Source organism: Furipterus horrens, unplaced genomic scaffold, assembly GCF_987537825.1.
Source record: "Furipterus horrens unplaced genomic scaffold, mFurHor1.1.pri manual_scaffold_15, whole genome shotgun sequence".
In the NCBI taxonomy this organism is placed as follows: Eukaryota; Metazoa; Chordata; class Mammalia; order Chiroptera; family Furipteridae; genus Furipterus; species Furipterus horrens.
In genome coordinates, this window is record NW_028327185.1 from 22621204 (window position 1) to 22684171 (window position 62968).

The following is a 62968-nucleotide window of genomic DNA, read 5'->3' on the forward strand; positions in this document are numbered from 1 at the left end:
AGGTTTACAGTTGTTTGTATGCAAACTAATACAATAATTAATAAGTAACAATACAAGGATAAACTTTCGCATACTCACAACTGTAAACCTACTTTTGTCCCACTCTGTATATGCTAAGGAAACGGTCCCAGTCTGTGCTCACGTAAGTCATCGGTGTTAACATCTCTTTAAATAAAAAGCTAGCGGTTGTTTTTTAAGAACCGTGTGAGTCCGCCGTGTGACTATCCCGCTGTCTGTGTAGCGCTCGTCACGCAGCAACTAAAGCCAGAGAAATCCAGACAGAGATACCGGCGCGCCGTCCCGCAGCGGCTTAGTGCGCCCGAAGATCCGGTCGCAGGTCCGCCGCGATCGCCCGCGGGCATCTCCGCCCGGGCCGGCGCGCCCGTTGGCGGGTGTGCGGGTTTAATGCTGATGCCGCCGCAGCCCGTCCGGGCAGCAACCGCGCGAGCTTGGGGGACCTGCCCCGGGACCTGAGCGCGGGCAGGAGGGACAGCGAGCTGGGACGCACCGGTCCCCGGGCCCTCCGAGCGCCCGCCCCGCCTGCTGCAGGAGGGACCAAGGACGTACAGACAACGGGCTCCGCTAGCTGCCCGAGCAGGAAGTGAGCGCGAGGAGGAACTGCAGTGAGCCGGGAGGAGGAGGAGAAAGAGGAGGAGCAGGCGCCGGGAGGGAGCTGGAGGAGGGGCGCAGGGCTGCAGCGTGAGCTCCGCGCGTCCGCATCGCAGGGCTCTCGGTCCCCGCCGTGCGCTCCCTCGCGTCCCGAGGCCACCAGCCCCTCTCGGGAGCGCGTCTCCCCACCCGCCCCCATGGCTTCTCCGGACGACCCTCCGCACGCAGGTAAAGTGGCACCGCGCCGCGGGCTCACCTGGAGGCGCCCGGCCGCGGGGGGGTCGGGGCTGAGCTTTGCGTGACCCGCGAGACGCGCCCGGCCGGGGTCGGCGCGGGGCAGGCAGGGGACAGCGGTAGGAGGTCCCTCCACGGCCCTGCCCCCATCACCCACGCGTGCTCCAGACGCGCCTGCCGCTTCCCACCTCCCCAGCGCTTTTGTTCTGGACTCCGCCGCCAGGTTGGGACAAGTCCCTCCAACCCCTGGCAGAGAAGAGCGCTAGGGGCGGATTCCCCTTTTCCTCCCGGCTCTGTTCTTCCTCCCTCTCCCAGGCCGCATTTCTCTTCTCACTTCACTTGTATTAAATGGGTTTGCTCTAAATATTGGCCCTCGAGCTATTTCATAAACTAGCATCCCCAAATCAAGACCCTGGTCCACCTGTGGGAGCCCAGCTGTGGGGCCTTTGATTGGATGGGCCTGTAGTCCCGTCCTGCTTTAAAATACCGTGTTTGTACCTAAGGCCAGAGTCTGGGTTGTTGTCCAGTGTTACTTGCATCTAAAATCCTCCTCAGGCCTCGTCTTCCAGGAGGTTCTCTGCCCTTGCTTTTCCACGACGGGGCAACCCCCGTGAATGTCCTGGACACAAATGAATGAATGATGGACACTTGGTGCATGGAGGCTCTTCTAGTTTTGTGGAGGTTGGAAAGAGGGGGAGACCACATACCCAGGTGCAGAACCACTTATAACTGTTTAGGTAAACGTGTTTCCTATTCTATTGGGTTGGCCAAAAAGTCTTCCACTTCTTTTTTTCCTCTGTAGGATGGCTCTAGTAGTGCTTAGTTGTCTTTAACTTCATTCAAAACAATTTTGTTAAATTATATTGTGACAGCTTTCATGTCAGCGTGCATTTAAAAAAAATTTAAATTTATTTATAGAAAGAGGGGAAGGGAGGGAGAAAGAGAGGGAGAGAAGCATCAATGTGTGGTTGCCTCTTGTGTGCCCACAACTGGAGACCTAGCCCACAACCCAGGCATGTGCCCTGACTGGGAATTGAACCAGTGACCCTTTGGTTCGCAGGCTGGCGCTCAATCCACTGAGCCTACCAGCCAGGCCTCAGTGTGCATTTTTAAAGAAACTTGTGGAAATTGAATTTTTGTGCAGCCATTTTAATATTGAAGACAGAAGAAGATACGCAAGAAAAGTAAAAAATGCAACTGAAATGAAAAAAAAAAAAAAAGATTCGTGCAATGTAAGAAGGTGCTCTGACTGATCAAACATGTCAGAAGTGGTTTGCGAAGTTTCTTGGTGCTACTAACATTTTGGCCAAATAATTCTTTGCTGTGGGGCTGTCTTATGCATTGAAGATGTTTAGCAGCACCCTGGCCTCTACCCACGAGAAGCCAGTAGTGGGAGATAGCTGACATGCTCAAAATATCCAACTCAACTAAGTTATTGGTGAAAATAGAAAATGTGTCTTTTATTTTATGGAAAAAAACATATGGACTTTTTGGCCAACCCAGTATTTCTTGAGCTGGAGCAGGGACTGAGCTTGGATGTTCCATCATTCATCTGTGGCTTGAGCAGTTAGGAGGAGACAGTTTCTGACAGCCACACCGGCATGGTGATGTGCTGGGTTTGGGCGAGTTTCTGGACATTTTGAAGAAAGACCTAATTCTTTTTCAAGTGGGGAATGGTAAACATTGTCTCCGTGGGAGATGGACAATACACTGTCTGGATAGCCCCCACCCTTGCCCATTGTTTGAGAAAACAGAAGGGGACTCAAAGGGAGAAGCCCTCCCACTCCCCATCCCACTCTCACTTCCACATGCACCTCCTGTCTGAGAACCTGACTGGCAAGGTGCACGGGGTGTTGGGCCCGACTCTGCGAACAGTGGTCTCGGGTCTCATTAAATGATGGTGAGGGGAATTCAAAAAGGCCTTCACAGGGATCCACTGAATGGGGATGAGTGTAAAATCTGCTGGTGCCCCTCCGCCTCCCGAGCGCCTGGCTCCAGGGAAGGTGGTGCTGGGAAACACAGCTTCCTCTCACAGTGTGTAAAAATCCTCAGTGAGTCAGCAGTGTGACGAGGCCAGCACGGTGGCCACTATGACCTTCGATGACAGTAAGATTCTGTGATGGTCTCTGAGTCGGCTTGGCCCAGCCAGACCCGGGCTCCCAACCTGGAAACAGGGCGCTTGGAAATCCCAGCACGTGTGGCGTGATGGCAGAGTGAGGATATGATTACAGCACGGTGTCCACGGAAGGGATGTCTCCTTGACTTGGAGAAGCAGCCCCTGGAGGAGAAATCCTTTTGGCTCCTACAAAGAGAGGAGAGACTTCTAAGGTAGAGATGTCCTTGTCACTTGCAGGGATGCTGAGGAACATATTCAGGCATCTGAAAGATGTCCTCATGTCCACGCCCACTCTGGAATTTGTCAGTAAGAGGGTGCCGCCATTTAAAATGGATTTAAACGTGAGTTCCCCTTGACTGTCCCATTTAGATTCTGTAACCTCCAGGGCACACCCACGCCCCTCTTCTACTTCTGGAATGAAGCCACGTATGGTACTGATATGTGGAACGTGGTAAATGGCATTTTCACTTCCCCGTCCCACACTAGGTTTCTGTCCTACGCTCATCTCCCAGCTCATGCTCCGCACCCACTCATGCCTTCTGCTGACCCCTCAGCAGAAGGTGGCCAGAGTGACCTTTTTAACATGACTCATATTCGGTCATATCTCTCTTAGAAGCCTGCACCGCATTTCCAGCAAGTCCTCAGTCCTTACATGGCCTCTGTGAGCTGGTCTCTTCCTGGCCCCTGAGCCAACGGCTGCCCTCTGTCCTGCAGCCACGCTGCCTCCTTGTGTTTCCTTTCGTGCCCTTGTACCTCCTGCCTCCTGGCCTTTGCACAGGTTGTTCCTGCTGCCCGCAAGGCTCTCTTTGCCTGACCCCCTCCACTTACCTCCTTCAGGTTTCAGTTCAAAAGTCATGTAGATCAAGCCCCACATCATACACTCGCATGTGCCCTAGACCTTCCTTCTCGAGCACGTGCCACCGCCCCTCCCCCGTTAGACTCGATGTGCTTGGACAGAGCACACATCTGCTTTGCTTTGCAGGTACCAGAGACACCTGCGCAGCACCCAGCAGAGAGTAAGAGCTGGCTACGCACCCACCACCTCAGTGAAGGGTGAAAGAGACCATGTAACCACACATGCTTCAAACTCCTAGGAGCTCATTCACTGGGTTAGATAAGTGAGCTGAGGTGACCTTGTCCAGTTAGAAAAGACGTTTGCATATCCACAGGCACGTAACAAAGGCGTGTGTACATGATTGTGCTCCGTTATGAGCTTAATTAAATCAACACCTTTTTACAAAGAAAATTGATGGGATAGCTGAGGTCACAGAGGAGGAAATGCTGGTCACAGTGCGGCCAGCAGGGAGGGGGCAGGAGTGCCTGTCACACGTGAATAAAATCACACACAAGTGAAGACAAAGAGCCAGCAGCTTTGTGAGGCTGGGTGAGGAGGTGCCATCCCTGCAGTGAGCCGGCCCGTGGCCATGAGCACTGTCCCCTCGGCACCGCACCCCTCCCTCACCCCGCCTGGCTCTAGGAACCAGCTCAGGACACCCCCTGGGTGGCAGCTCAGCTGTCACTGCCCCTCCAGCCCCCCTGTGTGCTTAGATGGCTGCGAGGTGCCACTTGGCGCCCCGCGTCCCCCCGCCCCCCCCCCCCCCCCCCCCCCCAGAACACGGAGCAGGAAGGAGCAGGACTCCAGGGAAACGCTGCAAGCAGCACCCATGTTTGAAAAGCTGGACCAGCCAGTTGTTCTCCAGATCCAGCAGGGGGGTGAAGGGCTGTGGTCACTCTCCCTGTCCTCCCGTGCCTCCCCTCCATCCCCTCCCTCTCCCTCCCTGTGGGCTTTTCCGATGCCCACTTCATTTCTTTCCTGTTCGTAATGTGTTTTTAATGCCTGTGTTTTTTAAGTCTTCTCTCTACCCTCATCTGAATCTCCTTCTGTGACTCTTTCCTCTGAGGCCCTTCTGGCAGGACTGACAGGTGCCCCCTGGCTTGATCCCTGGTCCTTCCTCAGCTTGTTCAGCCCCTGCTCTGAGCTCTGAGGGTGACGGGGCTGCCGAAGGAGACAGAGAGGAGGAACATCCAGTGTGGGTTGCTCAGAGAGCTTTTGGGACCCTCAGCCTGGTCAGCATCCCCAGTCCTTATCATCAGTAATGCAAACAGCTGTGAGGCAAAAAGGAACTGCCCTCCGACACAAAGAATAACGTGAGAAATTCATTAACCAAGAAATCACAAGGTCAAAGAATCGCCTTTAATTCTTCACTAGAAAGCACAAAAGCCCCACCCCCTTTTGGCTCAAGATGTTGGGAATTTGGGGAACTCTGGCCCGTTTCCCTCTGCTTTCTCTGTAAGGACACCGTTAAAGCAGATCTTTGAACATTCTTGGAGCAACTGTCGCGAGCGACTATGGGCCTTTGTCTCGTGTGACTTGTAAACACAGGTGTCAGAACGGGACAGTGTGGCTGCCTGGCAGCTCACTGGAGCCTTGCCGGGTGCCCTGAGGCTATTCCTGCTGGGGAGGCTGCAGGTGCCCTCGCTGTTCCTACAGCACCTGAGAGGTCCTGACTCTGCAGGTGATGGGATGTGGGCCTGGGAGTGGATGATGAGTGGATGAGATTGTGTGTTGAGGCTGATGCTGGAATGATCTGGGGAGGTGTTGAGTGAATGTAATTTACACGTGGGAAAGACATGCATTTGGGGAGCCAGAGAGTGGACAGTTATGTGTTGAACTGTGTTCTCCCCACCAAATTTTGTTGGCATCCTAACCCCCCAGTGCCTTAGAACATGACCTTCTTAAGAAATAGTCTTGACAGACTTAAGCCAGAATGAGGCCACTAGAGAGGGCTCTAACCCAGTGTGGCAGGTACCCTAACAAAAGGGAAGTTCAGACACGGTCTTCCAGGAGAGTCTGTGCACGAACCCTGAAGGTAGTGGGAAATAGGCAGGAAGTCCCAGATCCAAATTCTGGTTCTTCCACTACCCCGTGACCTTGGGCACTCAGTATGTAAAAAGGGGGACACTTGTGTCTTTCTCAGAGTTACCCTAAGGATGAACTGAGACTGTGCAAACCATGCAGCACAGGTGGGCACCAGGTAAGTGGGAGCTGTACATGTTATTGATGAGGCACGTGGACATACTCATGGGTGATGAGTAAGTGCTGTGAACAGGGCTTCTTATGTCACGGTGACCTTCAACCTGGAGGTGCCCTCTAACCTGCCAGGCCACTACTCACCACTACCACTCATGGACTGCTTTTTAAAAAATTTTTTTGAGAGAGAGAGAGAGAGAGAGAGAGAGAGAGAGAGAGAGAGAGACATCGATTTGTTGTTTCACTTACATATGCATTCATTGGTAGCTTCTTGTATGTGCCCTGGCTGGAGATTCAGCCCACAACCTTGGCGTATCAGGACCACGCTCTAACCAACTGACCCCCCAGCCAGGCCTCGTCACTGCTAGACTTTGAAAGCCGGCAGGCACGTGGAGGCTCGCTGTTCATCCCCAAGTGTTGCAGAGGAGGGGCGTGGTGCCCAGAGCGATGAATGACTGTGCAGCCCGCCTCCTTGCTGTCACCTGAGGCCTCAGAGCCAGGCCAGGCGCCCTCTTTGGGGCACCGGGTCACCGTGGGTTCCCCTCGTGCCTTGGAGGAGCTCCTCAGAAGCTGCTCACGTAAATGAAACATCATCCTCCCCGCCAGCAATGGCATCCCCTTGGTCAGTTAGCTGCCAGCATGTGGGGGTGATCTATGCCATGTGTATTTCTTTATATTTTCTTTATTCCCATAGGCATTTGGGTCTCATTCTCGATTCTCCGTTCTGTTTCCTAAGTCTATGCTAGGATCAAACATTTAATTGCTGTAGCTTATTTTTGAGAAATTTTTGTTTTATTTTTTCATGTAAACTAAGAACTTGTCTCTCCCTACCCCCACCATAAAAAGTCCAACTCTATTTACTGACCTGGCCCTCACATAGTTCTTAGCGGTTAAGAACAGGTTAAGCTTACAAGCTAGTGTAAAAACACACCTTTATAGTTTTTACTCTTCTTAACCAAGAACATGTATGTATGTCTTTCCATGTTTTGTATGCTGGCGGTACTCGGAACACTGCCATCACCCCAGCCCAGTGCTTCCTATTACTCCCAGGAGACCCCAACCTGCCCTGAGCTTCAGCTCTGTAGATCAACTTTCCCAGGACCTGATAGTCTCTGGATTAACCTGACGCCAAGTTCTGGGTTTTTTTCTTTTTTACTTGGTGACCCCCTTGTTCAGAGTGACCCATCCAGGGAGTGGCGGCAGCGGAGGGAGGAAGCGTGGCCCGAGACTGCAGCGTGGCAGCCGGGCGTGGGAGGGAGGCCCTGGCCCTGCCGGGGCTGCTGGTCTTTACCTCGGAGCGTGCATGGTCTCCTTTCTGTTCGGCTTTTCTGCGCCCCGTGTCCCATCTGATACCATGGCCTTGCCTGGCGGCTCAGCCTCTTCCCTGGGGCCTGTGAAAATAAACATTTTAAACCTTTTAAATAAACCACTGGATTTTATACTTACTAATATTGTGAACACATAGCTCTAAGAGCTCTTGGAAAAACTAGGACTTGCTACTTCCAGGCCGGCCTCAGACACCCGGGATCAGTCCTGCTGCAAGTAACCGCTCAGCCAGAGGCCGATACCGTCACAGGAATGAAAATGATAAAATAGTAGCTTCTGCTACCCGAACGCGCTGCCCCTGCCGCCGGAACACGGTGCCTTTCCCAATGGCCCTCTCACTTTGCTCTCATGCTCCAGAAAATAGAAAACCTAAACTCTGCGTCCCTCCCAACTGCACCTCCATTTATGCCCAGATTTCAGACCAGAGAAGAACCTGGGCACCTAAAAGCCCTGTTGTCACCCGCCCATGTCTTCCTGTTCAGCTCAGAGCCCTCTGGGACACACCGAGCTATCACAGACCTCGGCCCGCTAGCTCCACGGGGCATGGAGAGTTCATTCCACCTGGGGTTCCCCAAACTGACCACCGTGACTGTGATCCGCTGAGTGTGGGCACCGAGACCGGGACCCCCCACCTTACAGAGGACGAGCCTGAGGCTGCTAGCAGCTCTGCGAGCCATCGGAGGTCACACCGCTGGGCTTGTCCCAGGCCGGACCGCTGGCCCTCTGGCATGTGATGAGGACGCAGGCACGGCGCAGGCCCAGGGGCCTTCCTGTTAGGTGTCCTGTTTGTTAGCTGTCCTGCTGCCTTTGGTGCAGTTCTGCCTCCGAACCACCTCCCCCGTTTTCCTCGGCGTCTCTCTTTCCTTCCTCTCCTACTAACTTGTGTGTAGGAAGCAGGACTAGCTTATCGTGGACACAGTGGGCATGGCTGCCCAGGATGCTGTCGGGGTCGTTTAGGCCCCCCACCCAGCACCCCGGAGCTGCACAGCCTGACCTGAAACTCCATTGTTCGTACCTGTTCCAGTACTGCCCCCCTGGTGGGCAGTGCTTTAAAGTGCTATCAGCCAAGTGTGCTTCCGTGAAAATGGAGCAGTGGGGAGAAGGCTGTGACAGGAGGAGGGACGAAGGGCCTGAGGCCACTCAGTGGTGGCTCCCTCTGCCCTCTCTCTGCCCATCCAGCCCCAGAGGGTGGCTGGCGGGACCTGTGGGAAGCACACTGTCAAGTCCTTTCCCCTCCGTAGGCCTTTGCCCATGCTGTTCCCTCTGCCTAGAATGCGTCTCCTGCCAGCTGGTCCTCCTGGCCAGCAGCCGCACATGGGACTCCCTCCGCAGGCTCCTCTCCCCCGCCTCCCATTGCCCCCACCTCCTCACAGGGTCTGTGCTCGTCCTGTGTTTCCGTGTCATTGACCAGAGTGCTCGGTTGTGATTAATTGCCTGTTACGTGGGCTTCAGCAGTACTGTAAACTCAGCTCAGTTAACAACAGTTTCATTTTCTTTATGTTGATTTAAATCCAAATCTGAGTCTATATTCTACTGGGCTGGCAGGAATGCCATTTCAGTCTGAATTGGGGGCCTGGCTCCCTCCTTTGGGTCACACAGGAATCTGCGACAGTGAGGCCTAGAATTTTTAGTGCATCAGGGTGGGAATCGATATTCTCCTTGCCCAAGCCTGAGGAGACCCTGAACTCCGGCAGCCCTCTGCTCCTGTGCCGGGCACAAGTCATAGTCTCTGCTGGGGCTGGGACGCGGGGACCGGAGCTAGCCCTCCGCGCATTCCCACACATGGTCTCGCCACCTCTGGGCTCTGCTCATGAAGCTGCAGACGGCTGTCCCTGCCCCATGGGAGGATGCTGGCAACACCTTTCGTATTCACCCCACTTGTTGGGTCACCCCCTTAATCCCTCTAGTGACTGTAGTGTGTCATGAAACAGTCAGATGTTCCCGTCACACCGCTCTCCTTTGGCATTGTCAGGAACTGTAGAAAGGCCACTCTCAGATGGGAAACCTCTGCCTACACATTATCTCAACCAAGAGTCCTGCTCTGCTTGTTTGGGTCCCTAGAGACGTACGTCCCAGGACCCAGGGCCTGGTGCACAGTGTCTAACCCGTAAGGACTGGGGAGAATGTGGAAGCTGGCCCTTGGCTGGCTGAGGCTGTCACGTAGGGTTTTGCAGGCCACATGCTGCCAATCCAAGGATCCCTCTCAAGCAGATAGTCTTTATTAAGATGGTTTTACAGACATGGTCATTTAGTAAGATAGTTTTCTGGCAGGTGTTTTGTAAAGTGTTTTAGAAAGGGGGAACTTTTTCTAATTTGTACAAATTCATAAGATCTAGTGGTTGTCTGTTCAGTTTTCTGCATTTCCTCATTAAATTCCTTAACTTTTTGCTTGATAAAGATGCTGTGAGTATTTCTGACTCACAGGAGACACATTCAGACACTTAATATTTTAATACGATAAAGGGGGATTGCAGAAGAACAGGAAACAGGGAAGAAGCAGAAGTGCCAACTAAGTTACAACCAAGTCCAGTGTGCAGGAGAGTTGTTCGCGTTCTCTCGGCGTGATTTGTGGTCATCGGTTAACTCTGAGTGTTTGTAGATGTTTATAAATAAACTGTTGCAGATATGGGTTTTCTTTTAAGTTGTTCCTCTTAGTCTCTTTCCGATGCAGTCTGACCCATCCCTGCTTAGTCTCCACTGATGACTGGAATTGTTTTTCTCAGCCTGATAACGGTAGCCTGCACCTGCGTGAAGGCAGCTATCGAAGGACACGTCAGTGCTTTCCCATTAAAGATAACTTTCTGCACTTGTTTTTCTGCAGGTCACATGGCGGAGGAGCCCGTGGAAGACACAGACCCCAGCACTTTGTCCTTCACCGTGGTAGGTTACAGATTCCACCCGTGGGTGATGACTGGGTTTTTCTTTTCCCCCTTTGTTATTTCTTTACATTATTTTTATTACTCAGTATTACCACCAAGATCAGAAACCCCGAAATGAAATTTTCCCAAGATAAGTTCCCTTATCATGGGAATCTCTGTGGCCATGAGAAGCTTTGGGTTTCTCCGCAGTGGGAGTGGCTTAAAGTCAGTTCTTGTTTTGACACCTGGCAGGAGTGACCTTCTCAGATATGAAAGGTCTTTGTCTACACGTCTCCCTTCTAGGCTGTCTCTGTTTAGTTATCCCTTCTGCAAAATATCTAACTTGAGATGGAAGGAAAACATAGGACCACCTTCTGGTGACTGAGTCCCCACAGCCTCCCTGGAAGGTGGGCAGTGCTCGTTTTGTAGATGAAACAGGCCCAGGGTGTGAGGGCAGCTGCCCAACCTGGAAGCAGCCCAGGAGGGACTAACACCTGGCCTTCACCTACGTGGCTCTGCATCCACCTGGGAGACCGTGGGGCACGTACTTGCATCCTCACTCTGCCCGGCTTTGTCTGGGGTCCCCTGCTCTGCTGTGCATGCCATGACAAGGGGACCAGTGTTCCTGTGCCTAGTGTAGTTAATGACATCAAATGCATTTAGTGCAGTAAAATTCAGTGTCTTTAAATCTAGTGGGTACGGGGCCCGTTGGTGTCGCGAAGACCTGCGGTGTCCGTGTTTACGGCCGTGCTGAGAGGGACAGTGAAGGGGATCGAGCTGTGACACCCAGTGGCATTTAGGAGGAACAGATCCATTATCTTCACTCAGGGCAAATGCCGCTGTGGTCCTGTGTTCAGACCCTTCCCACTGCCCTGCCTGTGGTTACCTCCGTCCCCACTCACTCCCCTGGCCCCAGGTCTCCCTCGCTCAGAACTGTTCCTCCTCCTTCTCCTCCTCCTCACCTCCAGTGGCCCCTAATCACTTCTCAGTGTGCATCTTCTGAGGCTCCACTGTGTGACTTCGCTAGGGCTGCGGTGCCACAGTGCCACAGGCTGAAGGGCTTCAAACTGCGGAAATGTGCTGACCCACCGTTCTGGAGCCAGGTGCCCAAGAGCCAGGTGTCTGCAGGGCTGTGCTCCCTCCGAAGCCCCCAGGGGAGAGTCCTCTGGCCCCTTCCACCTTCTGGCGGCTGCGGGCATTCCCAGTGTCCCTGGGTTGCGTCACTCCGTTCTCTCTTCTTTAGCACGAGGCCGTCCTCTCCCTGTGTGTCTGTGTATGTCTCTCCCCTCATATAAGGACGTGGGTCTCATGGGTCTCACCTGTTCCAGGATGACTTCATCTGAGCTAATTATATCTACACGACTCTATTTCCAGTGAGGTCACATTCCGAGGTACTGGGGGTTAGGACTTCCACACACCTTGCAGGGGGAGCAGGGCAGGAACACAGTTCAGCCATAACATTCCTGCCGCCTCCAGGGTCAAATCAGGCTGCATGGTGTGTCAGGTGAGGTCACCGTTCCTTGGAGAGCCAGTCGTGAGCAGCTACTGGCTGCTCCTCAGATAACCCCTGACCCCCGTACCTTCCTAGGGTGCCTGTAACGCTGTTCCCTCCCTGCTTCCTCAGCTGATGAACTCCTGGCCCTCCCCGTGGGACCAAGTGTTCCCCGATGACGCAGCCTCCTTCGCCTTGCCTCAGGGCCTTCGGGTGCTCCCTTCTGGTGACCGTCCCTGCTTTCTGTGCTGGATTGTTGCTTGCTAGTCTGAGTTCACGCAGGACTGTGTCGACCATTGTCCCCCTGTGCAGAGTGGGGCACAGGCAGGCGGCAGGGTCTGATGCACTCAGCTCTTGCCTGACCCCTCTGCCTCCTCCCAGGGCCTCCTTGTAACTGGCCCCATTGTGTCGTATCCACCCCCGTCTTCCTCTCCTGCCTCCGCGGGCATCTCTGCTTCCCTCTGGCCAGTCTGCCACACCTGCCACGCCACTGCCCGCCCCTGGCCTTGCTCCTCTGTGCCGCTATCTGCAGTCACCACGTCCTTCCCCTCGGTCATCCTCGTCCCAGGCACCCCCTCGGCCTAGCTCAGTTGTCACTCTCTCCAGGAAACCTGCCCGCGCCCCAGCCTGTGTATCCATTCACGCAGACTTGTAGATGCTTAGTTAACACCGGCTCAAAGTTTGGGCCCCTTCCCTTGTCTCTCTGACAAACCAGACAAATGCTGTACAAAGAGCCTGGGAAGTGTTGTGACACAGGTGTGTTTTTCCAGGGAGCAGAGTGTTGAGAAGGGTTTAGTCTGGGGAAGACTGACTTTTATGTTCTCTGTGATTGATGATTGATTGATTGACTGATTGCTTTTGTGGAAAGGGGTTGGGGCGCTTCTAGACATCCTGCAACTTTACTGCCTGGCTCCAAAGACACCCCAAGGAAAGGCATTTCAAACAAAAGCCTTCGTTCCACATTTGTTTCCTTTTCGCCTCTGTCTAAGGAAGACGTGGGTAAGGCCCACAGGAGGGTTGGAAGGTGCAGCCCAGATTGGCTGCAGGGCAGCGGGGCCAGCGGCCCGGACGCGGGGACGGTGGGAGCTCCGCTGGGTTGGGGGCCCGGGTGGGGACCCCGGGCACGCTGCCACTCTTCTCGTGGAAGGCTGCAGAGAACGACCAGTCGTGCCATCTGAAGCCAGCATTTCCAGAACAGTAGATACCTGCGTGCTTGTAGGTGCCAGCACAGGAGTGCGTGGCTGTAAGAGCCCGTGCTGTGGTAGGACCCGGTCACCGCGCAGCCCTCAGCAAAGGTGCCGCACGGCTGCTCCCGGTCCCTGGTTGGTCTGCGGGTCTTTGTGCAGCCGATGAGACGGTTCCCATTTGAACCCGGGTCCCAGGACACACGCTTGTTGACTCAAACAAATGCCACAGAAATGGTGGGACAGAACTGGGTGTGTCCCCATAATTCATGAAAACGACTGCTCCTCGGTTTTAAACTGCAGGAAATTAACGCTGCCGACAGGAGAGGAAGTGTGGTGTAGTGGTCAGAGCTCAGGAAATTAGGAAGGCTTATTCTGTTTCATGTCCAGCATTCACTTCTCGTCAGCCTCAATTTCATTTCTCCAGGTGGAGAATACGAACAAGCTCTGGGTCAGCCCTAATGATACGTCCGAGGCTAACAACGTGCAGAGTTTTAGATTAAAATCATGACTTTCCCAAGACAAAGCTTTCTTTTTACTTTGATCTTATAATTGACTGTGGCGTTTAAAAATAACTTTCCTCTTTTGTTGGTTTCTACAGTCAGACAAATATCCTATTCAAGATACGGGACTCCCTAAAGGTATGTACAGTTAACATAAGTGCTTGAACTTATGATTATGTTAATGTCTTGAATGAAGCACTGGTAAAAGTAATTTTTCATTATTTAAGATCATAAGTGGCTTTTTCTGATGATTATCTCAGGCATGAATCTTCTTATTAAAATCTATAAATTAATTTATAACATTATACATGAAATTCCTATGGTGTTTTTCACGGGCATAACATGATGATACCCAGGACTCTGGGTTGCAAGGGACAGAAACCTCACTCAATTCAGTTTTAAGAAGCAGGGAGAGACTTCCTGGCTTAAGGTCTGGGGTGCAGCGAGGTGCAGGCCTCTGAAGGGCTACGCAGGCTCCCTCTCTCCCGCTCTGTCTTCTTTTCTGGGCAGGCTTTCCCCACGTGGTGGGGAGATGGTCCCTGACTCCGTTAGCTTCCACGTGGTGCTGCTCGCCATGGTGGAGAGAGAGGGGCCTTCCCCCACAGCAGCGGCATGAGCATTTGGCTGTGTGGCCATCGCTGAATCAGTTGTGGTCACCAGGGCTGAGCCTTGAGATTGGGTGGGGGAGGGGGAGGTGTACCGTCATTTCCACCCAAACCACAGGAATGCTGCTTGTCAGGCCCCAAAGCAAAAACAGCTCTGGCTCCCAGCCTGCGCACGGGTGCGTGGGGATGGTGAGACCACAGGCGGGCGAGGCCTTTGCTGCCCCGGTCCCCCTGCAGGGGCGGCCTGCAAGCCTGTGCCCCTCCTGGGGGCCAGGCTGCTGGTTGCAACTCTGGAGCTTTTACCCTGTGCTCTGCTGACAGCACAGAGAGGAGGGTGGGGAGCAGTCAGTCTGACCGACTGCAGAGTTGCCCCCCACATCCTCTGCTTCCTGGAGAGGGAGGACTTCCTAGCACACGCTGTGGGTTCCCGGCAGCATCTGCAGTCTGCAGTGCCGGGTGTCACAGGGTCACTGACTGGCGGCAAGTGGGAGCTCCTGCCACAGCCCACCTGGGCTTAAGTCGGGGCTCTGCCAGCTGCTCCCTCCCCTCCAGCCCCTGCTCACCAGACTCTTCCCTCGCTCCCTGAAATTACACCATTAGTTTTCTTGCTTGTGCTTCCTGTGCGTGTCCCAGGAATGGCAGTGCTGTAGGAAAGACGGTGTGTGAGCCCCACTCCTGGCTATTAGAGGAGGCTCCGATGAGCTCGGTGTCCCCCCACCCATGGACGACTTCTTAGTGTCCTGAGTCCCCCAGTCTGTGGTTCTCCCATCCTGCAGGAGAGCTCATGGCACGAGCCCGGCGGCCAGGCACAGACAAGATGCGATCGTGGGTGGCGCTGAAGACTTCAGTGTGTGGTGTTTGTTTAAAATGCAGATTCTAGGTCCCGCTGCCCTGAAATCACGATGGGTGGTCTGGGGTCAGGCCAGGGAACCTGCATTCTAACGCTTAGTAAGTGGCCGGGATCTGGGCCGCACTTTGAGAGCCAGGCTGGAAAGCCTCAAGCACTTGGTGTGCCCGCCAGCGACGCAGGTAGACGAGAGACGGAACCCAGCCATGCCACCAGCCCTTGTGGGCTCAGCGGTGGCTGCAGGCCTCCAGGTCTCAGGTTCCCGTCTGCAGCGCAGGGAGGACACAGGCGCGTTCACCTCCCAGTGCTTGTGAGTAGTGGGTGGACTGAGTCTGGGACGGTGCCTGACACACACGAGCTTCAGATGGGTGGAGGGAACATGGCCAAAGAATTGTGAGAAGTCAGGGTCAAGGACTCTTGAAAGCTTTCACAGCAGAGCGGCATAAAGTGGGACTATTTTATTATTATTATTATTTTTTAATCCTCACCCGAGGATATGCCTATTGATTTTAGAGAGGGCTGGGGGTGGGGGAGAGAGACATCGATCAGTTGCCTCCCACACTCACGCTGACTGGAATCGAGCCCTCAACCTTTTGGTGTGTGGGGTGACACTCCATCAGCTGAGCCACCAGCCAGGGCGAAAGTGGCACTATTTTAGACAGAATGATATGCAGTGACTCAGGAGATGCCTGTCATGGTTCCATCTGTTTGAAGATCTTTTCTTTATCACCCTTGAATGAGATTTCCTGTTTTGAAAGAAAAAGATTGCTGCTGAGCACCCTGATACCACAGTAACTGCACCATTGAGTTTCTCCTAGAATTTGTGACAAAACTTTAATTAAAACAGTGTGAGTTGACAAGAAATGTGGCTGTATCTTTCTTCTGTGGGAATAGTATTAATAAGCACATAATTTCTTATCTCCAAAGAAATATATCATCTTATATGTAATGAACCATGTCCAGAAGTTGAAACACTTACTTACTCCAACATTTGCATTCAATAATATAACAACTTCATGTCTGCTAGTTTTTTTTTTAACATACCATAATAGGGGTAAGTATCATCCTGAAATGTTTATGGTAATTTTCTCATTGAAGTTTTTTTTTTAGGGAAAGAAACTCCTATGAATTAGTGAAGAGACTAATTTATAGATTTAAAAGTAAATGTTATCTAATTACATTAAGTACAAACTCAGACTCCAACATTTAAGTGAATTTTAAGGAGGCTATGTATTTAGTAAATGAGGCATTTGTAATTAGTTTGAGCAGTTTCCATATGGTTGAAAAGTCCTCAGAATTAATTTTCTTAAGCAGATTAAGCATGTTTCACAAAATCTTTATTATACTTGTAGTATATTCCTGCTTCATTCATCGACACTAGAAAGCTAATTCCTTAATGCCGTCCAAACTAGAGTGGTTTTGAGTAATGTGGTTTTACCATAAATCAACTGTGAAATCAGGTGTAATTTTAGTGATCAGCATGTTTTTGAGGTGAAACATGTTATTCGCCTGTTTTCCCATTGGGAGCAAGTGTGTAGCTTCCGCCTCCCCTGATTGTAGGGACTTCAGGGGTCACGCTGCCAGGCCTCGTCTCTGGTAGGACACGTGTTCTGTGAGCATCTGAGGTGCTGAGCTCAACTCAGGACTGATATACGTGAGATGGGACAGAACTCCTGGGCTCTTGCCAGAAACGCTGGCTCAGGACTTCTGAAGGGAATGTGACTCCACATTTTGAGAGAAAAATGTCTTTGGAAAAAGAATTCTGATTTTTGAGTCACTATTCCTTATGAGGGGGAAATTGTACCTAAATATCTCATTTTATCATCTTCATTTTTTCTGGTGTTAACGTTCTTTCCTTTTATTGTTCAAAAGTTTATATAGTGAATTTGAAGTTAAAAGAGAAGTAAAGTAGACTTGATTTTTTTGTTAATAATTTTGGGGAATTTGAACTTAAGCATAGATGATATTTGGGGGCCTTTTAGGACAATTTGTTAAATAAATGTAGAAGTAAGTAGTTCAATTTGAAAAAGGAGAAAATAAACAAATACTAAGGAAATCTTTAAAATAATTGAGAAGTAAAAATGCCTGGCCTAAAACGAACAAGCTGACCTGCGGTGTCCCCTGTGCTTCCTCACCTCACACAGAGACAGCCTTTTGTGAACAGGTTTTCTTGTTCAAACTTGGAACCGGGCACCAGACCCCTTGCATGATTTGCTGTGGCTCTGGGTCCTGGTCATTCCATACCCACACCCTCCCACCCGCCTCGGCCAGGACTCTCTGGGGGACCTCCTGTTATAATAGTTATAATAAACCACATACCAACCCCTCTCCCAAACTATGACATGAATACAAAGTTGACTGTTCTGCAATTTTTTTTTTTTTGCAAGGAGCAAAGGACAGGGAGATAACCCTAGGAGTTTTTGGGGTATCACATGAGAGAAGTTGCTAAATAGCAACTTAAGTAAATTCAGGTTATCATTGTAGTGGGGAAAATACCCCACTTTTACAAAAATGCTGAGTTGACAATTACGACACCAGCCACTGTGAGGAGTTGCATGGCTGAAGTCACAGGTCTGTAACTCTTTGCTGTGAAGACTCACACTTGAGTCTGCATCGGAATCCGCTGGGTGCTCGTTAGGTGCCAGAGTTCAGGGGGCTCTGAGTTGCCAGGTAAGGCCTGGGACGGGGCCTGGGAGTCAGCACTGCTCATAAGCAGCCCAGGTGACTCAGGTGCAAAGGACCGGGGACTGTATTTTGAGGAACACAAGCTGAGGCAGGGTCTCCATGGCTCCAGCTTAAAAGATGTCGCATAGAATCTCAGTAAAAGACCACGTTTAGTTTAAATCGTGCGGGAGGCAGAGAGGATAGACCCTTATTTGAACAAACCTGGCAGCCAGCTCAGCGCACAATACGTGAGTGAATGTTCACGAAGGTAAAAAGTAAGCAGATGCATCAATCTTTCATTCGGTCTTCACTTTTGAGCCCTGAGTTAAATGATTCTCTATGTAAGGCTTTGTAACTCTAAACATGTACATGACACCAAACATTTCTTTTGTAACGTACTGTATTTCTGTCAGCTTTCAAGTTTAGAGTGCAGTGTGGAATTCTGAGGTTAAAGATAAAAATCGGATGGAGCTAAATTGCTTTTGAACACATCTGTGCAACCGTCACCCCATGTTGGGGACCCATGAAATTAACACGTGTAGGACGACCCGAGGGCGAAACGTCTTCCCCGACCCTGGATTTTGAAAGGTGTTAGACGGACGTTTCATGGGCATGTCCTGCTCCTTTGATCTCCCTGGCAGTCCCCACTGTCACAGGAGAACCAGATGGCTGGGAGTGACTTTCAGGAGGTGAACTAGCAAGACAAGCATAATCCCTGTCTGTTCTGCGAAGGGCTTATGAAATGTCAGACAGATGAATGACACAGTGAATTTGACATAATGTCCATCTGTGCATCAGAGGAGAACGTATTTTCAGTGCCTCTTACTCATCACCCAGTCTGTGAGGAGGGGACCCTGCCCTGGGGTTATGGAGGTGGCCAAGCACAAGACACCTGACACTGGATAGGTGACATCGACAGATGTCTCTGAGTCACATGTGCTCACAGTGGGGGCGAAGGACACTGCATGCCATACAGGGCCACTCGGGGCTCTGCTGGGGGACAGAGGGAACAGCCAGGTGCTGTGGGACACAGGCCCTAATAATCCCCGAGGGGGGATGGAATAGTGTCAGAACAATTCTGTGGTCTGGCCAGGAATGGAAGCCCGCCATGTAGGGGTAAGCCGGGCCTGTGCCGGTCCCCTGGTAAGGAGCGCTGTGTGACAAGGGGCCTCTGTGGGGCAGGTATGATCCAGGCTCCTAACCTTACCAGGTGTCAAGGCCGCATGCCCTGTGGAGTCTTAATCAGGCCTCTCCCTGCCCGAGGACTGCGTTTTCTTCACCAAGCTTTGTGTCTCTTTCTTTTTATAGTTAAAGAGTGTGATCCAATTCCTTTGAACTGCCCAACGAATTCTGATGTGCAACATCAGGTAAGAATAATTTCAATTATATGTTTACCCTCAGGTATGCATAGTCTAACTGGAATTTTAAAGGAATTATCTCCTAGAGCTTTAAAAATAAAGTATTTTTAGGTAATAAAATAGGTCTGGAAATGATCTTTAAGCATCCCAGTATTGCAGCAGATCCATGGAACTTATGTTACTTGTAGTCACTGTGGTAGCTTGGATCCATTCTGTGAAATAAATACCTATATTCCAAAAGTAATCACTGTCTGTGACTTAGAAAGGAGAGTTGCGTTCTTTCACAAGTAGTGGGTGGGAACTTTTTATTAAACTGCGACAAAACAATAGTCTAATAACATTTTTGAAATGTTTTATGAAACTTTTACTTTTTTGAAATAGCAGAAGTCTTTAACGTATTGTTTTTATTGTCTTTTTCCAAAAAGCAAATAAATTTATTATTGTCTGGCTATAAAAGAATGGTTGTTATTTTAATTTCAGATAGGACAAACATGTACAAAATAATCTGAAATTGCCTGTCACTCCTCCACTGTTCATGTTTTGAGGTACCTTCTTCCAGCACCTTCTCTGGGTCACTGCGTGCTTTAGTTACTCCTTGTACTGTCCAGTGCGTCTCTTTGACCCACTCAAAGCTCATTAGCAAAACTGCACAAAACCTCACATCTGCTTAATTTGGAGCATCAAGGGTCTCGAAAGGCATGTCTTGCCTCAAGATTGGGCCTGGTCCTCCCTTAATACCACGTTAGTTTTTAACAAGACAAATTTAAAGTTCTGTTTAGTCTGACTTGTAAAACACCAGTCTGTAATAAATCATTAATAATGGTATTCTTGGATAGCCAAATCACCTTTGTAGTAACGTGAAGTTATTCAATACAGTTGATAAAACAAGCAATTCTAATTATAAATGCAGCTCTCTTGATGTCAGTGATGCTATTTTTTTTTTTCTTTACATGTTAGCATGTTTTCCAATTGGGTTCTTAGGAGGGGGCCAAAAATAGATAGATAGATAGATAGATAGATAGATAGATAGATAGATAGATAAATAAAACAAAGTAAGGGAGGGAGGGAGGGAGGGAGGGAGGGGGAGAGAGAGAGAGAAAGAGAAAAAGAAAAAGAAAAAAAAAAAGAATGAGGATGGGGGGAGCGGGGGTGACGACACCTGTTTACACCCCGCTCCCTACGCACCTCCCCGTCTTCTCCTCTCTCCTCAGTGATGCTATTTTAACTTTGGTTTGGGGGCCTTCAGTCACCCACTGTGACTATCTTATTCTTACTTGTTAATTTTGATACTCAGCATTTTCCTTGGAATTACGGTCTAATGAATGACTTTGGCACGAACTGAATGTAAAATATTTCAGTAAACCTAATGTGTACCTTTTTTTTTCTTACAATTTTTAATTTGTTTACCAAAGTTTTGTTCTTCACATTTTTTGGTGACACAGTATAGACAACCTTGAAGATACAAGAATACTGCATTGTTTAGTTTGCTTTTAGGGATTTTCCAAACCATCTAAGATTAGGTACAGAATATACGCTAGGATGCTGTTTAGGGTTTTTTCTAATTTTTGTGTTATAGTTCTTTTCCATGTGAAGATGAAAATATATTTATCAACTGAAAAAAGGGGGGGTACCTATTTGAGTTTTTATTTCAGTTTTATTTTAAAATAGAATGTCTTACATTCCTACAAAAAAAGTAGGCTTGTACCTGGCTGCTTCAGTTGGTTATTTCTTTGTATAATCTATAGGATTTGTTCTAACTGCTAGATATCCAGAAAGAGTCTTTGAAACCAACTTGGCAGTCAGAACAAAGGAAACTCACTAGGGTAGAAACGTTAAAAAAAAAACAAAAAAAAAAACCCACATGCACACACACAACACAAAAACCCACACTCCGTTTTCTGTAGCTCAGACATTAAAAGCAAGCTGAAAGCATATTCTGTAGGCTATTGAATATTTGCTGTTTCAGTGATTTTTATAACTTAAAAACTGAAACCCTCTTCTATGAAGACTGACTTTTAGCTCCTTTGTGTGAATGGTGCAAAGCAAGAACACAGTGGTGTTGGGGAGGTCAAAGACTGAAGTCTGACAACTCTGACAAGATTCTGTCAAGAGCTCTTCGCTTTTAGTGTAAACTGAAAATCAACACCCCATCGAGCGGGGTGTGAGTGCCTCTGATTTATGACAGCTGGTATTTGTTGAGACCAGCTGAGCTGGCTGTTCGCGGGGGAGAGAGGAGACGGGTCCCCAGCAGAGCTCACAGGCCTGCTGAGGAGCAGCGCACACAATACTCCCTGTGCTTAAAGAATCCCGTGGCACTTTGTGGTAAAGACAACACTCCTTAGGACCTTGAGCAACAATGAAATTTTTACTACTTTAACTGTGTGCACAAACGTATGGCTAGTGATGGTAAAAGAAACTTTGTTTCAGTTTGTAGCCAAGAATCCACACCAAAAAGGGACTAAAGTTACAGGAAAAATAGTGAATATTTGGATGCTAAATTGGAGTTAGCAGGAATGGGAAGAAAGACATTTCCCCAATGAATGTGCTTTATTGGGTTCTACCAAACTAATGTTATTTTTTTTAAGTTTTCAAAACCACATTAAATTCTTGGCTTTTTTAGTTCTGCCAAACGTACAGTACTCGTGCAAGATGTTAATAAGGGAAACTGGGGGAGGGTCGACTGGAACTCTATTCTCTCGTCAAATTTTCTGGAAATCGAAAACTATTCTAGAATAAAAAGAAATAAAAAACCATACTAAATAAAATTTAGAACTAGGAAAACGAAGAACTCACCCACAATCCCACTACTCTGTTGTGCAGTTTTATATGGATAATTCTAAAAACTGGGAACACTCATCTCCGTGGTATAAAACTATTTTACAAACATTGCACCCAGTTTGCTACAAGGCCCCACCCCCAGCTGCAGTGGCTTCGAGGTATGGTCTCTGACACAGAAGTGGATGCTAGGGAGTTCGTCTAAGGGCCGGGACGACACCCCTGGGGGAAGGGACGCCTCAGCAAGGCCCCGCAGACAGTGACAGAGGGAGCGTCACCCGCAGCAGAAGGGCTGGGAGATCGCATTCAGCAGCTAAGTTGGGCCCAGAGCCTGAAATGCCAGAGAGGGGTGGGTGGAAGGTATTGGGGCTTTAAGTGACAGTCCGGTGACCATATCTGTGACCCTGGGGGACTGGGGAGAAGACTGTTGCAACCTGGGACTGGGAGATGGTTGCTACAAGCAACGCATGCGGAGGATTCTGGAAGAAGACCCGATCTGTGTGTGACTGTTAGGGTTGCGTTTGTTCGTTCAGGCCTGTGGTGTTTGGGGGGGGTGTGGTTTGTGGCGAGGTCTGGTAAGCGGTCGCCGCTGCCGCCCCAGGTGTTGGTTTCGGTTCCTGTGTCGGGAGGTTACAGGTGAAGCCTGAGGAGTGGAGGAGACCCGCGGGGATGAGTCCTTGTAGAGGAGCCGAGGGAGCTGAGGATGGGACCTGGGGCATCCCCGTGCATCAGAGGTCAGAGGAGGTCAGAGGAGGTCGGGGGCCCGGGCCGAGCAGGCGCTGTGGGTGCTCAGGCACTCTGCTCCACAGCCCCGTCCGGGCTGCAGCGCTGATGATTTCACTGCCTCTCCAGGGGCTACGCCGTGACCCGCCAGGGCAGGGACTGCTGTGCCTTTTTGCTCAGAACTCCCTCCTCACTGCCTAGTACAGTGTAAGTCTCAATAAATACATGTTGACTAAAGAGAGAGAAAGGCCAGGATTGGGCGTTTCGTCAGGTGCCTGCCGAGGGGAGGACCGCCAACACCCTGAGGCACAGTGTGGCCACGGGCGAGCCTGCAGACGCCACTGGACTTGTCACTCAGGTGTTCCTGGGACCTTTCTGGAAGGAAAACCATCACAGGGACAGGAACTTTAACTGCTAGGCCTAAGGGGTGAGTGGGTCCTGTCAAATTCATTAATGTAGCAAGGACAGTATCAACCTCTCATTCAAGGGTGTCAGAGAACACAGAAAACCTTCCTTTTTTTAGGATGGTAAACATCAGATTTTAGAGGGTAGGGTACCATGGGGAGCGGAAAGGTTAAAACTAAGAGGGAGAAGAGAGAGAAGTGGCAGAATGAGTAATCAGTGGGTTTATTTTCCTTGCAGACAGCAGAGAGGGTTTATTTTCTCAGCAAATAATGACTGATAACGCACTTGGCAATGTTCTGCGGAGGACACAGAGCCCGCACGTGGACTTCCCGTGGGGATTTGTAACCTGGCAGGGAACATGCACACGGATGTTAGATAAAGTTATCAAAGGCCCAGAGAGATGAGCTGGCGTTTTAAAAGGAAGCACCTCCCCTCTTCTTTAGAGGCAAGACTAAAAGGAGGCTGGTGGGCAGAGATAGAAACAGTCTTTTTAGCTGTAAAGACAGGCAGTGGAGTCAGCCTTGAAGGACGACGTTTGCGTGGGGCAGGAAAGGAAGAAAGCTAGCGAAGATGTTAGGGATGAAGAGTTTGTTCTGTCCGTCCAGCAGGCAGCCCACAGGCCTTCGGGAGCTAGGCAATAGTGCTTGATAAACCGGGAATGATTACAAGAGGAGAGAGGACGGAACACCCACGCATCCACCAGCACGGAGCTGAGAGCCAGGAGCGCGTTAGCACTGCTGCTTGGTGTGGCGATACAGTGGCGAGTGATCGGAGCTGCGGTCAGTTCCGCATCGGTCTCTGCCAGGAAAGCTGAGCAGGAGGGTGTACGGCTGCTCCAGGAACAGGGGCTCCATCGGCAAGGAAGCTGGGAAATGCTGTAAGCCACCCTCTGTGACTGGAGAGACTTGTTCCAGCCGCCCACCCCCAGTGCTGTAGCTGTCAAAACCCTCCGCCCTCCATCCAGTGCCTTCTCTAAACCTTTGGGGCGTGGGCTGGGCTCTGGCGCAAGTCTGGAGGGTAGGGATGGAGGATGGGACGTTCCTGGAGGAGTCTTCCTATGGGATGACGGGTCAAAACAGAGCTCTAGGAAGGTTGTCCTTTGTCCCGGCTGTGGCTGGCCCAGGGGTGCGTAGGAAGCAAGCCTGAGGCTGAGAGACAGCAGGGGCTGTTGCAGAGGCCCAGCAGTGTAGCCCTCACGGCCTGGGTGCAGCTGCTGTGGGAGAACGAAGCGGGGCGAGTGCAGTTCAGACCTCGGTGCGGGCCGCTGGGACCTGGAGCAAAGGGCCATAGACGGGGCCTACGCTACAGAACTGCGTCGTGTCCCAGTTCTGGAGGCTGTGACTCTGAGGTCTGGAGGTCAGCTGGCTCCTCCCGAGGCCTTAAGGGGGTGTGTTCCAGGCCTTCCTCCTCAGCTGGCGGACCCGCGTTCCCCGACTCTCCTCACATTGCTTTCCCTCTGTGTGTGCCTGTCACTACATCCAGATACCCCTTCTCCTCAGGACACCAGTCACACTGGTTTAGGGCCCTCCCTCGTGACCTCGCTTTACCTTAATTACAGTCACACTCTGAAGTGTTGGGTGTTTGGCTTTTAACACGTCTATTTCTGGGACCCAGTTCAACCCCAACAATGTTTGAGATCAGAACAAAACAAGAACTGAACAGCCCTGACCAGTGTGGCTCAGTGGGCAGGCCATTGTCCTGCAAAGTGAAAGGCTGCCGGTTCTGTCCCCGGCCAGGGCACAGGCCTGGGTTATGGGTTCAGTCTTGATCAGGGTGCGTGCAGGAGGAAACCGATTGATGTTTCTCTCCCTCGCTCTCTTTCTCCCTCCCTTCCCCTCTCTCTAAAAATAAATAAATGATCAAGTAAATAAAACAAGAACCAAACAGCAACAACTCATTTTGGAGGAGACCCATTTTGGAGGAGAGATGAAAAGGTTTTGGTCTGGCAGAACGTGAGACTGAGAGGAGGGAAGGGTGGTGGCCAGGTGGGACCACTGTCACCAACAGGGAACGAGCCTGTCAGGGAAGTGGGGGGAAAAGTGAATTAATCTGTTTGAAGCTCTTCAAGTGTCCTGGACAAAGACGCATGCTTTGTGGGTGTGTGACAGATAAGTAAGGCAAACCCAGAGCAGCCTGTGTGGAACAGCGCATTTCTGATGGTGACTGGGCAGACGGTGGGAGTTGCCCTTTGTATAAGTACCATGCGCTAAGGGATCGGGCCACTGGAGCTCCCAGGGAGCTGCCCTTTGTGAGGGGAACCTGAGACAGCCTTGCTCAGGCACCAGAGCCCAGCGGGGGACCTTGGAAAGTGTGTGAGAAAAAGCAGTGAGAGTTGTGGGTGTGGAGAGTCCCCAGGAATCGGGGGGTGGGGGCGGAGGGGAAGGGATCCTGCTCAGTTCAGCAGCCTGGCTTGGCCTCACAGGCCACGGTGGGCAGCGTGGTTTGTAGGGGACCCACAGGCCAGGTTCCACCCTCCAGAAGCCCACAGGGCCCGGAAGTGGGGACACACCTAACTGCGCGGCCCACCGGACCCAGGCCAGGACTCTCCTGCTGTGGTCCAGTCTTGTATTTGGAGGAGGCCTGCGACAGGCGTCAGAGAGACCACCGCGCTGCCGTTGGTGAGAGATGTCACATCCGGGGCAGGATGTGGGCTGGGTTGCCGAAGCTGAGCTTCTAGAAGAGCAACAAGAGAAGCAGGACCTCCCCACACTGGGAGTGACTGTCATGAACCCTCCACCTGACTGCAAATAACATCATTGAGTGGGAGGGATAAAGCGTGTGGTCCTGGGCTAAACTGGCCAATCCACAGCAAGGCTGACATCGGAGGAACTTCAGTCAACGTGAACATAAATCTGCTGTTGTGAGATTAGTCTTCGTCTGCCATGTCCTGTCACCACTCTGCCCTCTCAGCCGCTTTGGGATAATCCAGAGCCTGGCATCTCACGTTGCACATAGAAGGTGCTGGAAAGAGGCAGGCCCTTCAGGTGGCTGCTGTGTGATCTGGTGCTGTAGGCAGGTATGAGGACTCTTAAGGACATGTTACAAACAGAGCACCTGTTAGTGGCCCACAGGTGACATATTTAAATCTCCTGCCTGAAAGTTATTATTGCCCGCCTGTGATGTGCTTAGACCAGTAGCTCTGGATCCCGAGTCCCCACCCCAGAGACTCGAGCAGAAGTGGTCTGGGGCAGGCCACACGCACAGGTTTCTTCACGTCCCAGGGCTGTTCCTGTGCAGCCAGTGTGAGACGGCAGGCCGTGTGTCCTCAGCGGGCAGGAATCTGACCCACAGCACCGATTCTTCATTGTCACACATGCCAGCTGCTCCTACCTGCCATCAGGTGTGGCCTGGTTGGCTGAAGCAGAATTGGGGCAACCTGGGAAGGCCTGATCCTGTAGCCGGCCCCTCCCCATGGTCAGAGGTGGCACGGACAGCCTGTCTCTGGTGAAGAGGGTGGGAGGGAGGAGCCTTTGACACCCCAAACCTGTTCTCTGCCTCTTAGGCCTAATAACCCAAGGAGCACACGTTGGGAAATGCCTATGTCATGTGTTTCTGAATTGGAGTTCAGGCTGTTTTAGGTTTGTTATCACCTAATGTGCACTTTGGGTGCAGAGATTATGCAGACTTTCACGGGCTGTGTCATTTGGTCCGTTACCCACTTTACAGATAGGAAAGCAGAGGCCCAGAGAGGTTTCTTTCTTTTTCAGAAGCAATAAACATGTCCTACGTGTTAGTTTCCCAGGATAACAATGTCTCCTGGCTTGCGGCAGCCTTTGGTGCTTCTGGTTTATAGAAGTGCCGCCCTGATTTCTGTCTGTGTCTTCATGTGGCATTTGCCCTGCGTGCGCATCTGTCTCCAAACCTCCCTTGTTGTGAGACACCAGCCACGTTGGAGGAGGGCCCACCACGTTGACCGCACTTCGACTTGATTACCCCTGTGAAGACCTTATTTCCACATAAAGTCACTTCCTATGGTACTGGGATGAGGTCAGGAGGGGGACACAGTTCAGCGCATCGCAGCTCGCTGTGATTTGGCGTTGACTGTATTGTGGCTTGTATCTTGGAGTCTAATGCTCAGCAGGCATTAATGAACGGTGTGGATGGATGGCACGTAACTCCGAGCTTCCGGGCACTGTGTGTGCTGGCACTTAACCCGTGTCAGAACCATGTCCTGGTGGGTTACCAGCTTCTCCGAGCACAGTGCCAGCGCTTTCCCACCGAGCCCACCCCGACTCCTGTGGATGAGTTTGCTTTATTTGCCATCCATTCTGCCTGTGTAGGTCACATGTATACCTTTTCCTGTGCATCTTCTGTGGTTCTACTCAGGGAAGTGGCTGGATATGTTTACTCATCCTTTGCCAAATCACAGGGTCTTAGTTGTGATGGGCACTCATTTTCTGTATAAAATGCTCAGTGTAGCTGTGAGGTTGAGATAAAGAGTTCTTTCTGTTGAATGATTACTTTTTCATAATAGAAGTAATGCTCTTATTAAAAGATGATGAGAGGCATATTTTTTCTTTGCATGAGAGTAACTGGTTTTATGTGTGTGTGTAGTCGTAATCACACTGTGTAGACAATGTCATGTTTTCCTTTCTTTATACAATATCACGAGCACTTTGTATAAGGAGTTAATATGATGTAATCAAAATAATAATAATTATAGTTAAAAATTTTAAGGCTAAGTATTGTTCCAAGCACTTATCTGTATGAACTAATTTAATTTTCAGACAACCCTCTGTGGGATGTACTATTATTATGCCCATTCTACAGATGCACAGAAAGGGTGGATAATTTGTGTAAGATGGCACAGCTGTGGAGCAGCAGAACCACGGGTTGAACACCCAGGTGCTCTGACTGCAGACTGCCTGCCTGTAGATGCTTCTGGCCTCACTGGGGGTGATGGAACTAGGGAGACCTACTAGGCCCTGAGTTCTGCTCCTTAGCTGTGTTACCTTGAGCTAGTTACCTGACCTCTCTCAATCTGTTCCCTCCTTTGTAAAACTGGTGTAGTAATGCTAGTCTCCTAGCTCACAGTAGGTGCTCAATAAATATCTGGTTAGCATTGTATTTCAGTGCTATGAACTCCACACAGTACTGAGATCTCTCATCCAGCCCAAAGCTTCTCTCCTCACCTCTAAGTGAGGCTTGATCTGAAATCTTGATCATGTACCGTTACCTGAGCAGGTGGACATCTGGGGCAGGCTCTTTCAAGATGGCACTGGTGCACTTCACATGGACAACTTGCCCCCGTGTCCACCCTGAGGAAGTGCTTCAGCTAGCTTCTCGCTCCCTGGTACACACAGGCTGGGGTCCCCGGTGGCTGAGGGTTGGGCCCAGCATATCTGCACATCAGAAGGCCTCCAGCCAGGGAGGCAGAGGCTGGCCTCCTGCTTCTGACAGGCTCCCCCAACTAGCGTGCTCTAGAAGCCCCCTCACCTGGGCTGGGTGGGACAGAGGCCCACCCCTTCCTCCTGATGGGCAGGGGAAGAAAAGCAGCCATGGCTCTTGTTTCTTTCACTAATTCCTCCAAAGAAGTCTCTTCCTCTTGTAAATTAAAGGTGGGGTAGGGTAGCTGGCATCCTAGGGTTTACCCAGCACCTCTGGGGGAGTGCATGCAGGCCACTGGCCCCAGCTTGGGGCCCCAGTCAGAACTCTTAAGACCCTAGGAAAACACCCCATCTCATATCCTGTTACGTTTTATTCTGTGCCACAGAGTTACTTAGAAAGTTTCCCTTGTATGGGACTGAGATTGTTTCAACTCTTTTGCTAGTCTAAATACTGTCGCAGTGGAAGTTAAGCGCCCATTCCGCTTTCTCTGCCCCCACCACGTAAGGCTGTTTATTTCTCAGACAACAGTACATCTCTGCTTACAGACCAGACAGACCCAATAGGCCAGACTGCCCTATGTTCTTTCACTGAGCAAGTGATTAAAATTCAAAGTCAAATCCTAGTGATAAATGCCACCAAATTAAAAAAAAAAAAAAAAAAAAGATGCTGTTTTATCTGTGAAGGCCTATTAACAACTCATTGATTTCTTTGAAATTGAACAAGACTTTCAAAAATAAAGTTCCACATTGTGTTACCCAGAGTAATAGGGGCTGTGTCACATACGTTTTAAGCCATGGAACTCCAAGCAAGCTGATCTGCCCACAGTGCTAAAGAAAATAGAATATGCAGGCCAAGATCAAAGTTCTCAGCCCCTTAAAAGCCGGAACACGATCTTAGTTAATGACTGATGCTAAAGGAGTGGTCCAAGAAATTGTGGCTCATTTTGTATTTTGTTTGTTCACCAAAAAAAAACAGAAGTCTTTTGTTTGCAAGGGCACATACTTAGTGTCTTGGGTGGGACGCTCCCTGTGGCCTTGACCCTCACATGCCATCTGTGCCTTCTCTTCAGCTCCCGCACGCCCTGACGTTCTGACAGAGGCCTGCGGGTGCCTTGTCTTCTACACTCAGTGCCACTGGTGCTTCTCAGAGGGTGGCTTCACATCGCCAATCCTGACAGCGGAGAAAGGGGCTTTGGGTCCAGATGCCCGCTTGACAACTTGGCATCTTCACAGCTGAAGGGGATGAGAGAAATTATGTTGTTTCTGATATGAGTGGAAGAGTTGGGACCTGGGACCTTGTCCAGTTTCACACACCCCCCCCCCCCCATGGCCCCAATGCCCAGTGTTTCTCAGTTGGTAGCAGTTGGGTGGCATTGGTTGCTGCTGCTTCTCTTGCTTTGCCTAAATCCAGGGAGATTTTAGGCTTTTCCACATTCTATCTAAATAGTAACAATCTGGCAGGCTAGCGTGGGCGGAAGCCACTGGAACAAACTTGGTAAGTGGAGGTGGCTCTTTTTGTGAAAGGACTGAGAGGTAGTCAGCAGAACGTGGTCTGGCAGCCTCATGGCCTTGGAGGGGCACTGGCCACCAAGCCACCTGCAAACCTGAAGTGTCCCAAGCTCTGTAACAGCAGGAAGGGACCCGCGCAGCGCCCAGCCTGCTTGGGGTGATTGCCCACGTGAGTCAGCCTAGCAGGCCCCTGCCTGCCCTGCATGCTGCGCAGCAGCCCTGCAGGCTCCGGCACGCTCTGTGTGACAGGCAGCCGTGTCCTTCACTGCGTTAATCCTCCAGGGAAAGTTGGAGAGCTCTGGTTTCAGATAACTCTCCATAGTTCCTTACTTCTTCCCTGATATGGAGTTTAGAGAATGAGGAACCAGGGCAACCGGTAAAACTATTAAAACTTTAAAACTACCCAGAGCCTGTGCTTGGAGTTTGTAATTCTGCCAGTCCAGACAGATGGGGAGGTATCCTGATCCAGAAGCATCTGGGCATTGACAGGGGGAGAAGGAATGTCAGGGCTTGGCTCTGCTGGTATGGAAATTGCCTCTTCAGTCTGAGCTTATCACTAGCGTCTCCCGGCCATGCTCCCCGTGCTCCCTGCCCTCTGTCTACTCCCATTTGTCAGTGGAGTTGACCATGTCGCCTCTAGGGAGGTGATGGATGATGCCACCTTAGAAATAGGTGAATAGATGCACTAATCACTAAAATGTTAGAATTAAGTGTGTAACCGCAGGTAAAGTTGGTGAGGGTCTTTAAAAGCCATAGATCTTTTCTTTCTGTGTTTTGCTGCCTAAGGCAATTTTGCCTAAAACAGGTAGCATCTGATTCTACTCCCATTTGGCACATCGCTTTCTCACGTCAGGTCATCTTCCCCGGCGGCCTTCCTGCTCTCTGCTGGAGGGTCCACACCTTCTCATAGCACCCCCTCCCTGAATCAGCTCCCACCCCAGACTCTCAAGTCCTGCCTAGCCCTAACCAGGACCACCTGCAGTCTCCGTTTTTGGTCGTTAGAGAAAATAGTAAGATGCTCCCCCCACCCCCAACATTCAAGCTACCCAGTCAGAGTCATCATTTCAGGGCCTCGAGCACTTGCCTCTAAAATGAACTTTCCAGAAATGACATTTTAGAAGAAATTATAGTACTTTGGTTTGATGTAGTCTATTACTGCCTCTGTCTTTGACTTCTTTCTACTTTTGGGCCAAGTCAAAATAAAATATTTGTGCTAAGGCTTGTACAGGTCAAAGGGCAAAATGCCTGCTTTCTGGCACTTAGTAGCTGTTTCCCTAAGAACAGCAGAAGGAAGGTCTATTTATTAATCTTTCAAGCGCATCGTCCTCTATTCTGTCGGCTCTAATTGTCTGACTTCCCGGCTTCTATTCTCATTCCATGGCGTGACTGCATGCATATTCTCCTCTTGTCCCGTTTTGTGCTCTATTGACTGTGACGCCTTTGAATGTCACTAAATCTCCCGGTTGGTGTGGGGGTCGGGGGCAGCCAGGTCACACATGCTGAGAGTGTAAATTAATGCAACTTCCAGAAGACTAGTTGGCAGCCTCTCTGACTCATGGATCCAGCAGCCCCACTTAAGGACGCGATCCTACAGAAGTCATAGCAGAGGGTGTTTGAAGCGGAGAAGGTCGCTTACGTTCCAGATAGGAAGCAGGTGAAGAAGCCTTGGCTCTGTGACGGGCTGTGATACTATGAAACCGTCAAAAAGAGGAGTGAGCACTGACCTCACAGGAATGCAGCAATATCTCATTATTTTATTATTAAACACATAAAGCAAGTTGTAGATTAATACGGTTTGGGGCTAAAAAATATCTCTGGATGGACTTCTGTGGCTGAGGAATCAGCAAGGATGTGCCCTAGATTGTAGCCAGGAAGCTCCGGGAGGGAGATGGGACCAGAGATGGAGAGAAAAAGATGTTCACATCTCTTGTTGCTTTTTAAAGAACAGTGTAATTTTGAACAGCGTGTTTTGTTGTTGTTTTTTTTTTCAAATTAAAAAACGTAGTGGGATGAATGATCCAACATTTGGGTGGCACTTGAGCTCATTGAGCTGTTCACGTTTTGGCACGTGGAACCAAGTGTCTCTGCTCAGCTCACAGAGAATCATGCACCACAGGAAGGTTCTAGACTAAGACGATGAGTCCATGGCCTGGGTTTGTGGCCCCATGTCCTCGTGGCGCCCTCCGTGGGTCTGGGTGCCAGCAGCGCTGTTGCCTACGCCCATGACCATGAAGGGAGGAAACACAGGCAGACCCCTGCCCCTGGGATGTCCACAGCCTTGCGCTCTGCTTGCTGGTACACGTGCAGACCGTGATCTCCTGGAAAGGACGGCTGGTATTTCCAAACAATAACCGACAGTCCTTCACACAAAAAGGGAAACCACCCCACTTTCATCTCTGGAACCAGCGCAAAGGTGTGAAATTACACCTGAGCCCGGCCTCCCAGGCCAGGAACAGTGGCTGCGTCTGATCCCCCCTTCACCTCCCGGAGCAGCAGGGCCTCCTTGTAATCGGATAGAAAACTCGTTGAAGAGAAGAAAGAACTAAATGTACACAAACCTGCAGGTTTGCTTTCATCCTAGCAAAGCACCATAGCATTTAATTCAAATTTCTGCTTTTCCGTATGTGATCCTTTCATCCTAGAGCAAGGCCCTCTAAGGTCTCATGTGGATCCTGGCTCAGCTCTGTGCCCAGTGTCATCTGTCTGTGCCTGTTAACACGTCATTCCTTATGGCACTGACATCTCTCACGTCGTTGTTCCATGAATGGATTGTGACCTTGAGGCGGCCAGGTCTGTCTCCTTTGTCCGCACAGCCCAGGACTGGAACGGGTTGGTCCCTGGCATTGAGTAGCTGCTCGATAAAAGTATCCTAAATGAAAACCCCTTCCAAAAGTCAGTTTCTGGAAAGAGCCAGTTTTCCATGTGTATATTAAACTTCAATAAAAAGTAGAAGTAAAAGTAAGTGGAAGCAGTTATTATAATAATAGTAATTAATTTCCAGAGAAAGACCTGAGTATAAATTGCTTTAGAAAGACCCAAGAGGATATGCGGAGTCAGGCAGGAAAGTCTGTGCTGTCTGAACCCTGTTACTGTCACATTCCTCAGCATTTAAAATCCTATTTTCAAAGCTATTTACTAAAGTATTTTCTATTTTTAAAGTTTTAAAAACTTATTGATTTGAGAGAGGGGGTAGGAGAAACACTGATGTGTTGTTCCACTTACTTATGCATTCGTTGGTTGATTCCTGTATGTGCCCAGACAGGGGATTGAACCCACAACCTTGGTGCATCAGGATGATGCTCTAACCAACTTAGCCATTCAGCCAGGGCTACCAAAGTATTTTCTTAAAGCAGAGAGGTCAAGCTTTGGCGCTGGTCGTCCTCTGATAAATACTGGTTTCCTGCTTTGACTGGCCTGGTGCCCCTAGTCCCTTGAGCGTGACGTCATTCGCAGGAGGCGTTTGCCGAAGGATGAGCTGGGATGACTTGGTTTCAGTCTTCATGGTGGTTTCCAAGCAGGCCTGGGCTGTCCTCAGGTTAACCATTCAGCAACCCTCCCTAGTTTGCACAATAATGAAGGTGGAGCCCTGCGTCAGTCAGCTGAGCTGGAGAGTTAAGGATGGAACAATAGAATGCAGCAGGAGAGAGATGGCCCCTCAGTGTCCGTGACACCCCCTCCTCCCAGTCTGCCAGCATCTCGGCCCTCAGTCCAGCCCCACGTGGACTGCATGTGGGGTACACGTTCACTCCGAGTGCAGAGGGTCCCCAGGGTGTTTCCTGGGCCCTGGGGTCTCTCGGAGCCCACTGAGAAGCCAGCAGGTGTGGTAATCTGCAGGCAGGGGTGGAGGGCGGTCTCCAGCACCCAGTGTTTCCGGCTCCCTGAGCAGAGATGGGACCTGACCGGAGGGCAGAATTCGTGGAAGCAGCCAACTCTTTCTGCCCAGAGGATTTCAGGCAGCAGTCAACACACGTCCCCAAACACCAGGTGATTCCCTCATATTTACGATGGGAAAGTTTTACGAAATGAGGGTTGTCTGTAGCCTGCTTGAGTATATATAAAACATTGGTATTTAACTTTGTGACATGCTCAGATTTACTAAGGAGGTGAAACCGCTTTTTATTGTGGTGAAATACGTGTAACATATTTTTACTGTCTTGACCATTTCTAAGTGCACAGCTCTGTGGCATTCAGTACATTCACACTGTGGTGCAGCCGCTGCCACCATCATCTCCAGAACTTTCTTCCGAAACTGGAACTCTATCCCCTTAAACTTGAACTTCCCCTCCCTCTCCTTCAGCTCCTGGTAATCCCTATTTTACTTCCTGTCTGTTCAAATTTGACTTCTGCAGGTCCCTCACAGAAATGGCAACATCGTAATTGTTCTTCTGTGACTGGCTTATTTCACTTTGCATGATGTCCTCAAGGTTCATCCATGTGGTAGCAGGTGTCAGGGTTTCCTTCCTTGTTAATGCGGAATAGTCTTCCACAGTTTGCTATCCCATTCACCTGTCGGTGTCATTGGGCTGTTTCCATCCTTTTCCTCATCTCCACCTTTCTTTTTCGGTGCACAGACCTGACCATGCCCAGAAACCGTTCTTTCCCACAAAACCAAGGTGTAGCCAGGGCCCCGCTGAGATCAGATATAGGAGCTGAGAAATGCTCAGAGCAAGGCTGGTGGAGTGGAATTCACCCAGATCCAAGGATGGCAAGGGGCCCACAGCTGCCGGACAAATAAATCTAGGGTGTTTTTAAACACGTTACTAGCGTGCTTGACCATGACTACGTTCACAGGATCCAAGCGAGACCGGAAGGATGGAGCCACCGCGCGGAGCTCCCAAGGCTGGTGCCTGTGGAGCTGAGGCCGAGAGCAGGAGGGCGGGCAGGTGGGCCAGGTGGAGGGGCAGCCCCTCCCCCTCCCCGGTGCTGGTCGTTGTCTTTCCTCCCCACCTCTCACATGGCCTCCCTCTGCAATGTGAGGGGCTACCTGTCTCAGGTGCACGAGTCACCACAGCACAGCAAGGACAAGATCCTGTGCCTCGTAGTCTAGAGTCTAGAGCAGAAGAGACACTTCCAAGATCTTTGCTCAGCGGAACCAGCACCCGTTGGGGTGCCCGTGCGGGATGCCGTGGGCACACCTGGGGCACATGACCCAGACTGGGACGTTGGAGACGGTTTCCCAGAGGTGGAGCCTAAGCTGAGGCCTCAAAGGCACGAGAAAGATCAGCGGAGAGAAGCGCCGGGGAGCTCACTCCAGGCAGGCAGCTGCATGCACGTGGGCTCGGCCACTTCCAAGTCCCCTCCGCCTCCTGGGTGAAAGCCAGCCAGACCTGCGTTCAGAAATCACCTCTCTGTCCTCAGAGCCTCTAGGCTTCCTGCAACTTTTGACACTGTCACCTCTTGCTGTGACCCCTTTTGTCTGCTTTCCCATCTCCTTCCTCCCTGCCACTGAATGCGGGTGTCTGTCTGTGACCTCACACCTGGCTCTCCACCCTGGCTCTCCTTCCACGGTCACTTCACCATGTCCGTCTCCTGCGCTGGCCTCCGCACGCCAGCACTGTGACTTCGGCTCTGACAGGGCTGCCCTTCCCTTCCCTCCCCCCCACCCCAGTGGCTCCAGTCTTGCCCCTTCCTCCCCCAGGACAGTGGTTTGGGGACTCTGCAGCCTTGCCTGTGAGTCAGTCCTGCTTTCCCCACCACACCCCCAGCAGTCCCCCGGCCTCCACGCTGTCCCCGGCCACCAGGAACCAGCCCCGCCCTGCAGCCAGGCCGAGTGTCCTCCTGGGCCCAGAGCTCCGAGGGGCCCTGCCCCTGGCCAGGGCTGTAATGACAGACACCTGAGCATCCCCGCTCCGGGGACAGGCGTCCGGGTCTCCATCCGGCCTCAGTCTCTCTGCTGCCTCATCTCCCTGTGACCGCTCTCAGTGCCACTGCCTAGGACAAAGTGCCCCTCAGGGCCCTAGGCTGCTGCCGCTCACGTGGGCCTCTGGCTGAACACTCGTTCCCCCCAAACCCCCCTCTAGGCCCTCAGCAGGGCTCATCTCAGACGGCTCTGCTTCGAAGAAGCCCCCTCTGTGATGTTTTTCTTCTGTAGGTAGAAACCTCTCCTCTCTGAGGAGCTCCCCCCCTGGCTGTGTCCCCAGGGGGCCATGGCTAGGACAGGCCCTGAGGTCAGGGTTCAGGGCCTTCCCCCTTTGCCTGTGGGTCCCAACACAGGAGCAAGCTGCTCTGTAAACAAGTGCTGAATCAGGCATGGGTGTGGTTTCAGTGAGACCCTAAAAACCACAAAAAGGAGCCTTTTCTGATTTCACTCTCAGAAAACGACCTGAAATAGCAGCCTCATACTCAGAGCAAGAACGGAGCTTGTAGCTATGACCCTAAGTTCTGTCTTCGTCAACCTTCACACGTAGTTCTGAGTCATGTCCCTTGTGCTCATCATGGGGATGATCCTGGCCAGACAGTGACTTTGTTAAAAATTTTCTCCGGATTGTGCAAAATGAAGTCAAGTATGCTGCATTATGCAGCCTTAAAGGGAAGTTCATGTTCATCAGGGACCTCAGTCATGCCACACACCCTGCAGAGCTGAATGTTTGTGTCTTCACGCCACCAGAAGGTCCTGTTTTGGTTCCTTGTGTCCCGTTCAGGGAGCAGAGTATGACTGTGGCAGCAGCCTGTCCCTGTCACTCTTGCTGGGGCTGTGCCACACACGCAGGTCTCCGCACGACCTGTTACACAGCGAGGCATGGAGCTCAGCATCGCCGAGCTTCTGGATTTCACTTGGTAAAAGTAGAAAGTTTCTGTCCTTTCAAAGGCTTCCCCTCACTTGTGCAAACTGTAATAGTTATGGGGGAGCAGCCAGCTTTTGTTCCAGCAAAGCCAGTGGCAGAGACTCAAACAGGAGCAAGAAGTATTTAGATTAGTGAGGGGGGAAATCCAGCTGGTGGGATGGAGGAATGTGAAAAAAATTAGACTCGTAATTAGACAAGTGTGTTTACATTGCTGAGACACGGGCATTTATGAGCTTGGAGTGAGGAGAAAGGTGTCTTAGAAGTTAAGAGAAAAAGACTTTAAAACGTTGGACACCAGGGAGTTAGCGCCGAGATCTGAGAACACAGAGCACTTGGAGACAGTTTCTCGTCTGGCAGCCACCTCGCTGTACCACTGAGGCACGAAGACCAGCGATGGGACGTCACGTGCCTGTGGGTATGAGGCAGCTGGAGAGAAACCTGGGCGTCTGACCGAACACTGGAGCCCTCCTGCAATGCAGAGGGTGCAGGAGGCCGTATTAGCTGCTGAGAGGGATCGGAGGGGTACGGGGATGGAGTTAACACCAGCATGGACTGGGCTGCTCTCTGCTGACTTGGTTGTAAATACACACCCATGCACACACATGCACACATGTGCGAACGCACCCTCCAAGGTCAGAGTACTCCCCTCCCAGGGCCTTGGCTGTGGAGATAGAACCCCGTCACACAGGTGGAGATGCAATTGATTACCTCCTGAGATTTGGGTGCAGCTCTCTTCTGAGTTTCTCTTTGCTGCTTGGTAGTGTACGTTTAAAGGTACGAGACCCAAAGGAAAGAATTATCACCTGGACTGACACACAGCCCACCAAGAAGTAGGTGAGAAACAAAATAAGGAAAATAACCCAAAGATGAAATAAAACTAAAACAGTAGCACATTGTTGCATGCATTGATACATTTTTTAAAAATAGGGACAGTAATTCATTTAAGAAACATTTGTTGAGTGTCCTCTGCGGGCCGGTAGTTCTGGGCACTGAGGAAGCAAATAGCCGAGGAAGCACAGAGACGTACACTCCGGAGTGAGGCACAGACAGAGGAGGATTAAGGTCGGCTGAGGGCCCCGGGCACTGAAGAAAATATTGGGCCCCTTAAAAAGAAGACACAGGGAAAATAAAAATACATGTTAACCGTATTTTATGCAGCATAGTAATGAAACCAAACTTTGTGTCATTAGAAAAAAGTGTAAAGTTGGGGTTGCCCTTCAGAAGTCGGGGCCCAGGGCGTGTGCCCAGTGCACTTGCTGTTAAATCCACCTCTGGACACCGAGTTCACGACCATCAAAAGACCATTCTTAACATTCATCACCCCTGCCCTGGGTTTTGGTGGACATTTAACAAAATTGGGAAACTGAGAATATCTCCATTTGTACATGGGTATGATTTTAATGACGATTGCCTTTTGGTTTCTAGGGAGAAGAAAATGGCTTTGCAGACAGTACTGAAGATTCCCTTGCAGGTAAATGACTGACGCTAACGCTGGCTTCAGTGATAGCTGGAGTGGCTGCCATCAAGGTGATCTGAGGCTATGTCTGTCATTAACTGTAAAAGTCTCCATTACTAACTAGAGACACTTCCCAGCCACGTGCCTTCAAAGAGGATTTTCTCTGTGTTAACCCTGCATTGCTTGTGAGAGGCCCAGCAGGGTTCTCAGCCAGACAGATTCAGCAGTCGGAACTGGGCAGACCCCCACCCCACCCCCACCCCCGCTCAGGTCCTGGGAGCCGAGGCATTGGCAGAGAACCTGGCGGGTGGCTGGGGAAGATGGGAGACACACAGGGCCAGCCCAGCCCTGTGCTACTCGCTCTCTGTACCTCGGGCACTTAGGGAGCCCAAGCGGCCCCTCCCCAGCCCTCTCCTGCTTTTAGTGTGTTTAATGGAAGAAACATTAGTCTCCCCGTCTCACTTTTTTTTTTTTTTAAGACAGAAACTTTAGATTTCTGTTTAATCCTGGGGAGAAATATGGAGTGAGCACTTAAATAAGCTACTGAGCCCTGGCTGGTATGGCTCTGTGGGTTGAGTGCTGGCTGGCCTGTGACCCAAAAAGTCACTGGTTCGATTCCCAGGCAAGGTACGTGCCTGGATTTCAGGCCAGGCCCCTGGTTGGGGGTGTGCGAGAGGCAACTGATGGGTGTTTCTCTCTCTCTCTTTCTCCCTCTTTATGAAAGACCTAGTGTGTGCCAGGCCTTGTGGCAAAAGTACAGCTGTGGGAGACAGAGATATGATTCTGGTTCCAGTGCACCCACTGCCAGGCTGTGATTAGAGAAATCAAGGGAGAAATCAGGCCAGATGGTCCTCTGGGGGAACCCTCCCAGCAGGTCTCATGGGACAGGCCCCATGACAGGGTTCCCATGCGGACACCCCACTGGCAGTTGCCTGCCTTGGGCCCCTGGCTTCTGCAAACATTCATCAGACTCAGGCCCACCTGAGAAGCACGTGGCTGGGTAACCTGGGGGAGGGGTAGCATCCTGGCATACGACTTCATTTTCTCCCTGCTGTCCTGTACTGTGGTTCACGACTCTCAACTGTAAGTCTACTTTAAAAAAAAAAAATTGTTTTTCTATTACAATTGTCCGACTTTTTCCCTCATTGCTACCCTCCATCCAGCTCACCCCTTCTCCCAGAGTCAATCCCCACCCCATTGTCCGTGTCCATGGGTTATTTATACCAGTTCCTTTACTAAACCCTTCCCTTACTTACCCCTTCTCTCCCTCCTCCCCACCCCCTGGTAACTGTTAGTCTGTTCCTTGTTTAATTTTGTTCGTTTGTTTGTGTTGTTCATGGGTCTCCTGTATCAGGTGATAGCATATGGTATTTTTCTTTCATTGCCTGGCTTATTTCACTAAGCATAATTCTCTCTAGTTCCATCCATGTTGTCGCAAATGGCAGAAGTTCCTTCTTTCTCTCTGCTGCATAGTATCCCATTGTGTAAATGCACCACAGCTTTTTTATCCACTCATCTACAGATGGGCACTTAGGCTGTTCCCAGCACTTGGCTATTATAAACAGCACTGCTATGAACATAGGGGTGCATAAGTTCTTTTGAACTGGGATTTCAGGATTCTTCGGGTATAATCCTAGCAGTGGAATTGCTGGTTCAAAAGGCAGTTCCATTTTTAGTTTTTTGAGGTAATTCCACTGTTTTCTATAGCGGCTGCACCAGTCTGCATTCCCACCAACAGTGCAGTAGGGTTCCCGTTTCTCCGCATCCTCGCCAGCACTTGTTTGTTGATTTGTTGATGATGGCCATTCTGACTGGTGTGAGGTGGTATCTCATTGTGGTTTTTATTTGCATCTCCCTGATGGCTAATGATGTTGAGCATTTTTTCATGTGCCTATGGACCTTCTGTATGTCCTCTTCGGAGAAGTGTTTGTTCAGGTCCTTTGCCCAGTTTTAAATTGGGTTGTCTATTTTCTTGGTGTTGAGACGTGTCAGTTCTTTATGTATTTTGGAGATCAGTCCCCTGTCTGTGATATCATTGGCAAATATGTTTTCCCATATGGTTGGTTTCCTTTTCATCTTGCTGATGTTTTCTTTTGCTGAGCAGAAACTCTTTAGTTTGATGTAGTCCCATTTGTTTATTCTTTCCTTCATTTCCCTTGCCTTAGGAGATGTATCTGTGAAGATATTGTTACGTGGGATATCTGAAATTTTCTTGCCTATGTTTTCCTCTAGGACTTTTATGGTGCCATGGCTTACATTTAAGTCTTTGATCCATTTTGAGTTTATTCTGGTGTACAGTGTAAGTTGGTGGTCTAGTTTCATTTTTTTCATGTACCTGTCCAATTCTCCCAGCACCATTTGTTAAAGAGGCTCTTCTCACTCCCTTTTATGTTCCTTCCCCCTTTGTCGAATATTAGTTGACCATAGAGACCTGGGTTTATTTCTGGGCTCTCTGTTCTGTTTCGTTGATCTGTATGTCTGTTCTTATGCTGGTACCAGGCTGTTTTGATCACAGTGGCCTTGTAGTATAGTTTGATGTCAGGTATCGTGATTCCTCCTATTGCATTCTTCTGTCTCAAGATTCCAGTGGCAATTCAGGGTCTTTTTTGGTTCCATATAAATTTTTGAAGTATTTGTTCTAGGTCTGTGAAATACATTGCTGGTATTTTAATAGGGATTGCATTGAATTTGTAAATTGCTTTGGGCAATATCGCCATTTTAATGATGTTGATTCTTCCTATCCATGGACGTGATATATGCTTCCATTTATTTGTATCTTCCTTAATTTCTTTCTTCAGTGTTACGTAGTTTCATGTACAGATCTTTTACCTCTTTGGTTAAATTTATTCCTAGGTACTTTATTTTTCTTGTTGCTATAGTAAATGGGATTTTTCTTCTAGTTTCTATCTCTGCTATTTTATTGTTGGTGTACAGGAATGCCTTTGATTTCTGAATATTGACTTTGTACCCTGCTATTTTGCCAAATTCACTTATTAGGTCGAGTAGTTTTTTCGTTGTAAGTCTACTTTTGCCTGACCCTGTATTTTTAAAAATTCTAACGTGAATGGGTATCAGCAAAATCTGCCCCAAGCTTTCATCTGCACGACAACTGTGTATGTGCCACATGAGCAGACACAAGCGGGGACAAACATGACCCTGGAAGCTGGCACTGGCCTGGGTGGTGAGAGCATGAATTTTTTTCCATATGCTCATCTGAAGTTTTAGATTTTCTGTGACAAGCACCTATTTCTATTTTAATTTTTAAAATATTTATTTAAACTTTTAGAGGACACTAATGTGAAATGTCAGCTAAAATGAAACTGTAGAAAGTAAGTTGTTTAGGAGGATCTATATATACCCTTGAAGGACTCTTACGAGTTAAGGTCATTGTTAATTAATAGATCAACCACATTTCTGGTTGTCTCTAAAAATGTTACCTGTGTTGAGATGAAATGGAAGGCCCTCGGGGAGAATGAGCTTCTCTTCATGACAGCAGGCGGTGGCCCTGAGAGCCAGGCCCATGCGGTCCAAGTCGCTTCCATGCATGCGGTGGCTGGTGTTGGCTTGGTTGGGTTTGCTGGGTGAACTGGTCAAGGCAGACCTAGGGATGTTTCATCTTTGAATGAGAGTAGCCATTTCGTTGTTTTATGTACTAGAACTGATTCAGCACCTTCGAAGCACTTTCCAGACATGCTTAGATGGGCAGGCTCCTGACACTCTGTGAGCAGGTCCAGCCATTTCTTTCCTGGATGCCTGAGAAGGGATGGCCCTGGGTGGGATCCCGGCCCTGCCCACTCGTAGCTGACACCCAGCTGCCTGTTCTGGCCAGGGCATCACCTGTGTGTGCAGCACATCCTGAGGGCTTGAGTGTCCCATGGCTGAAGGTCAGACTGAGTTTCAGCCGGAACTAGCCCCCGTCCAGACACCCCCAAAGGCAGCCTCTGAGCCACTGGGCAGCCTTTCCCAGAAGTTCCTGTCCTCAGTCAGACCCTTGGCCTTAACTCAGCCTGGCTATTATTGATTCTTGAACTTGAAAACCTTAGTTTATCTACAATCCAGTTTATACCAGGTTAAGATGAGCAGATGGGATAATGCAGGCCAGTAGGCAGACAGAGGGGTTAGGCAGAAGAAATGACAGCTGACCATTGTCATCAAGGAAAGAAAAAGAAAGCAGTTCAGAACCACTACCACTAGGAAAGCAAAGCCCTTTGGGGAACCTCTGGGTAGAGAGGCAGATATCTGGGGCAGGGTACCTTCTGTACATCCCGGTCAAGGAGACATTTAAATTTTACAATGTTCATGCAAAGTTTCAAAATGAAAACATTGGACATTAAAGGAGTAAGGCTGTTATTAAAAAAGAAATGCCCCAAATGGGAAAACATGAAACCTCTTCCCCTGCCCTCTCCTGGCTGTGGGTTCCACACGGACCACCACACCTTCTGCCCCTGCTCTCAACAGCAGCCAGGGGTTCAGCGACAACTTTCCGATAACCCTGTGTAACCCAGCACTTGCCTAATCAAAACCTAATTTCCCCACAGAAATGACTGTAAAATAGGATTTTCATTTGCTTCAAATTAGGTCCATAAAGTTACCCTGGTTAATATATTTGTGTCATGTACTTTCACAATTCAAATTCACATAAAATTCTATGCTGAATTTTAACCCGGGTCCTTTCTTATGAAAGAGTTTGTTTCTTTTTCTTTCTCCTTCTTCTTTTTTTTAACGTGCCTTCCACATTCTAGTTTCGTTTGATGATAAAATTGAGACTCAGCTCAATTTAGCAGCCTGGAGTCATCCAGTTTGTCAGACTGCCCAGCACAGCTGCCAGCGCGGTGTCGCCTTAAAAGGGTGTTTTAGAGAGAGAAAATGAAATCGTATTGTTTTTCCCGTTGGTTGAGATCAAACGCCCACCTAAAGCCCTTGAGTCAGTTTCTTAGTAGATGGAAATAATTCTTCATCCTATGCCAGCTCCCAGCATTTAACTGACTGTCTCTGCTGAATAATGTGGTGTGTGTGCACCCCAAAGATTTATCAGAGCTATGAACTGGCATTTTAAATTTATTTCCAACCACATTGGGAACCACACAGAAAGAAACATGAATTTACACCCTTAAGAAATGTAACCGTAGAAGTATTTGACTCTCCTGGAACACACTGAGATTTTGCAGCTTCCAGATCTGATAACTTATAGACACCTGGGGTGGAGTTCATTTCAAGACCACAGTATTTCGGTGTTGGCAACGTTGCCAATGTAAAATGTTTACTCGAGACCTAGTTATCCTGGGGAACATTCTTACAAACAATTTGAGAGCTGCCAGTGGTATGGAACCCATTGGAGGAAAACACCGAGTGGTAACAGCTCTTGAAAAACCCACTGTACAAGACAGAACGCCCCTCCCCGCCCCCGCAGGGAGGCCCATTAAGTCAGCCTCTGATCCGCTGCCAGCATCCCGACAGGAGCTATTCTCTAGTCTCAACTAATCACAACCTTTGTAAATTCTGAATCTTGTTCCAGTTCACAATTAACTGTTAATTGACTGGTAATTTATAACCTGCGAGCCCCAACTGAGTCGTGAGATGCCGCACCATTGGACGTGAACTGCTTCTTACAGATGTTTCAGTGACTCAGACAGGCCTTGTCAAAGAGCCTGCTTGGGTCCTGAACTCTTCTCTGAAGTATAACATGAAAGCTGAGTGGGAGAGAGGAGGGGAGGAGGGCACAGCCGGCCCAGAGGAAAATCCATTCCTCTGTGCAACAGACATGGCAGCTCTCAAAGAGCAGTGGCTGGCATTCCAGAATCCGACGTCCACAAGCCCTTTAAGAACCTACTCTGTAGATGTCTCTAAGGAGACGGTTTTCAGTTCTGGCCCCACGTCAGAATTCTCAGGGGAGCTTTGAAAACTTTTCATGTCCCGCCTTCCCCCCAGACCAGTGAAATAAGGGTCTCAGGACATCAGGATTTTGTCCCTCTCTGAGTAGGTGCTGGGGGGTGAGGTGGAGTCCCATCTTGCAGCCAGGGTAGAGAACCACTGCTTTTATTTATTTTTTATTTTTTCTTACTTCTATTCCCTTTGCTTTTTATTGTTATTATTATTATAGATGCCCCCCCATTTCCCCACCCTTGCCCCCCTCCACCCAGTCCCCTGACCCTGGCCTTCACCACCTTGTTGTCTGTGTCCATAGGCTTTGCATATATGCATGTATGTTCTTCAGCTAATCTCTCCCAGTCCCCTCACCACCCTCCCCTCCGAGATCTGTCCGTCTGTTGCATGTCTCCATGCATCTGGTTTTATTTTAGAGTCCACATGTGAGTGAGATTGTATGGTATTTGTCTTTCTCTCTCTGGCTTATTTCTGCTTCTAAAAAGGCAGTTGGTCCTGATTCTTCACCTGCAGCTACAAATTCTTGGTTGCTTGCTCACCATGGGCTCGCGTGATGCTTTAATGGATGACCTCATTTGATCCTCCCAACCACTGAACGAAACAGGCATCCCTGTCTCTGCCCAGAGTGAGGACGTGGCCTTCGCCAGCTCCATTACCCGTCCGTGCTGCACACCTGCGCGGTGCTAGCAGGTGTTGACAGTCGGCAAGCCTCCAGCGATACTGCTGTTGATCTGGTGGCACACAGTGCTTGTCGTCTCCATGGCAACCAGCAGGCTTTCTTCTGCTTTGTGTACTCAGCACTAAAAAGGGTCCAGTGGGCTTGAAAACTTCCAGATAGTTCCTCAGAGGCTGCCCAGCGGTTTCTAATTTGACTTTCTCTGTCACCTTCTTCATTCATTTTATTTCCTCAACAAATATTATGGAGTGCTTACAGTGTGCCTGGAATGACACAGTGACATCAGACATTAAAGTCCCAGTCCTCTTGGAGCTTGTATGCTAGGTGGGACTGACAGACAATAAACGCAAACAAGTAAGTAATCACACACGGTGGGGGTTGCCTTGAGGAAAATAAATGAGGGTAATGGGACTTTTGCCAGCCAGGTGAAGAGCTGTGGAAGGAGGACTCCAGGGAGACCAGCTGGTGGCAAGGTCCTGGGGCAGAGATGAGCTCTGTGTTGTAGGGACAAGCGTGGGCCATGCAGAGCCGCAGAGAAGGTGGGGGGCTGGGAGGAATGAGCAGAGACCAGGCTGCAGGGGGACTCTTCTTCCCTCTCCTTAAAAAGTAAATGCAAAACCTAACATCTTCAAATAACATTTTAAAAATATTTTATTGATTATGCTATTACATTTGTCCCAATCATTTTCCTCTTTGCCCCCCTCTGCCTAGTACCCGCCTTCCCTCCAACAACACCCGCCCCCCCCCCCCCTTGGTTCATGTCCATGGGTTGTGCATGTAAGTCCTTTGGCCTCTCCCTTTCCTCTACTGTTCTGCACATCCCCCTGTCTATTTTGTACCAACCGATTATGCTTCTTAGTCCCTGCACCTTTTCCCCATTTCTCCCCCTCCCCCTCCCAGCTGGTAACCCTCCAAATGATCCCCATACCTATGATTCTGTTCCTGTTCTAGTTGTTGCTTAGTTTGTTTTTGTTTTTTAGATTCGGTTAATAGTTATAAGCTTGTCATCATGTTAACGTTCCTAGTTTTGCTCTTCTTTTCCTTAAGTAAGTCCCTTTAACATTTCATGTAATAATGACTTGGTGATGATGAACTTCTTTAGCTCTACCTTGTCTGGGAACCACTTTATCTGCCCTCCCATTCTAAATGATAGTTTTGCTGGATAGAGGAATCTTGGTTGTAGGTCTTTGCTTTTCATCACTTTGAAGACTTCTTGCCAGTCCCTTCTTGCCTGCAAAGTTTCTTTCGAGAAATCAGCTGATGGTCTTATGGCAACTCCTTTGTAGGTAACTCTCTTCTTTTCTCTTGCTGCTTTTAAGATTCTCTCTTTGTCTTTAACCTTTGGCATTTTAATTGTGATGTGTCTTGGTGTGATCCTCTTTGAGTCTAACTTGTTTGGGACTCTCTGTGCTTCCTGGACTTCTATGCTTATTTCCTTTGCCAAATTAGGGAAGTTTTCCTTCATTATTTTTTCACATACATTTTTAATTTCTTGCTCTTCCTCTTCTCCTTCTGACACCCCTATGATTCAGATGTTGGTAAGCTTAAAGTTGCCCCAGAGGTTCCTAAACCTCTCCTAGTTTTTTTCAATTCTTGTTTCTTCATTCCGTTCGGGTTGATTGTTTATTTCTTCCTTTTGTTCCAAATTGTTGATTTGAATCCCGGCTTCCTTCCCTTCACTGTTGGTCCCCTATATATTTTTCTTTATTTCACTTAGTGTATCCTTCATTTCTTCCTTTATTTTGTGGCCGTACTCAATGAGTTGTCTGAGCATTCTTATCACCAGTGTTTTGAACTCTATCTGATAGGTTGGCTGCCTTCATTTCATTTAGTTCTTTTTCTGTGGTTTTGTTCTTTTCTTTCATTTGGGCCATATTTCTTTACTTCCTCAATTTGGCAGCCTCCCTGTGTTTGTTTCTGTGTATTAGGTAGAGCTGCTTCTACTCCCTGTCTTAGAAGCTTGGCCTATGTAGCAAAGGCACCTGTAAATTGTGTGGGGCAGAGACTCAGGTAATTGCCAGGTTAGGGCCCCCACTTTACTGCTTTGTGTCTCTGTTTGTAGTAGGGGGCTCAGAGAGGGGACAATGCCGCTGTCTGGCTTTGGAGGCCTACTAGGCACTCACCCTGCTTCCAGTCACCTCACCCATCTCTCCTATGTGACTGGCATCTTCCAGCTGCTGCTGCTGTGGGGTTTGCATATGTTCTAAACCCATGCAGTCTCTTTTAGCATCAAAAATCCAGGGTTTCTGTTGCTGCCCCAACCCCCACTGGTTTTTACAGCCAGAGGTAATGGGGGTTTATCTTCCAAGTACTGGAACCGTGGGCTGTGAAGTCTGGACTGGGGCTGGGATTGCTCTCTCCCAAGGCGTCCTTCCCGATTTTTATGTACCACATGTGAATGTGTGACTGTTTGTTCTGCCACCACTGCCTGTTCTCTGTGCCACACTGCCTCTCTGCCCCATCTCCACAACTCCACCCCTCCTGCCCATCTGGATGAATATGGCTTCTTTAAATACTTGGTGACCCGTCTTCCAAATAGCTCAATTTTCTGACAGTTCTGAGTGTTTTTTATTTTTGAGATCTGGTTGTAATTCTTTATATGGTTGTGCAAGGAGGCAAAGCGTGTCTACCTACGCCTCCATCCTGACCAGAAGTCTTCAAATAACATGTACATGAGTGTTGATGAAAATGCTTTCACATCAATTATCTGATTTAATTCATGAGATAAAGGAATCATTATCATCAATATTACAAATGAGGAATCTGAAGTTGTGGGTGTTAACGCTATGAGAAGCCAAGCTTTTGGAGGTTGGGGGCATCCGGACTTGATGAGCCCCATGTGACATAGATCCAAAGTGGAGTGGTTTGGGGTCATGCACATGGAGGACGCAGTGTAGGGCTGGTCATTCACTAGGCACTTAGTAACTGACACTGGAATGAAGAAAAACCTCTGAGAAACCTGGTCCTTCGTCCCTGATCAGGTCTTCCTTAGTTCAAGCCAGTACTCACACTGGACCTGCAAAGAGCTATCCTCCAGGGAGCTTGCTTCTAAAATAAGAAGTCATCATAACTTCATGAGCTGGGCCATTCTTGCTTTGCATCAGTGGAGAGTATACAAGTCAAGTGTCGAAATGTGGCAAGCAAGGACCCTAATTATTAGGGAACCCAAGTAAATTTCTGTACATAATTAATTTCCTTTTCTTTTCAGTGACCCTCTCCTTTCCTTCCCAGATCTAGAATTGATCCATCTTTTTGTGTCTTAAGAACAAGTCTGTACTCTTTCCACCAATATCAGTTACTGCCAGCAGCCACTAACAACATCCTCTTTCCTTCCCTAATAATTCTCTATTCAGGGTCTAACATGCGCCAAAAGTAATAACACACCTCCCGTCTCCTGAGGAGACAGCCCAGTTCTCGTTCTCATTCATTCATACAGCAAGCGACTTTTGAATTTCTACTGCGCAGAAACCCTGTGCTTCTCCGTGAGAGGCATCAAATAATAATCCATTTTTCCCCACTTCCAATGAAAATTTCTTGGTCCTAAGTCTCTCCCCAGGATTGCTTCTTCCCCCAAGACATCTCCTGCTGCCCTTCACATGTACTGTGACATGACAGGTGTTTACAGTGGGCGGGACGAATGCATTTGACAGGAAACAAACATGTTTTCCTGCTCGAGGCCCCCAGAGAGCTAATTACAGTTTATGACTCAAAAGGCAGCTTTCAGCTCACTAATGTTGACAGTTTGTGTAGATTCAACTCAGTAAATGGTGTCATTTGTGTTGTTGAAAATACAAAAGTAAAAGTATCAACAGACTTTTGGCACATCATTCATTGATAATTTTGTCAATGCCATTGTTCAAAGAAATGCAGCCTTCTCATCCACTAGATGGTTTAAAGGAGTTTCAGAGAGAAAGCTTCCTGGTGGTATCCTTCTTGTTCTTGAGACTAAAGGAGAAGACACTGCCAACCCTGAATCTTACAGAAGTGCTATTAGAGAGGTCTTCAGACACCAGTGCACTTAATTCTAGGCTCAGAGGTTATATTTTACTTGATTTTCCCGTGACATTTAAAACTTTTTAAAGTATCCAGATAAACACAATGATATAGAACATTAAAAAATATCCATTTTTGATAGACATACTTCCATATTTTTCTCTGTGCCTGTGAAGGTGTGCACAGTATACTTCACATGGATATTAATGACTGTATTGTTTGTTTTTACAAAAACTTAATTATACATACTCTGGTAATCTGCTTCTTTGCCACTTGGCAGAATATTGTTAGTTTAACCCTATCCTTAAATAAAAGCAAAGAAAATTCAGGATTGTCCTTATATACCACTCTTTTAGCAAGAAGCTACCTTCACCCTTAGATTTTTTGTTTTTAGATGAATTAACTCTGCCCCACCATGCAGCTGAAGTCTTACTTTTTGACACACCTGATCCGTGTAACTGAGGAATCACTCTCCATGTATTACATAGGAATGTAACTACATTTTAAACATAGTGCAGGCATTTAAAATGGCACAAGGAACAGGAAACCACACCAAATGTCTCCTGTAAGGAAGAGTCAAGAGGTGCAGACACAATACTGGGATCTCCCATGAGGCCTTCCGCAGGAGCAGGAAGACTTCCTGGAGGAGGGGGTATCTGAGGTGGGTTTTATAGGATGGATGAAGGTCATCAGTGTAAGTTCAACAGAGGAAGTTCATTGAGGAGAGGGAAAGAAGAGCAGAAACACCAGGAAAGGCATGGGGGTAGGAAAAAATATAAGGTATACTTTTTCAAACTATGAAATTGACAAAAGATTTTTAAACACTAGTGCGTGGTGCGGAGGAAGGCGCAGTGAGAGAGGCGCCAGCCCTGGCTCTGGCTGGAGTGGAACCGACCCAGCGTTTGTCTCTGAGGCAGCTGGGGGTAGGGGCGGGCGTGGACACCGACCGCCAGGGGTGCTCGCGCTGGGGCCCGCGAGTCCCGTGTCCAGGGAGATGCTTCAAGATTTGTATGCTGGGTTCTGCATCGAATTGTTCCTCAGTCGTGAAATCGGGAAAACCCAGTGGCCATCACTGTATATAATGTCTGAATGTTCTGTACCGGACTTCTGCTAGTTTTTCTTTTAATTTAATTGAGCTTAAAGAAAAAACCGTGTCTTCTGGGCACCGAGTCGTCCGGCTGGTCTGGAGAACGGGCCGTGTGGGAGGAAGCGCTGGGGCTCGCGCGAAGAGTGGCCTGGAGCCTCCCGTGGGGTCTCGGCCGTGGCGCAGGTTGTGTGGAGTGGAACTGCGGTGCTGGTGGCCGAGGTGCTTTGGGTGCACAGGAGGAGGACGTCCAGTACGACCTGAGGTCCCCTTCGTGGGAGATGCCGTCCGGACGGCCAGGGGCTTCCCGGTGGGCAGTGCTGGAGCCGCGAGGGCGGGCAGGGCCTGCGGCCCAGGCGTCCCGCAGGTGCGCTCCGCAGACGGGAAGCGTTCGCCCTGCGCCCGGGGCTGCGCGGGTCCTGCCCGGGCGCAGAGGAAGAGGCCCCGCGGTCTATGAGCGCGCCAGGCCGAGGCCGCTGGGAGCGGCGCAGGGGACCAGCGGGAAACCGCGGGCGAGCTCGGGGCCAGGGACAGAGCGAGGGCGCCTCCGGGTTGCTCCCGAGGACTGGGCAGGGAGATGGGCTGGGATCGCACCGGGCCGGCTGCGAGGGAAGGGACGCGGCTCTGCGGTCAGAAGGAACCTTCGGGGAGGACGCGGCCTGCAGTACAACCAGCCGTGTCCAGGCGGCCATTCTTGGCCGCAGTTCCAGCGGCCGCCGTATCCAGGGGAGCTGCTGTGATGGGGACATGGGCGGCAGCAGGTCCGGCGAAGCTCAAGGTCAGGTGCGGACCGCTCCTCTGGCCGGGGTTTTCCGGCCCGGTCGCTGGAGCACTCCGCCAGCAGCTGGGGTGCAGGGAACAAGGCCGCGTCTCCCCAAGGTTTGGTGGGAGCGAGGCCCGGTCAGCAGCTGCTTGAAGCTCCGGCAGATGAAGAACATGGGGAGGCATCAGAGGGAGCGGGCTTTGAATTCTCCTTCTAGGAGTTCAACAGAGAATTTTTTTTTAAAAAAGGGAAAGTGGGTAAACAAAGGAAAGAAAATCAGCAGAGATGGGGGCTGGAGAGGAGGGGAAGAAAGGAGATGTTTGATGAAATAAATCTTGGAGAAGGCAGGAGGGGAGGCTCACAGGTATGGGTGAGGCTCGGCAAAGAGGAGGGATAAGTGATAAGTCATCTGCAAAGCTAAGCAATGTATTTGTTCATGTAAGACGCTGTTTGGGTTGTCACAGAAATATAACACCATTAGAGAAAGTTTGGAAAATAGAAACATAATCCTGCCATATTAATGCGGTAGCTGTTGTTATTTTTGTACATTTCCTTCCACAGTAATATTAACACAGAATTTTCACCTATTCTAATCACAGACGTTTTTCACTTAACATCACAGCACATGCACTTCCTAGGTTGCTGCCTACTCTTCATAAGTGACATGTAAGTTGTTGAGAAAATAGATAAGACTGTAAGAAAAACGTTCATGGATACACGTATTTCAGATTATCTCCTCGGGCTGGACGCCCAGAAGTTAGATTAGTCGGTCACGGCTCCTGTTACCTTTTAATATGCACTTGCCCCCCAATTTCTGGTCCTCTACCTAAACCATAAGCAAAGTGACTCCCTTTCCCCAAATTCTTTACTTTTCTAAACTGGGATATCCACGGCTTAAGTGTGGTAAAGGTCACTGTGACTTTCTAGAATTTCTCAGGCCAGTGGTCTCCCATGTGGCCTTTGGCTGTTAAACTCCCATTAGAGGGGCCAGGAGGCCCTTGCTGGGGCAGAAGGTAGGTTGCTGTGCAGACACCGTTCACAACCTTCCTATAAATGACTTGGGGACTTCGTCCTCCTAACGTACTCTGGGCACTGAGACCAGGCTGGAGCTCTCTGGTAGGGGAGTGCTGTCTGGCTGCTGGGCTGGGCTGGGCCCTGCTCATGCACCCCTGCACACACCTCGGGGCGTTGGCCCCACTTCAGAGGCAGCCCCGTGGGTGAAAAAAAAAACAAAACAAAACCAAAAACACAGATAAAGGCAAAGCAATGATAAGGTGGACATAAATTTAAAAAGCATTCTGGCATTATCAAATATCACTTACTTCCAAATCTTTGTGTAGAGTGGATATTCCAGTTTTCTGGGCGTGTGTGTGTGTGTGTTTAAAGACCTTTTATAGAATTGTGCAATCCTTTGCATCCTATCGTGCTGTGCTTGGCACGAGGCAGCTGTCAGGCTGACTTATAACTTGGAAGGGATAAGGTTGAGGTGCAGACAAGTAGGGGCTGGTTTTCTCGTCGGAAGGCATTCTGACCCCATTCACTGGTAATTTGCTCCCCGCCCCCACCCCCCTGCACCCAATGCTCTGTCCCCAGAGCCCTCATTCTGTCTGGTAGTCACATGTTATAAGACACAGAGTCTCAGAAAGAAAGGAAAATGGACTTTATTTATCAACTCTTGATTCCAGCACAGCAGCCTGTCCTTGTGTGAATGTGTAGACTCTAAACCTTTTGATAATTCCAGTGGACAGTGAGGGACTGAAGAGATGAGGCAGCTCATGGCCTCTTGCTGACGTGTGGCTGTCATGTTTGTTCCAGATGTGAGCAAGGTCAAGTCCTGCCAGGACAACTGTACTTGTTCCTCCTGCTCGCTCCGGGCCCCCACCATCAGTGACTTGCTTAACGATCAGGACTTACTCGACGTGATCAGGATAAAGCTGGACCCGTGTCACCCAACGGTCAAAAACTGGAGGAATTTTGCGAGCAAATGGGGCATGCCCTACGACGAACTGTGCTTCCTGGAGCAGAGGCCCCAGAGCCCCACCTTGGAGTTCCTGCTCCGGAACAGCCAGAGGACAGTGGGGCAGCTGATAGAGCTCTGCAGGCTCTACCACCGGGCCGACGTGGAGAGCGTCCTGCGCAGGTGGCTGGACGAGGAGTGGCCCAAGAGGAGGCGTGGAGACCACCCCAGACCCTGCTAGACCTGTGCTCCTTCTTGTTGGCCTCTTTGGACGTTCAAACAACCCAGGTCAGGGAGCAACGTGAATCTGTTCTTTTTAAAGAATTTAGGATAAGGACGTAGAACAGTGGACACTGGTCCCCCCATGCTGGTGGTTTCGGGGGAGGGGTAGGTTATGTTTTGGTGGCGGAATTTTGTTTGTTTAGTTTTGCACATGTTTTAATTTAATATTTGAATCTGGAATCAGGAGAAATATTTTGTAGGTCCGTATAGGGAGCGGGGCCAAAGCCTACAATCAGGATGGGTTCATGCCACGATGAACTTAAATTCTCCTCTCCACAAGCACTGCTGAACATGGAAGTAGGAACTCAGACAGTGATGGCCGCACCTGGCCATTGCCCGCGGGCTCCTCCGTGATCAGTGGCCCACAGCTCCGAGGAAACGGGGAGCCCGTGGAGCCCGTTTGTTACTGTTTTGTTATAAAGTACTTGGCTGAATTAACAGGATACTGGTATTATGTGGAGATATCTTTCAGAACATATGTGCCCTCTTTTTATTCAAATGCTTTTACAGCCTCTGCACTATCAGAAATGTCATTTGCTCAAGTGTTTTTGAAAGAAGTACAGGAGTCGATGGTTATTAGGAGGACAGAGTCAGGAGTTAGCAGGTAAAGGACCGTGGGACCAGGGTTGACAAGGAGGGGAAGCAGGATGCCCTTTGGTCACACATGGCTTTTTAAAAGTTAGCTTAAAATTGACTTCGACACCTTTTATGTAAGGCTGGCTGTCTCACCCCTGAAATGAAGTCTGTTGAGAAAGAAATACACATCACCTGGCCCAGGGGTGAGCTGCTGCCCTCCAGCACGTACTGTCCCAGCTTAGAGCAGCTTAACCAGTGGGGGTGGGGAGGAATCTTTAATGGTGAGGCTGGGGGGGAAGAGATGCATTAAAATCTAAATTTTAAACCAAATGAAAAATTGGGTCCAAAGAGTATCTAATGTTCTTATCTGATGATTAAAGGGGAGGGAAATTATTGCAGATAGAAGGTCTGTTCTTGGAGAGGCCTGGTTTTCTAGGGGTTGGTGGGTGGGAGGAGCCTTGATTTGCTTGACAATTTCATAAAAGTGTTGCTTGGATTTGGCCATGGGCTTAGAAGATTAAGGCTCTTTGTTCAGTTGGGGGGATTCTGCATGTCTGTGATCAAAATAAGCAAAAATGATGAATTAATATTGATCGGAACACAAGGAAGATTAGTATTAGCTCAAAAGGAAATTATTTTCTAAACCACCAATGTTTTTTCTACTAAAGGTTACAGTGGTTTTTGTTAGGTTGCCATAATATAAAGTCAACCTCAGCATCAAATGTAGACTCTGAACTAGCTAATCTACTGTAGAGACTTACTCGTTGCCCTTTATCAGCTCATCTATCCTTGCCAGAGTTATGAGATGAACATCAGGTTTAGTATCGTAAGATGCATGGAGAGTGACAGCCAGTCAAAAAATGTAGAGATTTTAAAAAATAGATACTTTTGCAAATTGATGTCCAGTGAAGTGGTTGTTAAATAGTATTGTCAGAAATGCTCCAGGCACTCTAGAGACTTAGACTTGTAAGGGGCTCTTATCTTCTAGGAATTAGATTTTACATGCCATGTTCTCATGAAGCAACATGTGACATGTTCTCCTATGTTAGACCAAAATTTACTGTGGGTAAATATAGATGAGCTTTTGGTGTTCATGATTGACATTTTAGGGAACTGGCACTGAAAGGGTTGTGATTATTTAGTCTCGTGTGGTACCGGACCCATGTGTCCTGACACCCTCTTGGGATATAAAGAGTGGCCAGCTGACAAGCGTCCTGATAACTGCTGCCTGGCCAGGTGCCACCAGAAAGTCCCTTCCATCCCCAGGCTGCTGGGGAACTCCCTCCATTCCTCCCTTTCACAGTTCCCTCCCCTATCACCACACGGGGGACTTGTCACCTCCACTCCAGGCAGCCTGCAGGGCCCCTGACGCAGAGGCAGAGGGGACATGACGGAAGGAGGATAGGAGGGAAAGCCCCTCTCTGCTCCCTTTCTCACCCCGCTCCTTTCTCCTCCCACGGGGACCCTGACCTTCCCTGAACAGAGACAGAATAGGAGGCAGTCACTACTTCCATACCACCCAGCCATCACTCCCACAGGGGGTGGGAAGGGTTCCCAGTGTCCAGAGGCTCCCTCCACATCCACTGATGAAGGGCAACCTGAGGGAGGACGGAGTGGAAGTAACACTCCTGCCACCTTACTGTCTCCCCCGCCCCGCTCCCCACCAGCTGCCCCACCAGCTCCCCAGGGCTCCTCCCAAGTTCCCAGTTCAGGGGAGGCCTCCTGCTCCTGAAAGCCATGCTTGGTGGTGAGACAGCAGCTGGGGGAGGTGGGCTTCTAACCCCACCAATAGGACCACAGCTGCAAAAATTTTTTTTTTTTAAAGTTCTTATTATGCGAGATTTTAAGTCTGGAAATCAGGATGGGAATCTCCCCCTGGAAGCGCTGCTACATGCATCAAGGAGGTTCTACAGCACCCTCCCTTCTCTGTGTCACAGATCTGTGAATGGAAAGCGCTCTGTGGGCTGTGGGCCAGCTTGGGAGCACAGATCCCTGTTTCCAGAATTCCAAACTCAAAATTTCAGTCTCAAAACTGACTTTTAATTGAATGTATCATCATATGTATCTTGCACGTTGCTGTTCCTCCTAACTGTCAGCCGAACTTACCTTTGAGGTGGTTGAAAAATGCTGACACAGAATTCAGGTGGGTCAGTGTGTGCAGAGCTGAATGTACTCTGTTATCAGAGTAATTCTCAGTGGAAATAGAACTATAACGTAATTGTATAATCGCCCAAATAATTTTTAAAATTTAACTTATTGCGACACAAGTAATGGGGTAAATATGCTGATACTGTAGAAGGGCAAGAATGAGAAGGAAGAAAATTGTAACGAATTGATCAAGCTGTTAAAATTTAAGCTCATTCATACAGAAGACTGCTCATGCGCTGTCTGCAAGGATCCACGTTCAATTGGTCACTCTATGAACTAAACACTGGTGCTGAGGTCCTCTTGCTATTAGAAGGATGAGATCTCTTCAGCTAAATTCTGAGACACGTACACGGGGCTCCCGCCTGCGGTGTGATGTGACGGGGCTCTATGTAGTGCACTTTATTCGGCTGCAGTGGATCAGCGCACGGAGGGAACGAAAGCTAAGCCGCGCTGACTCCACCCACCCAGGACACGGACGCACGGGAAGAATCATACGAGAAGGGTCTCAAATAAGGCACGTTAGTTCAAGTTGTAAGATTTAAAGTGGTAAGGGCTTAAATTGCTTGCCAGGATTGGCATTCAATGCTATAGAAAATACGCCGCAATAGACAAGATGCCGTGCGGCTTCCTTCCCTGCAGTTGTGTTGTGGTGCTGCCCTCTGCTGGAGGACCAGTTCCACACACCCTTTCTGGTTGGGCTGCCGCCGGGACACCAGCCTAACACCAACCCTCTATTCGTTATTGATTGTATGTTTAAAAGCTTAAAAAGTACAGCACTAAAATAGCCCTTCCTGGTAGCCCCACTAAAAAGTGGGAATTGCACAGCTGTTTCACAGGTGGACAAAGGTACGTAGGATGAGGCCGGCATGAATGAGGGTCCCAGTTCCCTGAAGGTGCCCATACGACATCACCCATCTTTCAGATTAATGTGCGACAGTCAGCTCTGCTACCAGTTCCATTCTCAGGGAGTCTGTGGGTGTTTGGTCTCTCCCTTTCAGTATGGCACTTCTGCGACCGCCGCAGTCACAGCACACATGGACCAGGGGCACCAGCCTCCCTCTTGCTGAGACGCACATAAAAGCATGTTCTTCTGACGGCAATATTAATAAAGAGAGTCCAGCAGACTTTCTTCTCCTTCCTTTTTTAGATGAAGAACTATTCCATTAAGTTTTCAGCCAAGACTATTCCCCTTATATTTTTCACTTCTGCCCTCCCTGTTGTATAAGTTTCCTCTCCTTTGTCCCTGTTTCTGTTCTTTGTGTTCCTTATTTTAGGGCCATTTGCTCATTTCTCAAGTCAGATTCCCTCTATGTGCCTATGGCCTTCTCCCCCCTAGCTACAGGCCAACATCTGCTTCTTTTTTTCACTTACACGTGCAGAGGCAATTTTTGGGATTATCTTTCATATTTAATGGCACTTTGGGTCTAATCATGTTAAAACTGTTTTCTACCCTTGTAACTGAATCTACGTGATGACATGTGTCCAAAGAATTGGGGAGACATTCGGTTTGCTGTGCGGGAGTTCAGGCTCCAACTCTGAGTCCTGCGCACGTGGCTGTCACTGCAGCAGGGCAAGGTTCACTTCCCTCCTGTTTACGGAGCTTCGAGGCTGCAACGCTGAGCCATGTGCTGGGCCTGCTGGAGCTCCAGGCAGTGGGTGCACACCTGCTGGGGCTCACCACCTGGAGGATGAGTCACAGCACAGGTCCCGCTCAGCTCTGTGCCTCCTAGGAATCAACCTGCGGTGGCATTGAGATGCAGCTTGAAATGCCTGAGTTTACCACCTCCTTTGGAAATGTAAAGGAGGTTAGCTCCCATGACGTCCTAAGCCAAGCCATCTCTTCTGTTGTGCGTGACAACCTTGGAGGCAGAAGCCTAGTGGATGACATTTCTTCAGCCATTGATGGCAATGCCTTTAAACTACTGAATTTCTGTGATACTCTATGTTTATATATCCTAATGTACTTTTTAAGCTGCCTTCAATTTGATCTCCTATATGATTTTATATTTTTCTTAGAAATAAAGATTATTTTTCTTTATTATAATGGGTGGTACAAAATTAAAGATTGATGTTAACCATTATGTCTAATTGGTGCTTTTATATAGATTCCAACACAGCCATTGATTCACATGTTCTCTTGGTCAATTAAAAGTCTAGTGAGTTTATAACAAGTGTCCTAGACACTGAGGATGCAGAGATAAGCAACACCTCCCACTGTCCTGGAGCCTGTGGGCTCGAGAATCACCGTGCACAGGAGAGGCGGTGCTGATGTATGACTCAGTAGCCTGTATGGTCACATTGTTGTGCAGCAGACCTACAAGACTTTTCATCTTTCAAAACTAAACCTCTGGACCCTGGCCGGGTGGCACAGTTGGTTAGAGCATCGTCCTGATACGCCAAGGTTGCAGGTTCGATCCCCAATCGGGGCACATACAAGAATCGACCAATGAATGCATAAGTAAGTGGAATGACATCTCTCTCTCTCTCTCTCTCTCATCAATGAAATAAAAATTAACCCTAAGACTCTGTATCCATTAAACAACTCTCCATTTCTTCCTCTTCCCCGGCCATGGCAACTACCATTCTCTCTGTTTCCCTGAATTTGACTTTAGACACCTCATTTAAGTGGAATCATAGAGTAATTGTCTTTTTGTGACTGGCTTATTTCACTTAGCATAATGTTTTCAGGATTCATCCATGGGGTAGTGTGCATAGCAGGATTTCCATTCTCTTTAATGCTGAATAATATTCCACCATATGTATGTATTTCATTTTGTTTATCCATTTATTTGTAACAGACACTTGAGTTGTTTTCCCCTCTTGGCTATTGTCAATAATGCTGCTATGAACCAGGTATAAAAATATTTCTTTGAGATTCTGCTCTTAGTTCCTCTGAATATATATACCCAAAGGTGGGATTGCTGGATTTTATGGCAGCCCTATTTTTAATTTTTTGAGGAACTGCCATACTGTTTTCCCTACATCCTTGCCAACACTTTTTATTATTTTTTATAACAGCCATCCTAATGAATGTGAGGTGGTATGTCATTGTGGTTTTGATTTGCATTTATCTAATGATTAGTGATGTTAAGCATCTTTTCATATACTTCGTCATTTGTATAGCATCTTTGGAAAAAAGTCTGTTAAAGTTCTTTGCACATTTTTGAATTGGGTTACTTGTTTTTTGTTGCTTTGCTGTTGAGTTGTAGTAATTCTTTATATGTCCTGGATATTAACCCCTAATCAGATAAAGATCTGCAAATATTTCCTCCCATTCTATAGGTTGCCTTTTTCTTCTGTTGATTGTGTCCTTTATGCACAGAATTTTTAGGTTAGATTTTTAGGTCCTATTTGCCTATTTTAAAATTTGTTATCTGTGCTTTTTATGTCATTTCCAAGAAACCATTGCCAAAACCCAACATTATGAAGTTTTTCCTCTATGTTTTCTTCTAGAAATTCTATAGTTTTAGATTTTATGTTTAGACATTTAGTGCATTTTAAGTTGATTTTTGTTTGTGGTGTAGGTAAGGGTACAACTTCATTCTTTCACATGTGACTATCCATTTTCCCAATTTCATCTGTTGAGGAGACTTTCTTTTCACCTTGAATGGCATTGTCACCCTTGTTGAGGATCATTTGACCACATGTGAGGGGTTCACTTCAGGGCTCTTTGTTCTGTTCCACTGGCCTATATGTCTGTCTTCATGCCAGTACTACACTATTTTGCTTACTAGCTTTGTAATATGTTTTGAAATCAGAAAGTGTGAGACCTCAAACTCTTTTGTTCTTTTTCAAGATTGTTTTGATTATTCAGGGTCCCTTGAGATTCCCTATGAATTTTAGAATTTTTTTCCATTTCTGTAAAAAGTGCTGTTGAGATTTTGATAACAATTGCAATGGATTTATAGATCACTTTGGATAGTATTGTCAAATTTAAAACACTAGCATTTGATTTTCCCTTGGGAGATATAGCCTAAAGACAGAAAACTGCAAATAAACCTTGATTTTGTTTTGTAATCATATTGTTATGAGAATATTTATTTTTTATCCTGAAACTATTGTATATAATAACATAAAGCAAACAAGTAATTATGTTAATGTTGTTAGAAACCAAGATTTCACAAGAAAAATGAGGTACAAATGTAAAATTTAAAAAGCCAAGTGAAAACACTAGACCTGAATTGAATGAAGACACGAGTAGAAACTCAGATATTAAAAAAAAAAAATTTTTTTTTCTTCCTAGTGTCACCTACTGAGGAAGTTTAGAAACCAACCCAGTTGCCAGAAGCATCCCCAGTCAAAATATTGGTCTTTATATGTGTACCACCTCCCACTGACAGTTTCCTTGGGGAAATTGTGAAGTCCAGATTTGGTAGGAAATAAAAATGATAGCTTGGGACATCTTGTCCTACCGGAAGGCAAGGAAACTAAGATTTGTGTCCAAGGAACGCCAAGGCCCATCAAAGGGGTCCCCTCTGGTTAAGGATGGCATAATTTAAGTACCAAAATAGAAACCATAAATATATTTATATCCATGAATTCATAATGATGCTTTTTAAAAAACAACTCATTGATTACCTTTTGTGGGGGAACAAATAAGTGGGGAAGCAAATTATCAAGAAAATCCCCAAGTACAGGGAAAGGATCAAGCACCTACCCTACATTTCTGGCATAAACTTCACCCTGGTGTCATCAAATAGTTGGTGAAAGAAACAGTATTTCCTGATAGAATTCTGATTCATAAACGTGGGAGGAATGATGGACTTTATATATGTATCACCACTTTTCAATCCCTAATGAAATAATGGGTCTAGGCAATGACCATCAATAGCTAGCTGCTAAAAGCCTTGATCAAATCATGATGGAAACTTTGTAATACATGGATCAGGTTAACAGCAGCTGAAACCACTGATCGATCTTGATATCATACAAAGAAAAACAAGATTTAAGTGTCTCCTGATGACTTGCAATTGGAAGTACATACTGCCCAAAAGTTGAACCCAGATCTTACTAAACATGTAAGTCTAACCACCAGTTTTGAAGTTTTTACAGATTTAAATGAAATCTGAGATTTGCTTTAAAATGAGCCAGTGGTGATCGCCTGGGTTATTCCTGCTCTGGACTTGGCGTTTTTTTCCCAAATTTCAGGCAGAAGAAAAAATAAAATAAAGTAAAGTAAAATAAAATAAGCCAGTGGTGGGAGGGCAAGGATGGGGTGTAGCTGGAGCACATTGGCCACACTGATCATGGCTGGAGCTGGACAAAATGCAGGTGGGAATCTATCACACTCTTAACTTATGTGTATGTTTTAAAACTTCCAAAATAAAAAATTTTTAAAAAAGCATTTGCGCCCTGGCTGGTGTAGCTCAGCGGATTGAGCTCCACCTGCAAACCAAAGGGTCGATGGTTCAATTTCCAGTCAGGGCACATGCCTGGGTTGTGGGCCAGGTCCCTAGTTCGGGGCACACTAGAGGCAACCACACATTGATATTTCTCTCCCTCTTTTTCTCTCTCCTTTCCCTCTCTCTAAAAATAAATAAATAAAAATTTTAAAGTATTTGAACTCAAAAACTTTTTTTTTTTAAAGTTTGGGAAAACCACCTGGATTTCTCGCTTGTTCCAACCTGTCACAAATTCTTGAGGTTTCACTTGTCTCTTTATTTTACAGTGAGCTGTGTCAATACAAGCTGGCAGAGGAGCGCTGTGTGCAGAGTGTTGGCTAAATACTGAGACGGTTGCTGAGAGAGGCCTTTTAATGGTATTATGAATCTCAGTGACTTTGATTATAGGAACCAAGATTATAATGAGCATTAATAGTTTTTAGTTATTGTATTATTTGTATTACAAGTGTAAACCTACTTTTGCCCACCCCTGTATTTATATATCTTTTTCTATTCCGAAATATTCAATTTCGTTTTGACCTTTTTTTTACTCCTCACTTTAGGATATGCTTTTTGATTTCATAGAGGAAGTGGGGGGGGGCATCGACATGACAGAAAAACATTGATCGGTGTGGCTCAGTTGGTTGGGCATTGTCTGGCAAACCTAAGGGTCACTGGTTTGATTCCTGGTGAGGGCACATGCCTGAATTGTGGGTTTGGTCCCTGGTTAGGGAGCATAAGAGAGGCAACCAATTAATGTTTCTCTCTCACATTGATGCTTCTCTCCCTCTTTCTCCTTCACTTCCTTTCTCTCTAAAAAATAAAGAAATCTTTTAAAAAAGAAAGGTATTTAAAAAATAGGATAGCATCTCATTCTTTGAGCCATCAGGATGAATTAATTTAACTTGCATTCTGAAGGTCTCTCCCATCTCCAAGATTCTTTTATATTATGACAAAACCATAGTTCTAGAAGCTTGATTCTCACACCTGGAAAGACTAGATTTGGGACATGATCCTGTAGAACATAAGAGGTAAGTAAGCCTGGTGAATCTGAACACAGGGGGTCTGGAGGGCGAAAAAAGGTTGAGTGCTCACGGGAGATGCTGGTGTTGGATGTAGGAGAGGGCCATTCACATGAGCAGTTAGTAGTGTGTTGGTAAATGTTTAACATCTGGCTTTGGGGGAGGAGAGTCCTAAGTTGCAGCAGTTGCCTATTTCCATGGTGTAGATATGCCCGTCCTGGCCAATTTCAAGGTGCATAATTAATTGGCCCTTGTAGGTGGTATGAGTCAGCTCCTATTTACCTGAATGTGTTTTTCAAGTTAGATCATAACTCATTGGTGGGACTTGCCAACATTTTTTTGGGTTATAAGCAGCAGTTTTAAGTGAAAAATTAGAATGCATCACACATAAGAGTACTGTTCTGTGAAATTTTGGTTTCCATAATTTTAAGTATATATGTAACAAGTCACAATGTAAACGTAGTCCTTCTTGTGGCTTACTTGGTAAAAAAAAAAGCATCACTGCTATCTTCTGTCTTTAAAATAAACAAAAATAAAAACAAAATAAGAAAATAAAAATCTTCCCTTTACCCCACTGTCTCCCTGGCTTCCATGCTCTATTCCTCTTCAGAGCAAAACTTCTTGAAATATTTAGTCATTATTTCCACCACTTCCTCACCTCTCATTTCTCAGCCCACCGCAGTTGGTCACAAATGACCTCCATGTTCTAAGTCTGTTGGTTGCTTCCATGTTCCTTGACCTCTCAGCAGCATTCCGCACAATTGACTGTTCTTCCTCAAGGCTTTCTTAGGCTTCCGTCACCTCTCAGCAGGTCTCCATGGCTGCCCCTCTTCAGTCTGTTATTGTTTTTTCTCTTCCTGACTTATGTCTTGGGTCGGATGTCCATCTAGCTACTCTCCTAGGTGACCTCATCAAATTCCATGACTTCATCCCACACCGTTGTCTCATCTACTAGGCTTCCCTCTGTTCCCGAGGGCACTACATGCGTTCTCAGGAGTCTCAGGTTCTTTGTGCTAGTTACTCCCTCAGCCTGGAAGGCTCCTCCCCAATACCTTCATTTGCTTCCTCCTTTCTTTCATTCACCAGCAACTTGAATGTCACCTCTTCTGTGAGGTTCTCCCTGGCACCCTACTTAAGTAGCCACCCAAAAGCTTCCATTTCCATCATCCTATTTCGATCTTCTCCAGACTTCCTGCTCTCCTGGAGTGTATACTCTGGTGGGTGAAGTTAAATAAAATTAAAAGGTAAATCATGTAGCATATTAGAATATGACAAGTGCTCAAGAAAAATAAAGCAAGCAAGAGTGACAGGGATTGTGTGTGTGTGTTTCAGGAGAGTCTTGCAATTTTAAATGTGGTCAGGGAGAGTCTCAGAGCATTGGTATGCGGGTAGAGGA

The 62968-nt window shown here is 48.4% G+C and overlaps 1 protein-coding gene across 1 annotated transcript; it reads left to right on the top strand.

The window, feature by feature from the left end:
- The first annotated feature begins 785 nt into the window (after positions 1–785).
- EDARADD (EDAR associated via death domain) lies at positions 786–52883 on the top strand. The gene is made up of 6 exons (XM_090263324.1): positions 786–837; positions 10138–10196; positions 13452–13491; positions 18778–18836; positions 37777–37822; positions 52022–52883. The coding sequence occupies exons 1-6, from the start codon at positions 807–809 to the stop codon at positions 52402–52404; spliced, it is 618 nt and encodes a 205-aa protein (XP_090119450.1). The 5' UTR covers positions 786–806; the 3' UTR covers positions 52405–52883.
- The last annotated feature ends 10085 nt before the right edge of the window (positions 52884–62968 follow it).

Coding starts and splice junctions, on each gene's coding strand:
- EDARADD (XM_090263324.1), top strand. CDS start 807: ATGGCTTCTCCGGACGACCCTCCGCACGCAG. Junction 838..10,137: donor GGACGACCCTCCGCACGCAG/GTAAAGTGGCAC, acceptor GTTTTTCTGCAG/GTCACATGGCGGAGGAGCCC. Junction 13,492..18,777: donor AGATACGGGACTCCCTAAAG/GTATGTACAGTT, acceptor TTCTTTTTATAG/TTAAAGAGTGTGATCCAATT.